At 42.4% G+C, this 71,578-nt stretch overlaps 2 protein-coding genes across 5 annotated transcripts; one reads left to right on the top strand and one right to left on the bottom strand.

Moving 5' to 3' along the window:
• Positions 1-22,618: 22,618 nt before the first annotated feature.
• GSX2 (GS homeobox 2) lies at positions 22,619-23,619 on the bottom strand. Its single transcript, XM_074821392.1, has 2 exons — positions 23,145-23,619; positions 22,619-22,959 (listed from the first exon to the last, which is right to left on the bottom strand). Exons 1-2 carry the CDS (start codon positions 23,617-23,619, stop codon positions 22,619-22,621), a joined length of 816 nt encoding a protein of 271 aa, XP_074677493.1.
• A 16,115-nt stretch (positions 23,620-39,734) lies between these two features.
• CHIC2 (cysteine rich hydrophobic domain 2) lies at positions 39,735-71,112 on the top strand. Of its 4 annotated transcripts, none has more exons than XM_074822561.1 (7): positions 39,908-40,037; positions 46,899-46,975; positions 47,321-47,375; positions 47,523-47,678; positions 61,082-61,138; positions 61,305-61,364; positions 64,217-71,112. In XM_074822561.1, exons 2-7 carry the CDS (start codon positions 46,932-46,934, stop codon positions 64,265-64,267), a joined length of 423 nt encoding a protein of 140 aa, XP_074678662.1. In that variant the 5' UTR covers positions 39,908-40,037; positions 46,899-46,931; the 3' UTR covers positions 64,268-71,112. The 4 variants fall into 4 exon arrangements, with proteins under 4 accessions (XP_074678660.1, XP_074678662.1, XP_074678661.1 ...); XM_074822560.1 differs by having other exon boundaries at positions 39,913-40,037; positions 46,894-46,975; XM_074822562.1 differs by lacking the exon at positions 39,908-40,037 and adding an exon at positions 40,107-40,435 and having other exon boundaries at positions 46,894-46,975.
• The last annotated feature ends 466 nt before the right edge of the window (positions 71,113-71,578 follow it).

The following is a 71,578-nucleotide window of genomic DNA, read 5'->3' as shown; positions in this document are numbered from 1 at the left end:
AAATAATTGTATATAGGGGCTGGTACTGCGCCAACCTCCTCTCACTTGTGTATACTTTTGCCTCTTGGTTGCTGAGAGACACAGAACGGAGATTTCCCCAAGGTGGAGGGAAATATTTCCTTCTGCTTGCTCAGGCTCACAGGGCAAATGCTTTGTGAATTTGCCTTGTCACCTCTCTGACTCCCCTTCTTTTCTGCTGCTTCCAGAAACAAGAACATTTTGCCTTGGACCAAACTTTCTGCTTTTCACTTGTTATTTTTGTGAATGGTGTAAGGGAAATGCCTGCTTTTCTTTAGCAATCAGCCAGATATTTTTTTTCACAAAGCTTTGGGAGTATGTACCTGGACAGGGAAGCTGGTTCACCTCTGTGGGTGTATGACTCACACTCCACCTCTGGGGACACCATCTGTGACTCAGGGGGCAGAGAACTGTATTTTGAAGCTGAAGGATGATACTTCTGTTTCTATGCTCACAGCTCATTGAGTTTTAGAAATAATTTATGTCAACTGCATCTTGAGTCTGTGCCACATGGCTCCACTAACTTACCCACAAAATCTATTAGAAAAATACACTGGTTGACTGCATCAATTTAAAATGTTGCATGTTTCCTGCAGAGTGACAAATTCCAGCATTAACCAATGGAAAATGGGGTCTCTGTATCAGCACACACGGAGGCAGGAGGGGATTAGAGTCCTTTCAATAATCAAAAATGTATAAAGTTAAGGCTTGATTCAAAGCCTGAATCAGAACCCATTGAATTTGCTGGAGTAAGTCCAGAGGCTGCAGTAGGATTTGGATCAGTTCCAGCCTGCGAAAAATAAATAGATGAAATTTAATATCCCAAGATATATGGAAGCCCACATTAGATGAGCTAATAATTTTGTTTTAGACTTCAACTCAGCGCATCTTGTCAAGCCTGAGGCTTTTTTAACCTCTTAAAAACAGTTGTAGCATGAATGGTCTGAAGAAAACACAAAGTAAATGTCTACACTGCACAGCGGGACATGTTACAGAGATCCCAGAGCCACTGCTGACTGCACGTTGTCCCGTCAGCTGCATGGCACTGTGCCCAGGCTAATAAGACCCGCTGAGCGACAGAGTTTGTTAGCATCGTAGCAGCTTGGCTTTTAGAACTTCTCATCTCCTATGTTCCTTGCACCCATCCCCACAAGAAAACTCCACCAGTTTCTGTCCTATCTGTTCAGCTGTTCATGGGATTACTCCCTGATATATTTCTCACAAAATGGGACAGGTTAGCAAAAATCCCCTCTTTAAACCAACTAATTTAACCTGGTTCATCTCTGTTAACTATAAGAAGGGAAGGGTTTTATGGGAGCTGCTCCATAAGCAGATGCAAGCAGGAGGGAGCTGGTGGGAGGGTAAGGACAAACAGCTGTGCCAGGACATCTCCCATCATCCAGCTGCCACCAAAAAATATATCCCAAAGAGTTTACGCCAGAAATATTACCACTGTCTGTCATCTAAAAGTGCTGGTGCCATTTTCTCTCTTAAAAACAGTGCACCAAGTCCTGAACATCTTATCCTAGGCAATGCTTGCAGCCTTCTGTAACCCACACTGTTGGACACAGTCACAACTCTTTTGCTCTCGAAAAAGCTGGGGCTCAGCTTGTGGTCAGGAGTTTGGAATTCAGCATGATATTGATAAACAGACATCAAGTACATGTAAAACAAATACAAAGAAAAACAGAAAAATCCTTTACTGATTTCTTTTGCCACACTTCAATTCTTATAGAAAAGAAAGCAAAATGTAGAAGGAGAATGGTATTGCTCCACCTGCTATTGGTTTTAAAACAGTAAAACTTCCCTATCATCATAAACACACAAACACCAACATGGTAGGATAACATTTTTCCCAGACTTCAGTTTCATCAAGTCTTATTCCGTTTTGAGACAGTTGATGATGTTTCTATGCAAGAAGAAACATTATGATTGCAGGATTCTCGCTAATGTTGTGCTTTCTAAATATTAAAAGGCAGCAGTGGCAATCTGGCTGAAAGGAGATGTGGTATGTAACATTTTCCCATCATGCTTTAAAGGTACTTTTAAAGTGGAGCGAATCAGCACTGTTTTCCAAATTATACCAGGAAGAGGCTATAACTCTTAAGAACTCTGGAGGAATGGAAATAACAGTTGGTCGTTTTACTGCAAAAAGCAGTATTACCTTAATAATGAATCATTTGTAGCCTTCACGCAGCCCATTATAACAATATTTTAAATCAAACAGTAAGGGAGTTAACCCCATAAATCTGAAAATGGGCTAAGCCCTCTGGGAATGATAGTACTTCCTTAATAGGCCAGATTCTGCACCACTGAAATCAAGGAAGATTTTTACTTTCCTGAGGAATTTACGCTGTCAAAGTTCAGTTCACTGTGTCTAATGACAGCAACACCAACAGAATGTTTTGAGTGCTGTATTATAGGCATTTTCTCTCATCAATCAAAATATTTTCCGGAGCAGTTTAACAAAAAGTTCATCAGCTCAGCATAAAGTGGTCCCATTCTTGCGTACATAGGCCCAATTCAGGAGGAGTCCCATTGGACTAACAACATGTCACTGCATGTCTGATATATGGAAGGAAAATCAGGTAAGAGAACGAAGCAGGTGAATGTTACCTGCCTTTTAATTTAAACTACTCCAGGAAATTTCTATTCACCTGAGAGACTTCTCAAACCAGAGACCTGTTCACATTAATTTTATTCAGCTGTATTATATGTAGCTGAAAAAAAATCTGTATACATATATGTGTGTTTGGCATTTTAAAATATAGTTTCTTTTCTAAAAAAAATCAGCCTTTCTCTGCCATCACAGGAAAGGTTCTTTCATCATCCCAGCCCCAATTTCTGGTTATAGTACAGGTTTCCCAACCTTGTGGTACTGCAGAAGTGCTCCATCAGTTAGCAGTGTTTAGGAAGAGGAAGCCAAGAGGAAAGCCAAGAAATCCTCCCAGTTTGGACAATATACCAGCAGAGTAAATCTGGGGCCCAGTACAGAAACTTATAAAGATGACCTGAAACTGAGGTCAACATTAATATAAAGAAGTAATGTTATTAATAAAAGTGCATTTAACATTTTATGCTGTGTGTGCTAACTCCATCTGGAACTACTCTATATCATGTGCAAAGGTGCTTCTAGAGAACCTCACAGAAGTTAATGTGTAGTTACCAATATTATATCATTCTGGTGCTACCCTCTCTTTTTTTCTTATAAAGCTGTCAAAATAATATAGTAGATATAAATCAGACCTCTTTGGTTTGGCCCGGTTTTTGCCTCTTTGCCAAGGCTGTGTGAGCAGCATTCCCTCAACAGCTCTCAACTACGTGATGGGGAGAACAGAAAATCCCATCCACTATTCTTTTATCCCATACCTGCCATACATCAACCAGGTGTGAGCTGTACTATGAGCTCTCTCTGAAGCACACCCCATGCTCTGACAGCCAAGGTACAGGTTGGATGGGGATAGAGGAATTGGAAGGAGCAAAAGGCTTGACCCCACTTATTCCATGTTTGCTCACCAGTGGGTTTCATTTCTTGCCTACCAAAGGACTAACGTCAAGTTACTAGCCCAGACTGCCTATACATCTGCCCATAATTGTTATTCCTAAGTCAGAGGTATTTCAGATTTCCTCTGTTAGATCCGCTGATTCAAAACAAAGCCCCTTTGAAAGGCTGCTACTCACTCTAAGGAATAACCTCCACCAGGAAGAACAGTAAAAAGTTCACAAGCAGAGGTGAAGATGAACATATGAAGTGAGGAGAGGGCAGGACTGGAAATTAGACCTCCCACCCACATCAAAAAAAGAAACCACCTGAAAATCCTTCCACTTCTTACTACACCACCACCCTGTGCCCAAGTAATCAGTATCATGTTTTAACACCAGCTGGCAACTAGGCCCCACACAGCCACCCATTCACTCCCCCCTGGTGAGATGGGGAAGAGAATTGGAAGAGTAAAAGTGAGAAAACTCACAGGTTGAGATAAAGACAGTTTAATAGGTAAAGCAAAAGCCATACATGCAAACAAAGCAAAACAAGGAATTCATTCCCCACTTCCCATCGGCAGGCAGGTGCTTGGCCATCTCCAGGAAAGCAGGGCTTCATCACGTGTAACAGTCACTTGTGAAGATGAATGTCATAACTCCAAATGTCCCTCTCTTTCTTTTTCTTTCCCCAGCTTTATATGCTGAACATGATGTCATATGGTATGGGAAGTCCCTTTGGTCAGTTGGGGTCAGCTGTCCCAGCTGTGTCCCCTCCCAACTTCTCGTGCATCCCCTGCCTCTTCACTGGTGGGGTGGTGTGAGAAGCAGAAAAGACCTTGACTCTGTGTAAGCACTGCTCAGCAATAACAAAAACATTCCTGTATTATCAACACTGTTTTCAGCACACATCCAAAACATAGCCCCATAGTAGCTACTGTGAGGAAAATTAACTCTATCCCAGCCAAAACCAGCACAACAGTAAAAATCTAGGAAAATCTAGGAAAATGTAGGGAAATCTCATCTATGTCTTTGTATGTCCCTCTCAAAGTCAGGAAATTTTCTTAACTGTCAGGGAATATATCCACAATTGTTTTTCTCCCAAATGTTAAGGATTAATGTTTAGTAGTAAGAAAACAAACAGAGGGGCAGACAACCGTATAAGCAGAAAGCACCTGCTGAAGAAACCTGCTGCAACCTTCAGAGCTATAACGTAAAGAGCAGCAGAACTTGCCCAAGAGAGTCTAATGTCAGTTTGAATGAGATTTTTATGTCAAGAGTCAGACCTGGAGAGGAAGACACTGGCTGATGGAGCTTGACATACGGGATCTGAAAATGGGAAACTGTACAACCTTATTTTAGAACTATATCCACCAAGAAGGAACTTAGAGCAGCCAGCTCTAGCCACCTACATGTAGGTAGTTGGGCTGAGTTGGTTGCCTCTGTATTCATGGAAAGAGAGAGGTGTCTCCAGAGAGTGATTCAGGAAAACACTTAATCACATACTTAACCTTTGAAGTGTGCTTAAACAATATTGAATTCTCTAATTAAAAGCCTGGGTATGTTTCCAGTGCATAACCATAGTGATGAGAGACGAATCAATGGACACAAAATACTAAGAGCATCAATCTACTGTTCCCTCCTGTTATAAACTATTTGCAAGATTTCTCTTTAGAGCACATGCCTGCAATGCCTTTAGCTAATCTGGCCTACTGCAGCAGTGGAAGCAGGATCAGATCTTTAAAGAAGTCATGACATAAGAAAGTCTTTTGATTCAAAGGCTTGTTGGATTTGGTTCCCAAGGGGAAATCCCTGTACACTGATGAGTGGGATTAACAATAGCACTGTCAACCCTTCTTCTAAATCCACTACAGTACCTCTAAAATGGTTCACTTGAAACACTATAAACAAGACAGCTCTTTGTGCTCCAAGCAAGAGAAGTGTTTGCTTATAGTGAAGTGTGTGTGTGTCTCTCTGACACTCTTTCGAGTATTTCAGGCTGAAATCCTCTATGAGTATAATAATTATGCTTCTCAAAGAATTTGAACACACTGATAAGTATTCTAATCACCTTAAAATGTAAAAATAGTCCCTTGGCAATGTTGTATAATTAATTTCAGTACCAAAACCCCCAAAAGATATATGAATGTAAATGTTGAGGCATACTTACAATGTTTTATAATCATTATTCACAGCAGAGGGTATGAGGTTGTCTTGTCTTTAACAGTTCTCACATTTCTGCAGTCTGAGTAAATGGGAAACAACAGGAAGCTCTGACACCTTGTAAAATATATAGCATAGCAAATTCTTGTACTTTCATTTTCTTCCAATCAGTGAGGGTTCATTTTGCCTTGCTTCAGGCATCCAGTCTAAGAATTTATTTAAGCAGGTTGGGATACAGTGCACGGAGGAAAATAAGTGTGCTGAAGTGACACTAGCATGTACTTTTTTCATCTTGTTTTATTTTTCCTTGGGCTGTTGTGCTTACAGCAAAATCGTTTTCAAATTTGTGCTGTAATTATTACCATTCAGTATTAACAGAAAATAATCTCTCTATACATTTCAGCTTGAAAAACCCAAAACAAAACCAGATAACAATTAAATTTCTGCCCAAGGTGCCTTATAATCTAAAAGTGTATTTGCGTTTCCTTTTTTTGGAACACATAGTCACTTGTTATAGTGCCTCACCATCTTCAGAGGGAAGACTGTAAGTTTTCACACTGAATACCAGAAATATGTTTATCTTTCTGAATTTGCAGTGAGGCTTTGGTAGTGTTCCTAGATCTCAACACCAACAGTCTGATGGCCACAAAATGGCAGTAAAACCTAGTGTGCACAGTAATTCATCACAAAAAATCTCTCACTGAGCATTTACTAAAGCACATTCATTTTTGTTGTTTGAAAATGTAGGTGTCTGAGGAATAATGTATGATTGAAAGCATAGAAGAGTATCACAGGAATAGCTGTGTTGTGTTATGCTACAGTCTAGGTTTCATATGTTGAAAGTTCTTATGTCAGTCAATATTACCTTAGGAACTGACCCTGCAGTCAATGAAATCAAAGAGTACTTTGTCACTGATTTCAGAAAACCATACTCTAAAAGAGTAGGCATTTCTCAAAGTGAGATGCTTTCTACTTCCAAAACTTTTAGGTAACCTATAGGAAGATGGGGAAGACTGGAATGGCAATCTGTTGAATGCAGAAGTGGGGATGGCTCAAGGGTATAGACAAATGCACCAGCATTCACCAGCACTCCCTCTTATTGGGCTGATCTTGAAGGATGAGTAATATAGCCAACAGTATTTCCAAAATTTGGTCTTTGTCCCATAGTCTGTACTCCGTGGTCCATTATTTTCACCCTCCTCACTCAACATAAGAACAAGGAATGTCAATAATTGTTCATTAAGAAACAGATAAGGGAAAGTTCTGACAAACAATTCTTTTTGCTATCGTAAGAAACTGAGAAACTTAAATATATAAAATCAGCTAAAGCAGTGTAAAGGCAGTGATAGCTTTCCATTCATTTTTAGCAGAGAACGGTTTTGAATCAAGGTACAGTACTGTCCTAAGTGTTTGCTCTGCATTGTGAACACAGCAAAGTAATTTGGTTCCTTGAGTCTTAACACTGGGCTAATAAAATCTTAGAAGAATAAAAAAAGAAAGCTGATGGCAAGTCTCCTGCACCACTTTTACTTTTGGGTTCCCCCCAGCATTGCTGATGACACACTGCAATGACTCTATAAAAGCATTATCTCCTTTTCATGCAGGTATCTAAAAGTGATATGAACATTAGTCTGTTCAGGTTTGCATTTAAATATAAGCCTTCAGAGAGAATCCATTTCATTTAGACAACAAATTAGCACCGCCTGCCATTTTGTAACCTGCGTATCTGAAAAACTATTTTGTCCTAATGTTGAGATGCTTGAATGCATTATGATCGATTCAAATAAACAGCTACATTTCTTTCAGTGCATAGCACTTCGAGTCTATTCTTTTTGTTCAAAATCTATTCCTTTTACTCAGAATACTGATAATAAATTTAAGATGAGATCACTGACTATACATACATGGTGGGTGCTTTCCAAATACCACAATAGCAGAAGGACAATAGGGTCTTAAAAAAGACAGCATTTTTAGATTATTAAGTACCGGAAAGTATTGAAAAATGCAAATGAGGGAAAATAGCTAATTCCTCTGGCATGGATAATTAGAACAGAATTATACAAATATTTTTTGTGTTAGATAGAAAACCTAATTAAGCCCTAAATGTGAAGCCATCGCCTATCCCATCTTCTTATCTGTCCTATGAATCCTTTACTAAAAACAATGTAAAGTACGTTATAAACTTAGCCTTATTTTCCCCCATAAGTACCTATCAAAGTTGTCATTTATTTGCTAAAGACACATAATGTTCAGATTTTCTGAGTGTTCTGATAAGGTGTCAAGTGTACATATATATATATATAGGAGTCACATCTTTTAATCAGGTTTTAATGAATTCTGTTAACAAGTTCAAATGTTCTACAAAAAATATAGCCTGAAGAGTTAAAGGATCACCTAACTGGAGAGACTGGGCTTTCAACTCTCAGTCCTGCTCCAGCCCTATTCTGACTTTGGCTTTAAGACTTAGCAGCTCTCTAACAGCCCCCAGGAGGTTTTTCCATAAGGACCTGTTTGACCCTTGCTGTCATTCACTCCTGAATTCCTGTCGGGCTTCTCTTCTAGCTCTATACAAACCCAGCAAGCTGTACCTATAAACCAGCAAAGCCTTCCCAGTGCTTTCCCAGGTGAGTGGGAAATGGCTAACAGCATGAAGTGGCCCAGGCAAATATCACCATTCTGCTTTACGTTCTAAACCAATTAAAGCAACATTTTCATGCTGTTTTCTGTTCCAGCTAGTTAGTGTGTGTGAGCAAACCCCCGTTTACATACACATCCTGCTTTGCATGTGCAAATGTATGTCTGCGTGCGGACACTTCAAGGTTTTTTTGTGGGTCCAGTTGTGTTTGCAAGTATCTGAGACAGGCACATGGTTTGAAATGCTTGTCCCTTGATCCTTTCTGCTGAGAATAAGCACAGCTCATCTCTGACAAAAAATCTACTTTTTGGAGTGCTCTAAGTGGCTGGAATAGATGGATACAGCAAGTATTGTCTTAGTCACTGTAACATCTCTTTCATGATGCTATAGAACAGTTCAGACATGTTTATCGATTAGCATTAATGTAATTAAAGTGGAAACTTCTGTTCTTGAAAGATGAAAAAGTATTTGCTAATGCACTGCTTCAGGGCTACGAGCATGCAGTCGTTCTAGCAAAGAAACAGGCAAATTGCACAAAATAAAGAGCCAAAGGGTGTTAGGACCACACAAGTGTACCTTGTTAGGACTGAAACAGGTTACCTTTGTGCCATTCCCATTCTCATTTACAATCATTGCCCCTAGAATGGATTCATGTTGTGCCATTTTCTCCTCTGGCTACAATAAGAATGAAGTTTTCAAATCCCCATCCCCTCTTTGATTTGATGGTTATTCCTGTTCACCCTTTTATACAGTCTGGCAGCTTGAACAGTAAAATTGCCAATGAATCAAAGTACTCCTTTTGGTAGGGAAAATTTTTGTCCTCCACTTTCTCTTTTCAACCTTTTGCCTTCACCATACCTTCCAAAGAGGGCCTGGGGGAAACCACCACCCAGCTCCCCTGAACTGACCTCAAACTTCAACCCTCTCTCCTGCTGCAGTGGTTCCCACTCTCCATTATGTGGCAATGGTTCAAATTCCCTCTGGAAGAAAATTACTCCAAGGACTGTGCTCCCCACCAAAGTCCCTCCTGGAATTGGTAGGACTATGACTTCTTTCATTCCTTGTCTCAGGCCTTGATGTCACACATCCCCAGAGCTGTTGAGTCTGCAGGCTTGCTGTCGTCCCCTGACAAAAACACGCTTTTTGCAAATGTATACCCTTTTTATGTGTAAATAGTCTTTTAAAAAACACAATTTCCTATGAGTTTTTATAGCTCCTTTCAGCGTGTAGAAAGAACTGCTCTTATGTCTGTACTAGAAAGCATGTGCATAAAACCAACAAATTAACTATAAATTCCAATTTAATATAAGTCCAATATCGTTCTGCTTGCTTCCAAAGGGAACATATAACATCTTTAGATGTTAGAAGGTGAAAGGGAAGCAGGTGCTTCCATATCTCATTCCTAAATGTCTCCCAAAACAGAAAAAGATAACAACACAAATTCAGCAAAATAAGTTGTTTCTGTGTTGTTAGTTCTGTGAAAGACAGTGCTACACAGTAGAAAGACTGCTTTCCTATGGAAAAAAAAAAAAAAAATCTGCAAAATATGACCTAAGAGATTCCTAAATTCCCTCAAGATATGCTGAAGCCTGAATAAGATGAAATGGGAAGGTCAAGGTGAAGACACAACATGCTGGCCGAGGACTATGGCTTGCTACAGAGCCTGGGGAAGCTGAAGCTGGCGGTTCTAAATTCAGGTAAAAGAGCTTTCAAACATTTGTATCTCCTGTTCACTTTTTACACAGAAACTACTTTTTAATTTCAAATGTCAAATTTCTTCAAATGCCCTTGAGCTTGCCTTGGGGAGGGAAGGAACACTAACATAGGGAAAAAACAGTAGATCTCTTCCACTTCCCTTTAGAGTTATGGGAAGAACTAAACACAAGACTAACAAGGGAAAAAACAGTTATTAAAACAACAGATCTGTGCTGTCCTTTGCTCTAAACATGCACTATGTTTACTCTCTCCTCTTCCTGCATTTATATGCAAGTCTTTTCTTTGTAGGTCAGAACCCCCTAGTTCTTAGGGGCAAAGGACCCCCAAACTATGTCAGCTTTATGGCTTCAGACATGGCATGTTTCTGCTGTTATTCCTGTACCTCAGGCACAGTAGAGGTCTTCCTCTGGAAAAACCTCTTTCAAAGGCTGCATTTACACTGAAGATTTTTTAAACCATCTCAACTTTGACCTAGCAACTATGGGAGTGCAGTTTCTGCCAGCAGTTGATACTGTAAACCTTATTTTCTAAAGAGATTAAATTTATGAGAGCAATCTGCCTGCCCCTCCCCTTGTCTGTCTCTCAAGCTTGTCCCACCCCTCAGCTTCCCTGTAATTTTGGGATCTATTAGCCAGTGTAAATTAGAAAGGAGTAGAAGTCTTAAAGATATACTGATGCTCTCTCCTCCCCTGTAGGTGCAGAGATGTAAACAGTATGACCTGGTCACATCCTCTGGTTTTGTGTACTTCTCAAGAAACTGGATGATGGCAAGGGCAGAAGTTTCCATAGGAAAGAAAGAAGTGCAAAGGATGGGACAGCCCAGAGACAAGAGGCGGGGAATGACAGGAGGCAAAGGCCATGTTTTCTAGCAACCACACTGGTTCCTCTCATGAGACTCCAACATAAACAAGCCTGATACACATTGTCCTGGCAGCCTGTGCTTCTCAGGATTCACTTTCATTTACTTTCACAGGGTTTCCCTCAATGAAAAAAGTAGCTTCATCCCCTTTCCTTTTCTGATGGGTACAATGGCCAGTACCTCAGGATGGTGAGCTCCAGCACTGCTGCTCCAACCTCAGCACTGCCAGTGCAGCTGCCAAGGTCAGCACGCCCTCCTACCCCATGGAGACATGCATCTGCTGCCCCTGTTACCTATATTGATAGTATATGGCATAAAGAAGCCTTCTGAGTATCAAGGTGACAATCTCAGTCTTGTTCTCAAATATTTCCAAGAGCATCAAGTCCTGAATCAAGGTGTATCATCAGTAAGTTCACAGATGACACCAAGTTCAGCAGGAGTGTCGATCTGCATGAGGATAGGGAAGCTCTACAGAGAGACTTGGAGAGATTGGATCGGTGGGCCAACGTTAACGGGATGAGCTTCAACAAGGCCAAGTGCCAGGTCCTGCACTTGGGCCACAACAACCCCATTGCATCGCTACAGGCTTGGGGAGGTGTCGCTGGAGAGCTGTCTGGAAGAAAAGGATCTGGGGGTTCTAATTGACAAGCAGCTGAACATGAGCCGGCAGTGTGCCCAGGTGGCCAAGAAAGCCAACGGCATCCTGGCTTGTATTAGAAACAGTGTGACCAGCAGAAGTAGGGAGGTGATAGTCCCCCTGTACTCTGCACTGGTGAGGCCACACCTGGAGTATTGTGTCCAGTTTTGGGCACCTCAATATGAGAGAGTTATCGAGGTGCTGAAGCAAGTGCAGAGGAGGGCAACGAAGCTGGTGAAGGGCTTGGAGAATAAATCCTATGAGGAGCGATTGAAGGAGCTGGGACTGTTCAGTTTGAGGAGGAGAAGGCTGAGGGGAGACCTCATCACTCTCTACACCTACCTCAAAGGACATTGTAGAGAGGTTGGTGCTGGTCTCTTCTCACAGGTGATTAGTGACAGAACAAGGGGGAACGGCTTTAAACTGCAACATGGGGGGGTTTAGACTGGATATTAGAAAAAATTTTTCCCAGAAAGAGTGGTCAGACAGTGGAATAGGCTGCCCAGGGAGGTGGTAGAGTCACCATCCCTGGATGTGTTTAAGGGTCGTTTAGATGAGATGCTGGGGGATATGGTGTAGGGGAGAACTTTGTAGAGTAGGGCTGATGGTTGGACTCGATGATCCCAAGGGTCTTTTCCAACCTGAATGATTCTGTGATTCTGTGTGTGAAGGACTCAGTGTCTGTTTCGTAAAAGGTCTTCAACTTTTTTCTTTTTTTTTCTTTCTTCTCATGCTCACCTATAATGGCAGCTATCCTGCAAAGTCTGAGTTGTTTCCCTAAAACAAAATTCTATCTTAAACTCATTCTGAAAGTGAGTTCTGAAGATAAAAAGATCTTTATCACAAAGTGGGAGACTGCCTTGAGAGGCAATCCATTGCTGAGGCAGCCTAGTGTAGGTGGACATGCATTTGGAACCCACTATAAACCCACTGAATTTTACCTTTGCCTAAGAAAAAAAAACCTTGAGAGCTACTTTCTGTGCATGCAATCACTTACATTTAATAACAATTGGGAAAGTGAAAAAACTTTGACAACTTTACTGCAATTTGACAACTTTTGCTGAAAACCCAGTGGACTGAACTGCCACAATCTATTAAACTGTACATTCACTGCCTAAGCCCACTCTGTCTTGCATTAATTGCAAAAGACAAATCAGATCTTGAAAAATGTTTTTATCAAGAAAAAAAGGCAATACAAAAAAAACCCCAAAACCTTTATCTTGTGATCTTTTGTTAATTGCAGCAGCATTTTAATATAATAATTTTAGAGCTGGTGTCTTTTGCCTGTGAAAAATTGGCAGCTCCTGCTAAAAAAAAAAAAAAAAAAAAAAAGGAACTCCTGATGTCTTATGACTTTTCATTAACTCATCAAAATCCATCTTTCATTTGACCGAATAAAAAGAAAATGCAATCTCAAAGCAAAACTATGAGAGCAGGTGAAAATGATGAAGCAACATGAAAATTGTTGGCTGTTGGCATCAAGTAGCAATTTTTTCTGCTACTATCCCAGCTCCCCCTCAGAGGTATTACAGTTTTTACACAAGCAAGATTGACTCTGACACAGTTCTCCTGTATTCAGCTGAGTCACAGGTCTAAAGACTTTGTAGTATCTTTACTATTACTAGTTTAATGAAAGTCAGCATAGGATCCCTGTCTATCCACTCCAGAATATGCATCAAAAGCCAGAACTGCTCTTTCAGGGGAACTGAAACAAAAAGCAATGTATTCCTTCTTTACAGTACCTAAATTGGGGGTGCCTACTTGCTTTTCTGTAGCAACACTGAGAACATAAGGCCACGACTGCTCTGACAACTGTTCTAGAAGAATAAGATAATGGTTGTAAGTTAGTTAAAATCTAAGCATACTGGAGAAAAGCTAGAATACCACATTTTTATTCAAATGCATTGCACATGTCTTACACCAAGTATACATCTTGGATCAATGCTATTTGCATCTTCTTCATGTACGGTTGACCACATTCTGGCCTAAACTTCATGCCACTTTGAGAAGACTGGGAGCACTCATAGCATAAAACCAGCTTGAATTTGTATACTTCTACAGAAGAAAAGGGGAAGATCTGTGGTCACGTCCATGCAATTGTGGTCAGAGTTGAAGACTGCGTGATCCCAAGCACAGTTCTGTGTGCAGTGGTACATAGTTGTGCACTAAAACTCATCTGCTATTATAAGCGTTGGATTATTTAGAGTAAGATGACTGCGTCATGCAAGATCTTTCTCAGACACTTTGGATTGTGGAGTCTGAAATTGTGTTTTACATACCAACCATAGCCACGCATATATCATGGCCTGTTGGCTTGGGAAGGTAAAACTGAAAAACAAATGGATTGTCTGGGTCAATCTTAACGTTAGGTCTCCAGTACTTTCTCTTCTTTGGCTGGCCTTCAGTCTGCCCTGGGCTTTCATGCCCCTCAGCCTGTGAAAGCCCTTTGGCAGGCTGAGAGTTGACCCCCGTTGAGTGACAATTTAAAAATAAAGAGAGAGAATTCTTAGAGAAACCCGACAGCCTTGCTAGTATATTAAATGACAGCCTGTAGCCTGGCAGGCAGCTTCCCTTGCTCCTCTTTGCAAACACCCGGAGGCCGGCGGGGGATGCTGCCGCGGCTGCCAGCGGGTCCCGGCCCCACCGGGGGCTCCGCGGCCGGCGGCGCCCAGGCGGGACTGGGCCGGGGGCTTGTGCCCCTCGGGCAGCGCCCCACCCCGCCCCTCCTACCAAATACGTACATAAATAACGGCGCTGACACATACAAAACCAAACAAACTTACCCAGCACCCAACCCAGAACCGCGGTTGTTGGTATTTCTCACCGCCCCTTCGCATAATTAATATATTCGCGTTTCCTCCCACTCTCCCAATGGGCTACCAGCTGCAGAGGTCCTGAATAGCGAGCTTAATTGGGCTTTGTCATGCAGAATACCTCCATTTTCTATAGCAGGTTACAAAGGGGCCCTTGGCAGACGTGGCGGTCTCCCCTGGCCGCGGGCCCTGCCCGGCTGCGCCCATCACCTCTCCGCAGGCCGCGCAGGTAGCGCCGCCGCCACCGCTGCCCCGTGCAGGGCCACCAACCGCCCGGTAGCCGGTGCCCGGCGCAGGGCCACCTCCAACCTCCCGGTGCAGGGTCCCAGCTCCTGTCCCGCTGCTCCCCGGACTGCTCCCTCCGACCCGGCTGGGCCCCCTTCCCTTTCGAACACGGCAAAAGGCTCGCCCAGAGTGTATTTCCGACACGATCTAATGTTTCATTAAAACTCGGACCTTATGAACAAATGTTCCCGTCTCATGGCAAATCGGGGTGATTAGGGTTAATTGGCAAACCCCGGACTCAAAAGAGATTTGCCATTATAGGCTAATCATACATTCTCTATATGATATAAATAGCGTAGAGTGTGGGGTGTGGATATTCACCGTGAATTACAGCTAATTATTATTTGGATACCAAGCTACTACTTCTGCCCGTTGATTGGCACTGTTGCCTTCCGAGTATCTTTTTCCCCCCTCTTGTTTCTTGTTTTGACAGTTTAAATCCAGGTCTATGTGACACAGAAAGCTAATAAAATTCTCATTTCATTGTTAATCTGATTTCATCGCAGTATAGGTTTTTACCCTCACACCTGCGTAGCAGGGTGTAATTCCATTAATAATAATAAAAAAAATCAACATATTCATTGCATGTCTTTTCCTTGATGATATATTGTGAGCAGTGTGAGTTGAAAAAGAGCCATTTATTCTCACCGTGAATGAGTCTGCCTGGAACTGAAGACTTCACCTGCCTCCTCAGTCAATTAGGAATGTATCGAAAATTCTACCAGAAAACGAGTTAAATTAACCGTTAGCTAATTTCCTTGTGTCCCTCCTACATAATCCCCCCTTTTCAGCTTGCCCCAGAAATTACCACATGTTGCAAGGTTCAAATAGTGCCTAATGAAACAGTGACTAAATGGTTCGCTCAAATCCACAGTGAAGCCCTTTCGCTGTGCCTTCAAAGCCTGGGAGGCTGCAGCGGTCGGGGGTCCCCATGTGAAAAAAAAAAAAAAAAAAAAAAAAAAAGAAGTAAAAAATAAGAAAGGTAAAAAAATCCTCAGGTTTGATAGAAAAATCTCAGTCGACAGGGCTGCGGCACCCCGGCTGTCCCGGGGCAGAGGAAAGGTGTCCTCCCACCCGGGGCCAGGACGGGAAGGGCCGGGGACCAGGGAGGACAGCCAGGACCCGGGAGAGGCTGCGCGTCCACGCGGGACCGCCGCCGCGCGTGGGAGCCTGCACACACACACACACACACACACGCACACCCCGTCCCCGCGGGGTGGGAACACTCCTGAGCTGCCCGGGAGATTGCGTACAACTTTATTTTCAACTCCCCGTGTTGGAGCTCTCTCCGAGGGTGCAGCAAGTGATTTCGGAAGGACCGCCCCTGTGCTGCCGGGCTCTGCCGGCGGGCAGCGTTTCTCCGCAACATTTCGAGGTCTCCCGCCGCTGCCTTTGCGTTCATACGGAGCGGAAGCGCTTTCGCTCTTTCGCACAGTGGTTCCACGTCAATTGTAAACCTTGATTTTACCTCCCTTAGTTTGGGGTCGGAAAGAAAAAACAGCCCCGGGTCGGCAATCTTCTTTGCGAAACCCGCCCGAAGAGGAGTTTTGCCCCGCAGCTACAAGCCCTTGTTCCTGCCTAAAGCGGCTTCACTGAAGTGTCATCTACTAAAACTCGGTGAATTCCGCAAAGAAAGTCGAGTCACTTATTTGAAACGGTGAGGCTAATACAAAGTCATCAAAGCACTATGGTTCTTGTCTTTAAGTGACAACCCTCTTTACTGAACTGTTTGAAATACGCCTCCTGCTTTTCAATGTCTCTCTATCCATCTTTGTCTGCTCTTCAGAGAAGTAGACAATATAAAGCAAAGCCTGGCGAGCTCCCCACGCTCTGGCTCGGGCAGTGCCAACGTTAGCCTTGAAATTGTCACTCCTCCATTAATCTGGGACTAGTTATTTTTCCAGAGCACACAGCACACGCTTCCGATCTCTTTGGGTTCGCTTCCAACAGTTTAAATCCCCTCGGACCCTCCGGATGGGCTCGGGGCAGGGGGGAGGCGCGGAGGGGCCGGCTCATCGCCCGGAGCGGGGCCGGCTGGAAGGCGCGCAGGGGGGCGGAGCGGGGCGCGGAGCAGATCCTGCGTGAAATCGGCGCTTTCACGGCGAGGGCGGAGCGCGCCGCAGCGCGGACACACGCCCCGAGGTTTCCCGAGTGGCACATTGGCTTCGGGCTGTTTGTTATTCCGCTGTCATGCGGGGCTCCCCGGCAGCTGCCCCGCGCACCGGCTCTCCGCCCCGCGGAGCGGCCCAGCCACCGGCGGGGGTCCGGCGGGGCGGGGGCGCCTTCCTGGGGCCGGGGTCCTGCTGCGCACCCCCGGGCAGGGCTGCAGACCCGCCCCGGGGTTTCTCCCCCAGTCCAGCCGTCGGAGGTGCGCGGAGGCTGCGGAGTGCGGTTCCCGCGCTCGTACTAAAAACCGTCACGATTACCCCAGATCCTTTCCGAACAGCTGCAAAGACTTAAAAGAAAATTGATGAAATAACAATGGGGGGCGGGGGGGGGGGGGTTGGCCGGGTTTCTTTCCCGAGGGACTGCGTGCGGTCATCCTCAGGCCCCGGGTCCAGGCGGGGAGCGCTCCCCGCCCCGCCTGCGGATGCTCGCTGGGTTCTCGGGACGGTGGCAACCGGACTCGCTCCTTCCCAGCCGTCTTAACCCGGTGGGCACCTCAGCAGCCCCCGAGCAGGCCTGATCCTGCCGGCCGTGGCCTCGTCCTACGGCCGAACCGCCTGGCTGAGCCGCACAGGCGGGGAAGGGAGCCGAGCCCAGCCCCGGGCAGCGCTGCCGCCGCTCCGGCCGGCACCGGGGAGCCGCTCCCGGGGCAACGTCCCGGAGGGTCGGGTCAGCGGGAGCGGCGGGAGCAGGAAATTAGGACAAGTTAGAGAGGAATGCAGGGGACTTAGATAGATCGTCCCCTCTAATTCCCAGATCCGAAAGCGGAGCAACTGAGGAAGGAGAGTCTCCCGCAGTCCCCTGGCCTGGCTGCCGGCGTCCCGGCACCGGGAACCCTCCTCTCCGTGAGCGCTCAGGCCCTGCCTGACGGGGCTCCGTCCGCCCCGGGGTGGATCCGCAGCCGGCCGGGACGGCTGAGAGGTTGGGTCTGGGGGTGCCTGTCCCTGCGGCACGGGCGCAGGACGTGTCCTGTCACGGTGGTCCGGCCACGCCGCGGGTGGGAGCAGGCAGCTGCCACCAAGGGCTGCGCTCCCCCAAGCCGGAGGTGCGAGGCGCCGGTGATGGGCGTTGCGGCAAGAGCTCCGACAGCGGGGAAGGGTTTCAGCAGCGCCCGGGGGGGCTCCGGGGCAGGACGGGAGCGAGCAGCCGGGAGAGCGCGGTGCCTTCAGCGCTGCCAAGTGCCGGCAGCCGGCAGCCGGCGCTGCCCTCGGGCAAACACACCCCCCCCAAACACGGCAGCAGCTTCAAACCGGAGATTCACAACCGGAGAGGTCGGTGCCGTGGATCCGATCTCGGCCTTGAAGACCGGGCTCAGGGAGACTCTTCGAGACGGATGTTTTCCTCCTCCGAGTTTTTTTAATTGGAAAGAGTTAAATCGAATTAAAGGAAGCAAATAAATATCTAAGGGGGAAAGTTTCGCTGGAGGAATGCTACGTCTTCTCATTCAAGCCCCGAAAGGTTACAGAAGGTCGGCAGCGGGGTCGCTCACACAAACGTAACTCGCATCCCTGCTGCAAACGCACGGGCTCCGACGGCGCGACCGGCCCACGCGGGTCCCGGCCCACGGGGCGGCGGCGGGCTCAGCGCGGCGGGGCCCGGCGAGTCTCCACGGCGCGGGGGGGCGTCCGGGGCCCCGCCTTGGCGGCCGTCCCATACCTGAAAGCCGCCCGGGACACACACCGTCGTCCGCAACCGCCGCGCCGGGGAAGAGGCAGCTCCTCTGCCGGCGAGTGATGCCAAGACGAGTGGCTCCGGCAGCACTCGCCGCCACATGCTCCTCTTTTCCCGACGGCCCGAAGTGGGGCACATCTGGTGGATAATGCGCAGTAAGTGCAGTAAGTGCAGCTGGAGTATGTCGGGACGGTGCCTGGGTCACACCCGGTGCTAAAAACGGGAAGAAGGCTGGGAAGTTGCATGGAGCCGCCCGATGCGAGGGCAGTGCCGCGGTGGCGGTCTGAATCTCTCCAAGGCTTCATTCCCGACCTCTAAAGAGAAGCGAATTTATTGCTCCCACGGAAGCGATAAAGATAAATGCAGTCACGTTTCCAGTGCTCTCAAACATCGTCGTGACAAGTACCAAAGAAAAAGAAGAGGGTAGCATTTGTTTCTTATTCACTGCACTTGCAACAAATAAGGCTTGGGACCACACTGAATGGTAAAAGGAAAGAGCTGTTACTTGGGTGCTGTCCCGTGTCCCCCAGGCCCTTCAACCACCTCTATGGCTTCTCTTCCCAGCCCTGTTGCTGTCCATGCCCTCTGCTTCAAGGTCTGCCTCCATGACCCCTGTTCCCTATCTTGTTCCCCCTGCAGAAATCCTCTTCCACAAGGCTGTTGGGCAAAAGACATCCCGCTGTGCTCCAGTGATGGGTTACCCGATTCCTGACAGACTGGATGGTGGCAGCTGAGGTCTCTCCTGGGTCTGTCCCTCCCAGCCTGCTGCTGAACTCTGTGGAACTCGTAGGAGCTCAACACCTCGGAGACCCTCGCAGAGCTATCGTGTCAGCCCGCTGGTTGGTATTGATCACAGGATTTAAGAGTTATGAGGGAATGACGGCAAGTGGCAGACAGATAAGCAGAGCAACTTCATGGTTCTTATTTCCTTAGAAAACTAATGATAAGAGGAGTATTAAATAGGGAGCTGAACACTGCCCATCTCGGGCATTGAATGAGCAGGGGAAAGAACCTGCACTTCACACTTTGAGAAAAAAAAAAAAAAAAACAAAAACCAAAAACCAAAAAACCAACCAACCAAACAAACAAAAAAACCCACCAACAAATCCCAAACAAACAAAGAAGAAAAACCCCAACACATTATAACATCAATTTGCCTAAATTTCTAACTGTTGAATGCTGGAACCCTGCAATGCGTTTACTGGAGGTTAGGGTATGTACAACTTCCAGCTGCACTCCTGTCACGCTGGTTTGGACTCAGGTTGAGGAAGTTGTACCACCCTTCTGAGATGTGTTGGGGCAAACCGCTGCATCATTCCCCTCTTCCAAAATTTTGAACATGAAACGTTTACTTTGAAATAAAAAGAAATCTGGTAATGACAGCAACTGTCTCAATGGTATAGCTTGTATGTGATAATAATATGCCACTATTTCCTTTCAAACCTTGAAAGATACATGCAAACATCGATTACTACAAGAAATAGCAAGTAATTTAATTTTCCTTTTATTTTTAAGAAATTGTTAAATACAAGAGATCCTTCTTGTATATCTTCTAGAAGCAGAGGGAAATACCCATTTCTTCACTGAGGTGCATATTTCCACAGAGCTACACTGAGAACAGATACACTCTACTAAGAAGTATCTTTGCACTTTTAAAATATCTTTGAGTTTTGCAATATCACCCAGTTTTAGACTGCAAAGAGTGTGATGCTTTTTCTCCCCCAGCAAAGCTTTGCCTTCCCAGGCTGCTGCAGGCCTGTTGACTCCCCCCTGTTACAGGCCGGGGATGACACTGCCAGGAGGGTGGGCAGGACTTTCTGTGGTGCTAACGCCTGCTCCCAGAGCTTCTCGGTTGGAAAAGACCCGATGAAGCCAGACACGGGTGAACTGAAGCAGAGGAACAACAGTTTCCAGAGCCCACCCCAGCAGATTTTAGGGTAAAAGGAGGCAGACTGGTCCCCTGGGAGCCAGGCCCTCCATGAGGTCCCCTGGGAGGAAGTCACAAGGCCCACAAGCCCTTGGCCCGGCTCTCCCCAGCCTGGCAAGTGAGAGGACTGCCACCTGGGTAAATGACATCCCCACCTGCTCAGCTGGGATGTGGGCTGCTGGCCTCCATACAGGCCTGCAGCTGAGGCAGAGAAATGGTTGTGATACAGAAGGGTGAGGTTTTGTTTTCCAAGTCCACGCTAGAAACTTCAGTCCTGCCTTTCCTTTCCCCTCCTGTGACACTGCGAGTGTGCTGGGCCCTGCCTCTGCCCCAAGCCCTGCAGCTGGTCCAGTCTGTGGGGCAGCAGCCACACCAGGCCCCCTCCACCCTGACCCAGACCTGCCCATGCACCCGACCTCTCCTCCAAGACACAAAGGTCAGTGTGCTGGGGCTGCATCTCTCGCCAGCATTAGTCCCATTGCAACACAACCCCCAGGCAGGTGTATTACTTGTTTTCTGATTAGAAGCAGAGCAGGCAAGTGAAATTGGAGACAAATCTCGGAGCCAAAGCTCTGAAGGTTAGGGATCAAACACCAGAAACGTAGGGATTGCTCAGTGAATTATTTACCAAAAAGGTCTTGCAATAGTTTCAGAGGTTGAAGTCAAAAAGGTGGGTTGGGTTAGTGGGAAACTCACCCAGGGGAGAGGTGTGAGTGGGGAATAACACAGAGTGCGAAAGGCCCCTCTGATCTGCTATGATGCTGTCTGCCAGGACTGCAGAACCAGGAAAAAAGTTACGAAGAGGCTTATTTGGGACTGAGCAGCTCCAGCTCCATCCTGCTCTGCACCAGCTCCCTGCAAGGAGCTCGGGACCGCCCGCCTGAGGCAGAGGCAGAATGGGACCCGTGGGCTGCCCGGCGCAGACCGTAGGGCACTTCGGCCCCCTCTCAGCCTGACCCCACGGGCAGGTTTGCTCGTGGATCTGCTCCCTGAGCCCGGCCAAGGCGCCCGAATGAAACCAGCACCCACAAGACTGGATACGGTCCCGCCGCCTGAGGAAAAAAATATAATAAAGCAGTCCCTGACTGCAGATTAACGTCCTCCCGGGATACCATAAGCGGAGTCTCAGCCTGGCGAAGGGCTGGTGGGCGCAGGCAGCTCCCTCGGTGGGGGGAGGGCCGGGCGGTGCCAGCCGGGGCCGCCGGGCCGGGCAGCATCGCCCCGGGGTGTCCCGGCGCGCAGCCCCTCGGCGCGGCCCCGCTGCCGGGAGCGGCGGCCCTGGGCCAGCGGCAGCCGGTGGCCCCGACGCGGTGCCGCCGGGCGAGCAGACGGAAGAAAGCTGTCAGCCGCGGCGAGGGCGTGCGCTGGCTCCGGCTGGAAAAGTAACACAAAGCTGCTCGGCTCAGAAAAGCGGCTTCATTTGCATTCCGCTCGGCCGGAGCGCACCCCCCCCCTCCGTCCCCCAGCCGGCCCGAGTCACAGGGGAACAGAAAACATATTCGGGTTAGTAGCCGATGGCATTTATTTCTAGTCTTCACGGAGGTCTGACACATATACACCAAGGCATTCACCGTACAAAGGACTGCGAAGAAACGCACCCTGCCCCAGCCAGTCCACCTTCGCTGCTTGGACTGGGCTGGCACTTGCGGGGAGGGAGGGGGCGGGAAGAAAAAAAAAATTAAATTCTCGTCTGATCTCATTTATTTAAATAAATATAAATATAAATTTTATATAAAACTATTCACAAACAAACCGCCGTCCCAAACCCAAACAGCCGATCTTTATTTCTTTTTTTATTTTTGTTAAGAAGTCCGTCCAGGAGGTTCTCAGCCCTACAGGTTTTTGTTTGCTTTTCAGTTTTTTAATGTCTGGTCTTTCGGTTCCAAATACAGGTTTTGGCTGTTTGGGTTTTTTTTCCTTTAAGTTGCCTGGGGGGAAGGCGGGGGGAGGCCCCCTGGGCCGTGCGAGTCCGGTCCTGTGTTACATGTTAGGAAGAGCAGGTGCCCGCTCCTGGGGTTACATAAATAGCGTTTTAGCTGAATTCTCGCGACTAAAACATTTACATTCCAAAAATATATTTATATATCTCTCTCTATTACTGCGAAGGGATGAAAATGAACCTCCCGGCCGGCGAGGACCATCCCGCTCCGGGTCGGCGGGCTGCTGTCCCCGGGGCGGCGGGGCCAGGTGAGCCGCCGCCCCGCTCCGGGCTGGTCCCCGGCGGCGGGAGCGGAGCTCCGGGCCCGGCTCATAACGGGGAGATCTCTTTATCCTCGGTAGCCGATGAGGGGGATAGAGACTCTTCGTCCTCCGACCTGGGGTAATGCCCCTGGCTGGTGCTGCACTTGCAGCCCCCGTGCGAGTTTCGCTGGGTGCCTTTGCCTTCTTTCTTGTGCTTCACCCTCCTGTTTTGGAACCAGATTTTCACTTGCTTCTCGGACAGGTTCAGGTAGGTGGCTATCTCGATCCTCCGCAGCCGGGACAGGTACATGTTGGAGGAGAATTCTCTCTCCAGCTCCAAGAGCTGGGTGCTGGTGAAAGCTGTCCTCATCCTTTTCCCGTTTTGAATTTGGCTGGAATCGGACCCTCCTGGACGGGAGAGAAGCACGAACTTCAGTGGGACGGGGGAAAGGAGGGGTGGGGAGGAAAGAGAGAGAGAGGGAAAAGACGTTCTCCCGCGGCTTTTCGCCCCGGGGCAGCCGCTGTCCCTCGGGCACCCCGGGGAAGCCCCTTCTCCCGCTGCCCTCCCCTCCCCGTGGCCGCGGGGCTCCTACCCATGCCGAGGCAGTGAAACCTCCGGGGGTCGCTGACGCTGTAGGTGGTGGCGGCGCAGGCAGGTGGGTGATGCGCGGGGTGCCCCAGGGCGGCGGCGGCGGCGGCAGCGGCGGGCACCGAGGCGGCGGGCGGCGGGTGCGGCGGCGGGTGGTGAGTGTGGCCGGCCCGCGGGCAGCACTGGGCCTCGCCGGCGGCGGCGGGGAACTGGCTCTTGAGCAGGGGGATGGCCCCGCCGCCGCCGCCGCCGCCGCCGCCGCGGGAGGAGTGCAGGTGCGAGGTGACACAGAGCGGGCAGACGCAGAAAGCACCGCTCTTGCGAGACGGGCAGCCCGGGCCCGACACCGACATGACGAGGGGGGAAGGCATGCTGAGAGGGATGAAGAAGTCCTGGCCGTGGTGATGCTCAGGCAGGGACGGAGCCGGCCTCGAGGAGTCTTTGATGATTAAGGAGTCGACATAGAAAGAGCGGGACATTTTGGAGGGCTGCCGGAGCCGGGGGCCGTTCTCCCAAAGTCGGGTTTTTTCCTGCTTGGCCAAGTTGCCACTGAAGTCCTGGCGAGGCGAGAAGGTGCTTATGTTTGAGAGCTGAACAAAAGGGTCCCTGGAGAGGGCTGGTCTTAAAGTCCCCCCGCCTGGATCCCCTGCGCCGGGGTTTTATATCAACTATTTAAACACGTGATGGCTGAAAGCCTCGCAGATCTAAATCTCCCCGGCTTCCCAGGCCGGCAGGAGAGGCTGTCGGGGAGGGCGGGGGCGCAAAGCGGGGGGGCCCCCAAAGTGTGCGTGCTCGCTCGCTGCCTGATGACTTCAGTCCTTGGCCTCCGCCTCCGCCCCAGATAAATTATAGGAGCGGGGAAGCCGGGGAGGGGGCGGCTGCCCCGGGCTGCACCGCGGCCCCGTCGCACGTCGCGCTCGCAGGCACATCCCCTGTCAGCACACCCCGGGGGAGGGGTAAAATCGGTCGGAGGGAGTTTCTGCTCGGGGGTTTTCCCAGAGGAGCACGGGCCTTTCCCCCACAGGGAGGGAAGGAGAGAGCGGAGCAGGTGATGCGCTGAAACAAGCGGGTCAACGCCGACACCCCCCTCCCCCGTAAAGTATCATCCAAGGGGCCGTGACTCCCACGGAGGTGTGGGACCAACACCTTTCCCCGGTCCGGTCCACTCCCTGCACGCGGGACTCCTTCAGGAGGCCCCTTCCTCACCAGAGGAGCCAGGGTCACAAATACAGACGTAAAGTTGGGGATCGCGCGTGTCTGTGTGTGTCTGTGCACACGCATGTCGGGTGGGTTGGTGGGGTTTGGGGTCTTTTTTTTTTTCTCACCCTTTTCACCCCCAGTCAATCTTGCCAAATTGGCAATTACTCCAGCGGACAAAGCCTTCAAATATCTGGACACTTCTCAGCCAAACGGTATCAAAACGGAAAACTTCCAAGTGAACTTCCCCGACCGCTTCAGGGCTGCAACGCGCAGCGCTAATGAAAGGCGAACATGTCAGGGGGGGATTCTTTGATCTCCACCAAGTTTGCTGAAGCAATCATTCAAAGTAAAATTGGATAAACAGCTAAATACGGTCGGTGGCTCCGGAGCATTTCAGATTGCATTAAAAAGCCAAGGTATTCGCGGCATATTACACGATTTTCCAATGACCTGTTTTATGGGAGTTTAAGAGACTTATCGTTAGTAGAAGGGCGATCGCGTTCTTGTTTGGCAGATGCGAAGCAGCGTTTAAAACCCGACTACGGATCCCGTCCCACTTGACTCGGGAAAGGGAAGCGACAATTGTGCTCTAAAGCAGAAAACACAGCCTACGCCTGATTGCCAGCGGCTGAGCCGAGCCTAGGCAGTGAATCAACAGCCGTAACAGGTTTAGAGGCGGTTGTGGTGCACAAGGGCCGGACCGGGACGCGGGCATCCCCCCCAGCCCTCCTGCACACCCACCCTCCTGCTGTTAAAACCCAGCAAAATAAAATTGCTGCCAGCCTTCTGATGGGGACGGCATTTCCTCGCTCCTGGGACCAGCGAGGCTCAGCGGTGCAACAGGAGCCTTGTGAAAAGAGGGGCCAGGTCTCGCCCCGCTGTCCCGTCCTCGCCCCCAACCTGCCGCGGACAGTATCGCCGTGCGGACCCGGACCCGGGCCCGGGCCCGGGCCCCCGCCCCCGAGCAGGGGCCGCCTCGACCCCCCGACGGTCCCGAGCAGGCACCACGCAACAATGTTTTTAGGGACACTCCACACTCGGCGATCTGAGGATTTATGGATGGCAATTAAAGTTTTATGAATTGCAGCTGAGGCTGGTTATGGAGCTATTTGAATGTGATTAGAATTCAATTAGAAAGTGTTTACCGGCCGGCGGGGCTCCGGAGTGTAAACAGACAGCTATTCCAGCAATGCGCTAATCCCGCGTCTTGTGACAACAATTAGGGACTCGCGGGGTTTAGGCGGGTCGGCTCCGACCTCACCTACTTTTCCCCAAACTGCTGCCGAGGGCTGAGCCGAGGCGGCGGAGCCGTCAGGCCCCGGAGCAGCGCCGGGACCGGGACAGCTGCCCGCGCCGCCGCCGGGGCCCGCGGCCCCCGGGGTGCGAGGGGTGCCCCATCCGGGGGCTCTGAGCTCCGGAGGGGTCGCTGAGATGTTAATCACGGTCACAGTGCACAGGCATTGGATTTTGCCCGGCTCTTCCCGTTTAAAACACAGTTCATCTGGCAGAGATTTGAATTAATCTCTGCGTTTTCTTTCTTTTTTTTTATGTTTTTTTTTTTTTTTTTCCTTTACGAGAGGCTATTCTGGAAAAGAATAATAATTTAAAAACCCCCATCGACCTCAGTGGAAAAAAACTGTCTGCAGTGATAGAGTGGATCTGGGGAGGGGGTTGTCGCGAAAGCAGACAGAGCAAGAGTCGGATCAAAATTGCAATTTGTAATTGTTATAATAAACCAAGTGCAGTGATAAAAGAGAGGAAAAAAAAAAAAAAAAAAAACACAAAGAAAAACCCACCCCTGAAAGCCAGAGCAAGAAAAGAAGTCATTTGAAAGCAAAGATATCCCAAACCAGGCGGAATGATGCAAGGCGTGCGCCCACATCACATCGGCCTCGTTACAATTTTATTTTTCAATAATTCTGTCCGATAAAATTTCATTGTCCATTAAGTAATCCCCGAAATGAGAGCTCTTATGAGCCTATAATGAGCTCTAATTGCTACGACTGGGAGAGCCACGTGGAAGGATTTAGAAGGTATTAAGCAGTTGGGTACAGAGCACAGGCTGTTACCTAGCCATTACTTTCATAATTCAAGGAGAAAATTAGTCCTTTTAAGGGAAAATCCTTTGATTCCCTTCATTCTGCTCGGGGTGACAGAGTATAGCTTTGTCTGCCTTTAGTTCAAGACAGTGTAACAAATGAGAATGTAACGAAATTGCCCCTTTTGAAAGTGGAGCAGTTCAAAAAGAACATCAGAGCCGCTCCCCTGGTCCGCCGAGCGCAGGACTGGGTGCTGGTCCCTCTTTTCTTCCAGATGTCTCTAACACCTTTATGTAGAAGAGATTCACGGCTTAAATGACAAAAGCAACTCTCTCCCTTCCCACCCCCAACCCCCGCAGCTCCCGGCAGAAAAAAAAGCCATGCCCGCCCGGAGAAAGCGCCGGCTTTCAGGCGCGCATCTCCCCTGAGTTCACGGGAGGAGCTGCCTCCGTGGAAAGCGCCGCAGTCCGGGGACGCGGTTCGACCAGCAACCACCCCCCCCCCCCCCCCCCCCCCAAACCCCCCACACCCACCCCAAAAGCAACCTCCGCACAGCAGCCCTGGTCGCAAACCCCACGCCGGGGTGACATGCAGTGGCGCTGGGCAGGAGGCGCCTCGGGCTGGGTCGGTTCCCAGGCGGGAAAGCCCCGCTCAAAATAAAGCCGTGCGTGGGGAAGCGAGGGGCCGCGGGCTCCTGCGCTCTAGTCGCATTTATTTGCTAATCTAACATTGATTTCCTATTAGTTTCCCAAGCGATCGGCGATCTCGAAGCCGCGTTTTGTGAAGTGAACGCAAGCAAAAGACAGGACTTGCCCCCAGTTCCCATTAAGGAGGTCATTATAAAAGCGTGAACAAGTCTATTAATGTTTTATTGAAAGCGCATCGTTAACTTGTATCCATCCTTTTCTGAAAGTGGCATTGTGATATTGCTGTCTGTGGCACATCTTACCCAATATAGCCCGAGATTTCTCCATTATCTGTAACCAAGCAACACTTTCTGAATACCAAAAATTGAAAAGAACCGCTTAGTCTTCAAGAAAGTCCTCAATAATAGTGGAAAAGAACAAAGATCCAGGAGACAACAAAATGCCACAGGGGTGACTTTTCATGAGCAATTATCTCTCATTAATCAGAAGAACAGCTGCAATATTAATTTTCTCTCTTTCTTCCTCTCTTTTCACAGTCCCCAACATTTGAATAATCATAAATTTTGATTTCATGGAGCAGCAGCATTGCCAGCGACTTTGAGACACAAGCTACCTACGCCGGGCGCACGCTTTGCACATAGCTCTTATTTTAAGGCTGCCAAAGAATAAAGTGAAGAAAAGAAAAGCGAGGAAAAGCTGGGGCTGGGTTGCTTTCCCCCCTTTTGCCTCGGAGCACGGCTTAAACCCGCAGCCCCTTCCCTCCACCCCTGCCTCTTTCACTCACGGAAAGCAACGGGCGAGCGTACCGAGTGTCTGCGCTAGCTTAAAGCGTGGGAGTTTCAACAACCTCGCTGTCCATTTAACTTCCAAACATGAAGCCAAGCGTTGTAGATCTGTCCAAAGAGACAATCTTTGGGCGTAACACGCATTGTGAGACATCAAAAGGCCCTGGCGTTATATGCACTAAGAAGTGCATTCAGCAAGAAGGGTGCAATGCCTCGCTTTTCAGGGGCTCAGCCGCTGATTGTTTAACAAGCGACGTCGCCGCGGCAAGAAAACCGCGCTCTGCCAAAGATAAGGATGTAACGTCAAAACTCGCTTTTTTGGATTTCAAAGAATCTCGTTAAGGGCAGGGGCCGGCGACCGCCACGCCGGGGCTGGGAGCGCGCAGTGCCGCCTGCCCAGCCCCTCGCTGCCCGGGGGGACAGGGCAGAGCCGCGGCCGGGACTCCGACCCCACCACCCCTCAAACTCTGCCCGTCTCCGGGCACCCACGTTTCCCTCCCGGGCCCCGGCGGGCGGAGGCGCGGAGCCTCTCGCCGGAGACCAGCCCGCAGCCCGGCCGCGGCTCCCGGGCTTGCCCGAGGCGTTGAGGGCTGAGGAGGGGGGCGCTTCGCTCCCGTCCCCGCAGACGCAGCTCCCCGGTGCCCTTCCCTTCCTTTAGCCCCATTCCGGGTCATAAATTACCCCACCTCGACTTGGCACCGCAGGCTCCCGGGAAATCGGGCCGTTTCCGAGAAAAAGGTGGGGGTGGCGGTGGGGGGGTGTTGGCTGAGAGACCCGCGGAGCCCCCCCTGCACAGCGGGAGGACGGGCCCCTGGCTCCCCTTCCGCGGGACGGCCGAGCCCCTCTTGGCCCAGCGCCCTCCCGTGCTCGTCTCCGGCAGAGCGGGGGTGCTGGCGGGCGGCGGGGCGCGGAGCTCCGGGGTGGCAACCCCGGGTCCTGCCGGAGCGTGAGCGGCGGCTTCTTGCTGGGGAGATACTTGCCCCCTCCTTCACACCCTCGCAGCCCTTGGAGGGATGGCGCTGCTCCCTCTTCCCGTCGTTGGTCCTTTTCACGAAGTTGTTTTTTCACCCGCTTAGAAGCAAAAATTTCTAGGCGAGTCCTTCAGGGCGGCTGTGGTCACTCGCATTTGAGTGAGTGCTACAAAAAAGCCCCAGCAGCAGCCTTCAGCCTGCTCTTCACGGCCTAACTCTGTGTCTTCTACCTTCACCAGCAGGTCTACTGTGATAACTGTCTTTAATGCAGTGACCAACCCACAGGCCTCATCCTGCTATTGCTTTTGATTCAGAGTGGGAACTTTCATCATTCACTCTGCAAGGTTCTTCCTAAGTGAATCAAGTCTGTACTTAAATATGTGGGTGTAAGCCTTAATTCTCTCTCTCTTCAACCCTCTCAAAAAGAGCGTTAGTTCATTGATGGGTTCCCTTCAGTGTCTGGATGCAAAGGAAGCTGCTTCTTTGTGTCTTCTCACCATAGTGAAGGTGTTTCTGCACTGTCTTCCTACAAGAGATCGTGTGGAGGAAATGCCCAGTGAGATTATTGTCATCCACAGTCTTGTCTGGCATTTCTCTGAGACTGGCTTTGCCATGTCCCTAGTCCCTATCTTCAGATACGGGCAACATCGGGCCAGACGCTCCAGGCAGTCTGGGCCCTGGTTTCATTAACGACATTTGTTTAAAGCTCTAGCAACTAAAATTGTTGCTGCAGATGACGTGTATGAGGGAAAGCTGTGATGGTGCCTCTTCAAAGGGAATAAAGCAAAACCCCTGCAGCAGCCTCAGTGGAGGTCTATGGTAGGAGATGGAGCTGAAACCCCAAGCTCATGTGAGTCAGAACAAGGATTCAAAATGCTGCTGTGGACTCCAGGACATGCCAGCCATGAACAGTTTTGTTTTTACACTGATGTATCACAAATCAATACCAGAGTGACACTTCATAGTAATACAGGCCCCAGTCTAGCAAAGAACATGAGATTTCTGTGTAATACTAAACATCCTATTCCATTTCTATCCTTAAAATTCAACCCTCATGCATTTCAATTCTTAGGGGTCATGCTTAGGTTGAAGCATTCTGCTTGACAGTGACCAAAAAGCATCTTTTGAGTTTGCTACCAGAGGAAATGCCACTTTTTTTGGGTCAGATTAATGGGAATGGACATTAAATGCTGCCTGTGAGAAAAATGAAGAGGTCATCAAACAGGTCATTGTATTACAGGAACTACCTGTTTCACAGTCTGAAAATTGTATGAATTTTCGATTTCACTTCATCCAGCCTAAACACATAAAATTGTTATAATTTCTTTCCTTTTTCCTGTAATGAAAGTATGAACATGGGATAGTTCAAGAACTGTCGAGTGATGAAAGAACTACCTAAAGGAGAGATGATACCACTCCTGCAGACTCAGGAAGCAGAGGGAAATACAATTAATGATGGAATTCCTCAAGGATAAGTCTCAGAAGCAGTTGAATTACTTAGCTTAATCTGTTTTCTTGGCACAGTCAATAGGACTTCACTATTCATAGGAAAGAGGTGAAGTTGGTACCCGCGGAGACTAGAGTGCTGTACTGGAAGAAGTGGATTCTCTGAGAAGAGGAGTAATAGAAGCGCAATGACAAAGCCAGTATATGCTAGGAGCTCCATGGCTGAACATGACATTGTGACTGAGGCACCTGGGCACGTTAATCTATGTTTACGAAGCATCACTGTGGCTGACAGGCATCACAGAGCATAACAGGCAAGGCCACTGCACTAAGGAGATGGAAACACTGAAGCCACCGTACATGGGGAAAACTTGTCTGGGATAGCAGACAGTTTTCCATGTCCATCTCAGAAAAGACTAAATAAGAGCAGGTCCAGAGAACGGCTTTAGGAGTATCATATTAGAGGAACACGGACCTTCATGAGAAGGGAAGGGTCAAAGAGAGGAGACTTGCGTATACCAGTGAGGTAAATATCCACAAGAGAGAAGAGCTATTCCATCTAAAGAAGAGTATCACCACAAGAACAGATGGATATACTCTGGCCATGTAGAAATTTAGCCTGGAAATAAAAAAACAACAAAAAAAAAGCGCTTCTGAGAGCCTCATTGTGGGATTTACCAATGGGAATATGAAATGGAAGAGGTTTAAGATAAAACTTGACACATTTCTGGCTGTTATATAACAGTGCCTGAAGTTATGGGATATTTTTCTGGAGTGAAGACACACACAAAGACAGCTTAATACCCATTTTAACGTTGTACTGACTTAATTTTAAGTTGTTGATTATTTGAGGGGAATGTATATTCTCAGAAAGATGCTGAATGGGTATTCCTGGAAACTAAGGTCCACAGAGCAGCTAGAGCATGGTTGGAAGCAGCACTCTACTGCATCTTCCCTGTCCTCTGTCCTGTACCATCTGTGTTCATTGCCTGATCAGTGTTCTGGATACCACCTCTGCTCAAATAGGAACTGGTTTTTCCCTTTTTACATTTGCTGTTAAGATAATGGAAGACAAAAGCCATGTGTGCCAAAATGGTGGGGTTTTTTCAGGTGTCAGGATAAATGTTGGTCTGATTTTGATATGATTTAGAAACCTCTACAAGAAATAAACCTGCCATCTAATTTTTTCAGCTCCCTGTTCACAATACAGTCTTAGCCTTGTCCAAGCAGCTGTTACGTGAAAAATCTCTAATGCCTGTGGTTGGAAGCAGCCCTTTTTCAGTTTCATCCTTTTATATGTATTTTTATCCTCAATTTAAAATAAAGGAACAAACCCGAAAGTTTCAGGAAACAGGTTCAATGAAGTACAGACTAGAGGTACCCTACCACTTGCTTTGCTAAGAAGAAAGTAACGTATTAAAAACCACACAATGTGAGCATGTCAAAATGGAACCAAAATGAAGATTTTTATTAAAACAATATAAAAAAGTTTTTCATAGCCTGCCTCTTCATATTTATAATGAATACATTGTCCAAGGTTGTATTCGAAGCTTTCTCTTTAAAATCATACAAACAAAGTACTTTCACATATTTTACGATTTTGTGCAAGTTTAGTAGTTCAAAGCTTATTTAGTCTGCTATAGTGTTGAGGCTATGCCAAAGTCTAATGGAAAAAGAATGACAGAAGTCCTGAAAGGTTTATAAGGTCCAGAGCACTAGTGAAAAGGAAAGACATTAAAATGGCAAAGAAAATACAGTATGAAGCTTCTGAAGAAGGAAGAAATATTGGAACTTAAACCACCAGAAGACGTAACCAGGAAGGTGTAAGCCACAATTTTAAAGTGCAAACAAAATATAATTACTATTATACATTGACCAGATGAAGAAACATCAGCCAAAAAAGAGTCCAGTGCTGAAGAGCAGCTCAGACTCAAGTATCTCCACTTCAGCAGTTTGGGTTCTCTCCATTACACTGCAGCTGAGCCAAAGAATTAATATTACTATTGAAACATCTATATGTCTAGAATACAATTTACACTACAGTCTATAAGAGGTATGACTATCTGCACTTTCAGACATAGTGAGACAGACTTGTTATAAGTCAGAAGATGGAAAGGTTTGTGTCAAATACTACTCTCAGTTACAGAGCTGTAAGATAGAGTTACTCTGCAGCTATTCTGAATGGTGCAGTGGGAGTAGAATTTGGCCTGGTGTTTTCAAAGGTTAGTTAAACAAAATATGACCTTTTTAAGGCTAGGGGAACAAAAGAGGTCAGCTCATTCTCCAGAGCTACAAAAGGTCTTTCAAGGGTACCAAAGAAATAAAAATAAAAGCCATGATCACACTTCCTAGATGCACACATAGAAACAACACTTGTATGTTAAGGTATCACCCAGTGAGAAAAACCCTGGGAGCTTCCCAATGAATGAGAGTCCTGACAGTAATTCACCCACTATGGGAAAGGTGTACAGATTCAAACAATTAATTTTGTCCAAGGTCCTAGAGCAAGATAGTTGTGGAACTGGGACTTGACCCGAAGTCTCCTATCTTTCAGCATCTTGTAGTAAATAACAATGTTTCATAAGGGATATTGAAGAGTCTGCTGAATCTGATTGCGCTTTAGTAACTCCTAGGGCAAAGGAAGCCTAATGCAACTTCCCCACTCCTTTGTGGGTAAGAGTTTATACAGGTTATTCTCCTGCTCACAAGGGCATTCTGGTACAAGTTGTCCACTGTGTACAAACAGATCAGTTACCCAAACTTCACTGATTTCATTATCTGCTGCAGGTTGCAATTGGTACTCTAGTCTCTTCCAGAAGAGACAACAACTCTACTCCAATGTCTTAACCAAGCTGCAAGGAGATTTACAAATCCGATCACAAAGTGCTTTTGAATCATGTGTGCAATTCTTTCCTTTTCTGCTTCTTCACATGTACATCAAGAAACTGTAGCATTCATATGGTGCACAGATTTTCACTCTGCTACGTCAGGCCTGATGCTTTGAGCAAGAATGCTAGCAGCCAAAAATGAACTCAGAGAAGGAACGGATCCCAAAAGAGAGGCAATTCCTTTCCAACATCTCTCTTGCTTTGAAAGGAAAGTAAGTTTCTTTTCAGGTTGCAGATTATTCCCATCTTGCATGCTTTACCTCAGAGGTTGGAATTGTTATTTTGTCTTTACCTTGCTTGAGGACCTCTTGCTCTAGGAATATAATATATTCCATTGTAAGTGCTTTTGTCACACTTTAACAACTTCTCAGAACAAGACCATCTATTTTTTTCATGCTTTGTGGATCATGCCTCACATTATCAGAGAGAAGAATATCTACTTGGAAGCAGAAAAGATGTTATCTGAAAGATGTTCAAAAGGAAATAAAATTGTCATATCTGAAAGAGACAGGTGCTAGAAATCTCTCTTTGCTTATACGCAATAGGAATGAACATGTTAGCATGCCCAAATATTAATGAACATTGAAGTGTTCAGAGGAAATCTCAACTGTTCATTTTGATGATTTTAAATGAAAAACATCCTTCCCTGTTCTCTTTAGATCAACATTTGTCACAGTAATTAATGAGGAAGTAATTATAATGTAATTTGTCAGAATAATCTGACAGGCAAAGAATTATGTTCTCAATCCTAAAGGAATACATAGTTCTAGTTTTCCAACAGATTGGGTACATGTGGGTGGCATAGCAGAGGGTATTTGCCTTTAAGCAGGATAAAAACTTTGGTACTTTCTATTCTCAAGCAAAAATGGACAGAGGCATCATTTAGTTATCTAAAATATGTTACATTAAGGCATTTTATCTTAACAACAGATTAGTAAATCTGATTTTAACACTTTCTTCATATAAAAGCTACTTTTTTGTAGTGACTTTGAGATCTGCTGTTCAGTTGCAGTAGTTAAGCAGTCACTCGCTGTTTCTTTAAGATGGTGAGTAAACAACTTAGTCATTCAGCCATATTTACCAAGAGAAAAATAACTATCCTCAAAATAAATATAAACTATGAGAGGAGACATCAAAGGATGGAAAAACAAAGAAACAAGGAAAAATAAAGACATTAAATTAAAATTCTCACTGGTGTTCAGGGGGTATGATAGTTTACTCCAACAGCAGTTAAAAGAGCCTCACATTTGTCATTGGCTTTTTTGTTTGGTATGGTTTGATTTTTTTAGGATAGAAGTTGCCCACAGCTCTACCCAACTGGCAGCATCTGTATCTCTAACAAATACAGCAGAAGATGCAGCCCACAGTATCCCCTGATACTTGTTTTCATCACTTCCAACAGATATTGTTCTTAAAGGTGATCTTCTGAAGAAAGTTTTGATATTGTACATTTGCCATTTTAAGAATGACTTAAAAACCTAGAACTCGCTGTTCCATTTGTATGTTTATATAACTTTATGTTTGGTTTTAGTAGACTTTGTGCTTATGTACTTACAGCATTGAAATCCCCCATTGATTTCAATGGTACATCCATCCTACATAAAATGAAGAACAGAGACTTTTTGTGTTTCTGTTTGATGTGATTATAGGACAAAAAAAAAAAAAAAAAAAGCAACAAGAATTCTGCTATATTAGATTCTTGGATTGATGGGAAGGGATGAAACAAGTGACCATACATATTTCCTATGTCAGTGAATGCTACAAGAAGAAAAACCCAGTGCCATGCCAAGAGTTCATCTTGCTTTTAGGTTGCACGGAACAGAAGTAGGTCTTTAAATCAAGCATATCACAAATTATTTTTGGATTAGGAGATTCTGCCTTCAGTAATGTGTTATCATGTGCTCCTTGAAAGAGCAGGAATATCCAACTGCACCTGTCCACAGTTTTAACAGACTTGAAGCTACAAGGACTCTATTCTTCATTTTGTTATATGTTAAGGAAATTCTGAAAAGGAAGTATCTGCTTTTCTCTTTACATGAGATCTATGCCTTCTGTACTTTACTTATGACTTATAAAGAGTCTCTTTCAGAAATGCTGTTTTCTGTATAGAGGTATATTTGAACTCTCCTCATTAACCTCATATAAATGCAGTATATGAAGCTGGACCAGAAGGAAAACAGAATAAATTGCTCATCAAGAGGAAAAAATACTAATAAAAAATAAACTGAATTGGAGCTATTCAACATATCTTTCTATTCCAAGAGCTCACTCAATTCTTCATCATAAAGTCAGCAACACAACTCTGACTTATTGTAATGGTTTGGTGTCAAGACTTCCCTTTGCCTTTCATACAGAAAATCTTGGTTAGTTTACCTGTGGTTTTACAGATATTTTGTGAAATAATCAGTTAATTGGCAAGAAACAATGCAACCAAACTGGTCAGAGAAACAAATGCAATCCTGTAGCTCTAACAGTAAGTTCTGCTGTGTTACTTGTAGCTACCTACCCGTTCTTGAATTTGCCTTTCAACATTTCTGCAATACCATAACTAAAATCTTATTTTTAGGTTTTGTTTTGTTTTATTTTGTGTTGTTGAAACTCAAGGGGTGGTGGTGACTGATGTCATTAGCAGGAACATTTACATTATCAGTAGCACTTCAGCCAGGCTCATTGAGAGCAATGGGACATTTAAGCAGGACAGAAGATCCAACCCAGAGATGAGAGGCTCTGTGCCATGGGAAGGGACTGATGTGAGAGGAGGTCTCGGAGCAAAAAAAGCAAAGTACAGCCTGATGCGAGTATCCTTGGAGGTCTGCTACAGTTCTGCAGCTTTGCAAAACTCCCACTGTGCTGTCAATGAATGTATGTTACAGTCTATTATTTCCATCTTCTCTTTGGCTTCTGTACCCTTCTATCCTCCCTGCTTGCTCTCTTCCCCTGCCACCACCGCCCACTCCTCTTTTCCTTCTTACTACTTCTCTTGTTTTAATTAATCCAGGAAAGAAAAAGAGAAGCTGTTCCTGCCAGTTTTGCTTTGCTGTCCAGTGGTGGTAGGAGTTCAAAGAACAAGGTTACCTGCTGCTTGTTCTTTGATGTCCTGTTGCATGAAATGGTTTCCTTCAGAAGTCCAACAACGTACTAATTAACAAAGGAAAAGACAAGGGAGAAACAAGCCAAAGACTATGGGAGGAGTGAGGTGAGTGACAACGGAGATGTTAGAGGGAGGCGGAAGGAAGAAGCAATGACAAAGGGGGAACTGGGAGAGAAACGCACAGAAATAGGAGAGGGACAAACGATGAAGGAGAGGAAAATAAATAAAGCGGGCAGCAAAAGAGAAAGAGAGGGAACTGGAATAAAGGGCTATAGAAGAAGAAATGTGAAAATGATTTAAAGTCCCCTTTAGATTACACTATGCAGTCCTTATGGAGTGACTCTGAGGACAGCAAGTACCTTGGTCAGAGAGAGTTGTGGGTGGCACCGGCTCCTCCTCAGGGAGCTGCTGGCACAGTAAGCACTGGGGAGGGCACTCCTACCTGGAACAACAGCACAGCACTCTTCAAGCTGCACTTTAGGCCTATCCTTTTTTATTTAGATATAAAGAGAGTAAGTGGCTCAAAAATGCAATTAGTACGAGCTCAGCATTTCTCTCACTTCCCAGACAAAGGACAATGTAAATGGGAGAGGTGAATCACCATTTTGGTCAGAGTACACACCAAAACAGTCACAAGCAAACACTGTGATGTGAAGGCCCAGACTCGGGAATGCATGGCTGGTGTGGGGGGGTCTGGCACATGGCAGTGAGGTGACAGCAGTGGAGGAGTGACTACTTGCGATACTCCTTGAACCAGAGGAGAGGCCCATGGTAAGACCTTCTTCAGTGTGTGGTAGGATGCCAGCTGCACAAAACGGGGAGTTTACTGACTGCCTCTAAGGGTGGTGCAGTACTGCTGAGACCAGTACTGAAGGTGTCAGCGCCAGTGAGACAGAGACATAGCAGTCTCAAGATTAAGGCAGTTAATGTCTGCCTGGAAAACAAGATTCTAACAGTGCCCATGTGAGATGATGAAAATGTTACTTAAGCTGAATTTTTCATAGGTGGCTGCTGGCTGTGTGTACTTTGGTTTTAGTGCCTGTCCCAGAAGCCTGATACACTGAAATGCCTTGCACTCACCACTGCAGTCAGTCACAGCGCTTTGAGCACACCAGGTGCTGCAGAACACATGCTGAAACATCGTGGGCGCTTCATCCTAGGAACATCACACTTCTGACTAATACCTGCCCCAGCTCGTCGTCTGTTAAAGGCTACCACATACTGAGCAGCTGGAAACAGCAGACCATGGAACGGGCATTTGTTAGTGTGGTGGTTTAGCCCCTGCCGGGGTCTGAGACCACGCGGCCGCTACCCCTCCCCCACAAAGGGAGTGTAATACAAAGCCCGAAGACTGAAATAAGGAAAGGTTTAATACAACAGTGCAATAGCAACACAACCAACAACAACAATAACAATAACAGTAATAGTGATAGCAATGAACAGAGCAAAATAGCTACCAAATACAGCAGTGAGAAGCACGATGTACAAAACCACGAGTGCACCGCGCTCCCGCGCCAGGAAAATGTGACCTGCCAGGATGTGACTTCCGCATGGTATCTGAATAACCCGGCTAGAGCTCCCCCCCACTGCTGGGGAAACTTAACCCTATCCTGGTTAAACCAGGACAGTTAGCTAAGTAACGTACACCTAATGCAATGAACTAATCAAGGGTCCTGGAACTTTATTTCTCCTTATCTTACCTCAAACCCATCAAGCGAGCTAATCAAGCTTCTCACACCATGCAGCACAGAGGTCTCGGGCCTCAGACAGGATAGCTGGCCCCTGCAGCACTGCTACGTGGTAGGTAAGCCCACCCCTTCAAAGTAATTTCCGATATTGCTGCACAGCATTAACTCTGATTACCTGGCTGCTACTGTGAAACAGTCATCTGAAAACAAACAGGTTACCAAATTCATCTGTAGAGTGAGCTAGCACAAGAAGGTATAGCTTCACTGAAAGCAGTGGGTTTCCTCTTGCTTTTGTCCGTATTAAGTTTGGTCTATTTTCTCAATTTCAGGACTGTGAGACAGAAGCAATGAGTCATCAGTCCTGCTAAATCCAACGTCTGTGTGAGACACATATGCAAGAACAGTAACTAGGTAAAAAAAAAAAACATATGTAAGCATGCTATATGAAAGCAAACTATTACTCAGGGGAATTTTGTGTTATTCTGCAGAATTCTTCTATTTTGGAAATGAAACCTGTTACAAGTAGCTCATGACAGAAATACTGTCACACTTCTCCAGTGTGACAGTAAGAGATGCTGATTTTTCCCTTTACAGCAAAGACAGTGTCATGGACTATCTCACAACCACACTGCTTCTACCCTGGTTTTACATAGAGCAGTAAGCACCCTCACAGCTTTGTATACACTTTATTCCTGAGAAATACACTGCGAGGATCTTTGTGAGCAACAGAGATTAAGCAGCAAGGTAGTCTTTCAGAAAATAAGCTGATATATCCTGTAACGAGACAGGAAAAAAGAACTGCAGGTTTCAGAGGAAAAATGCTCTAATATTAGAAAAGGACTATTATAATTAAGATATACCAAGTAAAGTACTAGGAAAGAAAAGGAGAATATGAAATTCTCTTCACACTCATGAAAAGCAGATTCAGCCCAAAACAGTTTGAATTTTTGGGGCTGAACCCCATAACTGACATTATCGATACATTAAATACTGCCGCAAGTACACGGTCCACTATGTCAGATAAAAATGATCTGCTCTCCCTTTTTAAAATGTCACCCTGCTACTGCTAAATTCCATGTCAGTGCTGCCTTCCCCTGTCATCACAACAGGCAACAGCTTACCCTTTGCTAAGGCCATTATGCTCGCACTGGCATTTTCCAGCCTTTGCTTTAGGCTTTGGTTATGACAAATACCAAAACTGCAGAGAGAGAACAAGAGTCCCATTCATTTTTATGGTTTTCTGATTAGCTTTCATATATATAGCCCTAAAAAGGGCCATTCCTCTGCAATTTCCTTGCTTGTCTGCTCTGCACTTCATGCAGACAACGCCCTCAGCATGGTGTTTTGCATGGAGGGCTGAAAGGCCACCGGAGGGATGGTGGACCCAGACATCGACGGCACCAAGGGACACGCGAACCTCCGGCACCAGCCTTCATCTGAACAGGCCGGCCTTGGCTAGTGGCCGCGGCCTCACGTCCCCCTGAACTAAGCCAGAGGGCCCAATGGGCAACCCCTAACAGCAGGCTAACAGCAGGCCCCCAAACCCCTCGGTTGTTTTCGTGGATGCCCAAAAAGGGGCTAAAACGAGGGGAAAGAAAACACCCGGCTCAATCAAACAAAACAAAAAGCCCCACGCACAGCTCCACTAAGGGTCACCGCCAGGCAGGGCCCTGAGGGCGCCGACACCGCCCGCCCCGCCCCGCCCCGCCGCGCGCGCCCCGCCCCGCCCCCGCCCCGCGCGGCGGGTGGGCGGGGCGGGGGCGGGGCGGGCCCCGCGGCCGGATGTTGTTGTTGTTGTTCCTGCCCCGCCCCTCGCCCCCCCCCGCGGAGGGTGACGGGCGCTTCCTCGCCCGGAGCCGCCGCCGCCGTCGCAGCTGCCGCTGCCGCCGCCGCTTGGCCGCGGCTCCGCTGCCACCCGCCCCGGCACCGGGGCGTCCCCGCCGTTCCCCTCCCGCCGGCCCCCGCGGCTGGTCCCGACGCGTTGCCCCGGCTCCTCTCTTTCAGCGGACGCCCGGGCCCGGCCATGGCGGACTTTGACGAGATCTACGAGGAGGAGGAGGACGAGGAGCGGGCGCTGGAGGAGCAGCTCCTCAAGTACTCCCCCGACCCGGTGGTGGTGCACGGCTCCGGCCATGTCACTGTGTAAGGGCCGCGCCGGGGCCTGCGCGGCCGGGGCGGGCGGTGGAGGCCCGGGCGGCGGGACGGGGGCGGCTGCGTGCCGGGCCTGGGGGTGGCTGCGGCCGGTGGCGCCGAGCCGGCGCTCTGAACTTGGGGCAAGTCGGGGAGGTGGGCGGGGGGAGCACCGGGCCGGTTCCGCTGCCTTCCCCCCCTTCCCTCGCCGTCCGCGGGACTGCGAGGGGGCTCTCCCCGGCCCCGCCGGGCAGCCGGGTGCCGCCTGGGGTCCGCAAGCGGGTGCGAACCTCTAACGAGGCGCAGAGGAAACGAGGCTGACTGGGGGTGACTGGCAGAGGAATGCCAAGTATTTGTTCGAAGTGATGAGCTGTCAGGAAGTAAGGTGCCTGTGTTCCTGCGGATAACAGGTATGTGCCAGCACATGACCGGCTGGACTATCGCTTAGGATTGTTTGTGTATCTGTTACCTGCTCCCACTTAGCATGTGGCTGCTAATATAGCTCTGAGGACTTTTAAGAAAGAAAGGGAGTCCATGCATCAGGTACATGTCAAATCATGTTATGTTGTGATTGATATATGTTGTTTCACTGTGTTTAACATGGGAATGACTGTGAGTTTTGTTTTGTGAATGTTTGGTATCTCTGATGTCTAGCAGCAAGTGACCATGAGTTAGTGTAGTACTGCTCAATAACGTAACAGGTGAGGATATCTTTCCTTCAGCCAGTTCTGTCAGGCTCACTCTACTGAAATGTAGTTGTTGACAGTTCTGATGTACAGTTTCAGAGGCTGAAATATCAACCTGGAGACAAAACACATTAGTGCAAACTTTTTTTTTTTTAGTATTTACTGTTCAGCAGGACTAGGCTTGCAATAGAAGCATAAAAGTTTAAGGTGTTATGGTCTGTTGCTCTGAGTCCCATGAAATCTACTGATTTTCACATACTGAACTGCACAGAAATCTGGGGTTAAATTTAGAGTAATTTTGTGTCATTACTGCTTTAATATTTGGTTGTCATTAAGTGATACTCACAGCTGTGCAGTGCCATTTGCTGTCTGGTTAAAAACAGGAAGTAAGACATGATAGACTGAGAGAGGTTTGGAGGGTTGGAAGGGTGTGGATGGGCAGGAGGCTGAGGAGGCCCCATAGAGGAACAACATACCACACTGTTTATTGTGAACAAAAGTTATGACCATCCCATGACTTCTCTACAAATAAGTTGGTAGCCTTAGCCTGTTTCTGGTAAACAGAGCAAAGCCACAATTAGATAGTTTTCATATTAGTGAGTACAAAAATATAAAGAACTGAAATGGAGACAAACACTGGCTGCTTCTCCAGTAGTGGAAGGTAGGTTGTGCAAGACAAGATCGAGGCCCGTTAGCGGAATTGCGAGGAAGCTTGTGTATTGTGTCAGTGACTAGTAAGGGCATTGTGGTTGAAGAAGAACGGTTGCCTCATTAATTGTTCATTAATGGTCACTAGCTCATTATTACCTTAAGATCTTCCTTAAAATATTTGTTCTTTAGGTTTTGGATGAGCGATGAAATAGGGACATGTACCTCAAATCAGGCAATGGTTTTCATCTGATCTCATCGTGCCGGGTGTGAACAGTTCACTAAATACCATCAGCCACTTTTACTTTTGTACAGCCTATAACTTTTTTTGTCATTGATTGAGAAGCTTATTATTGAAAGTTAGATCACTGTCAGAACATTCACTTGGCAGATTTAAGGACTGGGTCAAGTCCTATGTATATAATGAATTAGTCTTGCCTGGTATAAAAGCGTGCATGCATTTTGAAGGTCTGACAAAAATTATCAGCAGTTAAGCAAATACTGGATTGATCTGTCTCTGGCTCTGCAGTTTAAAGAGTTGCTGACTGCTTCAACTGTGTGTGTATTTAAACAGAAGCTCTCTTTTCATTGTCTATTGTCATATCCTCTCTGATCTTACATAGGAGTCATAATGTTGAGTTTGAAATATGTCATTTCCATGACTACAGATTAATGTCAGAAAGACACTGTTACTTGATTTCATCCAACAGACAGTGGAAGCTGTGAGAGTCCTTTCTAAGCTGAGTAGTTAAAAGCAATTAAAGGAAAGCAGGTAAATATTATCCAAACAAAACATACAAAGGCCTTGCCTTTCCAGGGTGTGAGGCTTTTGGTTAGCACTAATTTTCTTCTTAAAGTCACTGTTTGGAGTGTGCTGCATACAATTCTAAAACACTTTTTTGACATAGTTTTTTAACTATTCAGTTAAACTGTTTTCACACCAGCAGAGTTTAGATAGCTCAGTAGTGAGGAGTAGTATTTGACCTGGTTTCTGATAACTTGAGGTGATGTCTCCTAATGTCAGGAAACTTGAAAGCTGAGAGAATATAGAACTTTACTTACAACTGAATTGAAAGTCCAAGGTATTTCATACTTGTTTCTAAAATTGTATTAGGGTGCAAAGAGAGGTACATGATGAGTTTGAAATTTCAAAGAGAATATTTGTGATAGATGTCTGTGTTTTTCAGTGACTGTTTTCCTGTGCTTTCCTGTTTCTTGACCAATCGAGACATGTGTGTCTTACATATACCAGACTGTGTTAGCTAGTAATATTGGATTTATTAGTCTTTTGCAGTGCTGGAATGATGGAAAGCCATTGTGATGTGCTAGTGAATGCCCTCCTGTGCTGTTTGTCATCTTAGCACATTGTGTGTTGATGCAAGATAACTATATGGAGGGGGAAAAAACCTCACAAAATATATTTTCATCCAAGTCAGTTTATTTAATATTAAACTTAAGTCTGCTAATACATTTACTCTGTATCAAGGACATGTGAGTGAAAACAGGGCTATGTGAGAATTATGGATGGAGAACGTTAAGATTTGTGAAATACATATTTATTTTGTAAGAGTTGTGAACATGTGGAACTAAAGAGTATGGTTAAGAGCAGTGAAAAAATGGTTTAGTATCCCTGTAAGAGAAGACAAAGAGGAAGAAGATAGCGTGTGTCAGTTTTACGTGTTAGGAAGATCTGAGCTGTAAGGTGAGAAAAGGTTGCAGGTTGACTGTGTCCTATGCTGTAAACTGCTGTACTTTGAAGTTTCCACCTCTCACCATTTCTTTCTGCACTGTACACTAGGGCAGGAACTCAGCTGAACCTTTCAAGCAGAGTCATGTTCAAGAAACACTTTTTCAGGTCCCAGGAAGGTTAAAGAAAGTACTCATGCATGAGGTGAGCATGGATCTGTTGAAGACATGATGTAGAATGGGAAAGGCATAGAGTAAGCAGAGAAGAGTACGTGTCACTGAAGATGGAGTATTGTACAAAAGAAATCTAGTGCTATGTGAGTACAGCTGTCTGAGGAAATGCATCTTCAAAATATTGATTTCTAGTGTTTGATTTTGAGACACTTTTTGATGCTTTTTCGTCAGAGCTGTTATGTCTTTACAGTGAACGTGAAATAGTGTTCTGTGGAGTTACTAATATTTAAATTTCCAAATTGCAGCTTTCAATCAAGAGTGATAATACTGAGATCACACAATTACTTACCAAACATTTGAAATGTATGGAGTTACTCCTTTTTACTGCCTGAGTATGGTGGCAAAACTGTAATATGGAAAGCTCAGAATGATTTCGGTAGCTGGTTGAGTTAGCTTTGATGTTTGTTTCGCTACCCCACCATGTATTAAACATTGCCACAAGTGTTGAGTACGGAGGCTCAGTCTCGTTTGCTTATAACTTCACCAAAGTGTAACTGTATTGGTCAGAAGTTTGTGCCTCACTCTGCCTCAGTGTGTTTGTAAATTCAGATACTTCTAGAGCTTTTCCAGTAGGGTTGTCTTTGTCAGGCATGGCTTTTGTGATCTCCATGAGTATTTCCTTGTGTTTGATGAAGCTGTCAACATTTGAATACTTTGGGATTATGCATTCACAAAAAAAAGCCTTGTTTCTGGCTTGCTGATTTCCCAGCCAATCTTCAGCATGAGACTGAGCAGGGCTTTCCCTGCAATTAGATCTTTTTGTGACTTAACTGAGAGCTGGGAGACTTCCTTGGGCCTTTGACTTACCTGCTTGTGCCTCAAAGTAAAGGGCTTCCTTAGTGCTCTGGGTAGAGCGGCAGCTGAAATTGTCTCATCTCTTGGTCAGGGGCTCAGATTCATTTTAGTTCTTTCAACAAGAGCTGCTTTGGACTGAATTATCCTTTTAGTTGGCCACTCCCTTATTGCTCAAATTTATATTTAATTCCATTATTCATAGTAAATATCTTCTGGATGTTGAAGCATCAAGTACATGAAGATCATTTTTTGAAGAGATATCTCTTTAGACATTTGTCTGATTTGATGAATTAATTATGTAGTGAAGTGGTGTTACCTTTTAGTTTTGAGACTTCTGATGGCAGCTGTGTATCTTGAGCTTTGAGTCCTTCTCTAGACTTGGCTGCTTATGAAGTGTATTATATTATAATTCAAGGGATTTTTTCAGGCTTAGGTTTCCACTTCAACCTACTGGCAATTTTACATAGCTTAACTGATAGGGCATGACACTTCTTTTTGACATTTACATAACTTTTGCCTCAGCACTTGGGTTCACTCAGGATTTTGGGGAAAGGGTGGATGGTCCTCCTGTCATGCAGTATTCAACAGGATTTTCAGTGGCAGAGGTATGTGTCTAGTAAGTATGGTTTTCTTTGTTCAAGTGGTAAACTTGCCATATATTTCTCTGGTTAACAATTTTCATTTGTTACTTTACCAGTTTTGAGGGATTTGTAGGAGTGGCAGAGCTACTGTTCTAATTACCTAGCATATTTGAATATTTGTAAGTTATGTGTAAGTAAGGTCTCCAGGGAGACCTTACTGTGGTCTTTCAATATATAAGGGAGGCTTATAAGAAAGATGGAGGGAGATTTTTTTTTACCAGGGCCTGTAGTGAGAGGGCAAGGGGCAATGGTTTTAAACAGAAAGAGCATAGATTTAGGTTGGATGTAAGGAAGACATTTTTACAATGAGAGTGGTGAGACACTGGAACAGGTTGCCCAGAGAAGTTGTGGATGCCCCCATTATTGGAAGTGTTCAAGGTCCATTTGGATGGGGGTTTGAGCAACCTGGTCTAGTGATAGAGGGGTTGGACTTGATGGTCTTTGGTCCCTTCCAACCCAAATCATTCTATGTTTGTATGGTTCTACTGCCTGCAGTCAGTCATAGGGAGATGACTTGTTTACTTTTCCTAAGACCATATATAAAAATCACTTACAGCATCAAATTTGTGAACTAGCCCTGTATGCTGTTTGCAAAGTGTGGCAACGGGCATTGCTACTTACAGGTTGCATGTAAGTCTAACTGTTCCTGGTGTCCATTCTCCCTGTACTCTTTGGCATCTGCAGTTGTGTGAGGTGATGTATACTTCAACATCATCTTCAGTGTCTGTTTGTCAGGGAACTTGTGTAATCTCTCTGCAGATCTGATGTACAGTCTGCGTCACTAATCTCAAGTGGAAACAAACGCAAAATTTTGCTACTTGCAGCTTGAAGAAGCACTTTCTTTCATGTTTTAAACCAATCTCTGACTAGTTTCAGTGACTGCTCTCTGTTGTGGGGATTTGGTGATTAACAGTTAATCACCCACCTTATCCACTGCCTCCTTGAATCTTTGCAGTTTGATCATATGCCGCCTCAGCCTTCTCTTTTCCAAGCTAATTGTTGGTCTCCTAAGGCATCTGCTCTATTCCCTTAATTATATTAGTCTTTATTCTCTCTGCTTTCTCTTAACTCCACCAAGTCCTTCATGAAATGCGGATGCCAGAACTGCAACCAGTACTGAATATGTGGGTATATGAGGATTTTATGGAGAGTCAAAATGATGCCCTGTGTTCTTCTTAATCACTTTCCTAGTGGTGCCCAGTATTTTATTGCTATTTCTGGCGGCTGCTGCTTGCATCGAGCTGGTATTTAAGAGACTCATGAGTGGTGATAAAAGATCTCTCTCTTGAGCTGTAGATGCCAAACTTTAGTTGAGTGTCACATAAGCACAGTTTAACTTTCCCAAGATTCATGACCTTTTATTTATCTATGCAGACGCTCATCTGTCACCTTTTGTCCACTGGGTTTTGTGAGGTTATTCCACAGTAGGTCACCATTGGTACAGCACTTAACTGCCCATTCGATTACTTGGACAAAGTTCTCCATTGGCATGCACATCATTTAGTTCAGTAATAAAAAACCAAAACCAAAACCCTGAGAAATACCTAGCTGCTCAATAAACACACTGTCAAAGCAAGTTATGTCTTTAAAATCTTCAGCTGTCAAGGCTCAGGTAAGCTTTTCTGCATACAACTGATCAATGTGTGATAGGTCTTGCTGCCAATATTCAAGTCTTGAGTTTAACTTCCAATTTGTGTAGTATCTGATAGTAAGACTGCTTTGTTTTATATTCAGAAGGTTGTAATTACAACTTACATTTTACACTGACTGCTGTTTACCAAATTAGTAGCCAGTCATATGGTTTTATTAATGACTTTGTTAGACAGTATAGTCCCTATTAGAAGTTATTGCCGAGACTAGATGCCAGAAAATATTCAAATTTTCTTTGAGGTTCATCCATTCTTGAACCCAACCAGCCAACTAAGATAGAAAACAATTTTTTTTAATAGACAACATGAAACTCTTCTAATCTTTAGATCTTCTGAAACCCGGAATAGTCAGTAACTCCAGCTCATCTCAAAGTGCTTCATAGCTTTATACATTTGTAATTGTTACATTTCTTTCAAATTAGGTATAATTTAAATCATGTTTTGTTAGGTTGTATTTTGTGTTCTGAAACTTACTAGTGTATTTTTTTCTGAATAAACATGCTGGTATTTATTCCATTTTTATGCTTAGAACAGTTATTTAGCACGACCTCAGTGGAGTAGCACTGGATGAGCTTTTCTTCAAGATACAGCTGTACTGGTGGAGGAGGGAGGTAATTAAAACTGTGGCCTTAACTTCCCCTCTCCCCTTAAGTACTTCAGTTTTCACACTTGCCTCTATTGCTTATAAAGATTTTGCTGAGTTTGGGGAAGAGTCAACAGTATCAACAGAACTTTAAGAAGAGACTATATACAAGATGGATTTCAAACTGTGTACAATGGTGTACTTTTGTATGTTCGAAGTAATTTCTAGAATTATCCTAATAACAAGTATTTTTTTTTCCTGAAATTAATGCTGTTGTGATACAAACCCTGAGAGTGTTATGATGTGCTTGTAACTTGTGTCATGAATTGGGTTTATTTATAATTTTGGTATGATCTTCATCTTGTTTTTGCAGGTTTGGACTAAGCAACAAATTTGAAGCAGAATTTCCTTCATCTTTAACTGGAAAGGTAAATATTTGTGAATAGGAATTTGGAATGAGAGTCAAGATTTTATTACAAAAACAAGAGTTCCAGGTGTAGACCATTGTAAGAGTAATAGATCACACTGCTGTGGTACTAGTTTGTGTTTTGTTGGGTTTTCTTTCCCTCTTGTAGGTTGCACCCGAAGAATTTAAAGCCAGCATCAGTAGAGTTAACAGTTGTCTTAAGAAGAACCTTCCAGTTAATGTACGATGGCTACTATGTGGATGCCTTTGCTGCTGCTGCACTTTAGGTTGTAGTATGTGGCCAGTTATCTGCCTCAGTAAAAGAGTAAGTTGAACTGTTCCTATAATTTTTATAGAATTGTACTGGGTTTGTTCTCATTTTGTTGTTTGGGTTTTTTTTCCTCCCCCACCTTTAAAAATTCTGTGTTACAGTTTACTTAAATTGGTTTGATTTAATGAATTTTGGTATCAGTTGTCTGCCATAGTAGCTAAAGTTACAACAGACACCAGTCAGAACTTTGAGCTTGTAACTCAATGACTGGTAGTATAGCTGAATGTCTCTGCTAGAACTATGTACTGTACAGCACTTATTATTGAAGTAACTTTCAACACATATATATAATAGTTGCATCTTCTCTGTGATACACTTCGGGATTATCAGAATTTGGCAGTGGTTGAGTGGCAGTTTGTTTTGAGGAGCTTCGCATTATACTGTGGCCCAAATAGCTAAATGTTTTTGTTTACAAAGGCAATTTTAAAAAAAGATAATTGATTTTTCTTTTTGGATTTTCCTTCCAAGCTGTAGATGAGTAATTTTTTTTTACATTAAGAATTGCAAAGTAGTGTTTTGTCTGTGTACGCTTGACACTTAGTGTACTGTTCACAACAGAAGCTCATTGCACGTTCCTGTTCGCTTCCTTTCACTCAGTGCAGTTAATTAGGCTACCCTTCCATCTCTTCTGTTTTCATGTGTGCAAAAATTGTCTTTGTCTAGTCCTGTTTCACTGGTTTGCAAGCAGTTTCTGTGCCTCGCCATCATCTCACTATTAGTACTGTTCATATTTCCATTTCATGGCAAAGTTTGTGTATATTCTCTCTTAATACCTCTTAAGGCTACAAATTGTGTGCAATTCAGTACACTGAACATCATGATTATCTTTATAGAATTCCTCATTTTACAGAGTCAGCAAATCAACGCATTCTAAAAATAATAGTTATAGGATGAACACTGATCATAGTACACTGATCACCTGTACTTATTTTTGTATTGTCTACCTTTCTGTGTTAAGATCTTAATGCTTAGTCCCTTTGAGAGATTACTTAAGGCTGATTTTAATTGTATACAGAATAAGGTAGAAAAGCTTCCTAGTAACGTTGGAGTCTGTGGAGGAGAAAAAAATGTTGATGTTGGTGTGAATTACATCAAACCTTAGGTTTTCAGTCTTTAAGCTGTCACAAACTGCTAAGCCTCCTTGGATTGTATATCCATATCCTGAAAGTCTGTTACAAGAAATTAGAATTTGCTGATTGTTTCTACAGATAAGTTGGTGACTTAACGAGCTTGCAGAGAAGATGACCTTTACCATTCTAGACCCAGCTCTGTTTGTTACAAACACAAGGGAAGCTTGCATTGCTACTGTCCGTGTTCAACTTACAAAGGAGAAAGCTTCTGGTGCTCTTCAGTTTGACCCATTTTTCTCACATAATATGCTGTTGTAGCAGGAAATGATAGCAGGATGTAACATGGTAGGGGCTGAGGCCACAAGCCCTCATCTGCTAAAGTGGGGCCTCTTAATCTATTACCAGAAGTCACAAGCAATCAATTTTTTTGTACATTGTTAAACAAAGTCAAAAAAGGCAAGGGCTTGTAGCATTTGGAGCCAGAAAACAGAGTTTGAAGCAGAGGAAGGAGTTTCTATGTGGAAAGCCAGTGAGGCAGCAGTTAGAGTAGTGCTTCCATTGACGTTTACATGGAATAGGAGTTAAGGTAAGCTTCCTTCCAAAAGGATAAATTTGAAAAAAAATCATGGATACTCTGTTCAGAGGAGGCTGGAAAGAGGTTAGTGGTGTAATTGTTGCTGTCATATACAGACCGCATAAAGACAGAATAGGCTCAGAGAATGAATAGCAGGAGCAAGGACAGAAACTTGGGTTGAAGTTCTGGAAGTCATCCTAGACATATGTCCCAGACTGTCAGTAAATGTTGCATTTTTCCTGTTAAAGCTGGTACCAGGAGACATTTAAAGACCTTCACACCTTTTTTTGCACTTAAGATTGGGTGACTCGGGCTCAAGCTTGGATGTCCAGCATTAGTGAAATTGTGGTTAGGACTCAGCTGCCTGATGGATGGCACAGTGGTGCTACACACTAATGGCACTGAATGCCTGTGTTTAGGCAGTTTGATTATTACTCTAAAATGAAAATTGTTTAGGTCAATCTGGAGACTTCAGATCTTGTGGCAGCATCATTTGTCTGTATCAGCAGCTCAGTAAATGGATGTCTGCTTAGAGGGTTGTCTATCAGAAAACCAAGAACTTGGTGTTGGTTGGGCATCTGGAGATTATAAGATAGAGAAGAATTAATTAACTTGTGTTCTTAAAGACAAATTGAAAGAGACAATATGCTTTCCCAAACTGTAACTCTTAATCCTGGACCTGTCTGGGAAAGACTTTTTTTCTGCTGGAGGAGGTAAGGAGGAAAGCTATGGAATGTTTTTGAGGACATACTTGGAAATTCTAGTATAGGAAACAAGCAGAAGAAGTTGTAGTGATTCTAGTCAGGGCTACTACTCACAGAAAAGCAGCGAAAAGTTACTGCCATTTGAGTTGCTTGAATAGGTATGGGTGGATTCAACTTTATCACTTGGTAGACCCAGATCGGGAAAGTACGAAGTGATTTTAAATCCTTTAAATTCCTCTTATCTGGAACTACAGGTTTTGTACCCTGAATTCAGTACTGAATTGTATCCACAAGATTGTAAGATTTCTTTTATGCAGGACTTTCCATCAGTTTATGTCAAAGTGCTATGACAAGTGCAGGAAACTAATTGTATGTATTTTCCTTGAAGTGGGGAAAGTGAGAGATGGTGCATGATGTGAGTTACCTGGAGCTGCTCAGCAAATTGACAGCACTTGTAAATGCAAGATGGTTCATCTAGGTTCCAATCTGTAATTTGCTCAGTGGATTACAGTAGAACCGTGACAAGAAGCAACTTCATATTTTTCCACTAAAAAAAATTTAAATCCATAGACTATTTTGGTTTGCTGCTAGTGCCACAGTTTTGCTGATACATAGGAGACTAATGTATTCAGTATAAAGTAATCACTTACATTTGAACTCTTGTACTGCTTGTATCTGACTTGGAAGAAGGTTGTGTTGATCAAATGATCTTCCATGCTGTGCCTTCTTCAGATCTACTTTCATGGGTCAGACTCCAGCCATAGGTATAGTCACAACAGCCAGGATTCACTTATTGAGGAAACAGGGATCCAGGATGACATGTGTCTTGTTTCTTCCCTTCAACTTTTAGATACAATGAATTCTTTCTTTCTCACTGGCACTCATAATGTAAAACAATTCCAACAAATGAACAGTGATAAAAGGTTACTTATTTTACAGTACCTGCACTTGTCTGAGAAGTGTTACCCAGAGAGCTTTGCTAATTCAGCCCTGTTCCAAGTGATTCCTAGTGAAAGGACAATTACTTGGAACTGGCCTTTGCTGCGGTGATCATGAAAGACTCCCAAGACCATATAATTAGAGAATTTGATTTTGAAAGCAGGATGAGAGTGTTCCCATATAGAACTGAAATTTGTGTAGGAAGTTTTAATTGCACAATAAAAATATATCAGCCTTCATCTTTGCCCTTTTCTACTGCAATAGAAGACTAACAAATTTGTTTTGTAGAATTGCATATACAGTGAGCTAACAAGTGGGAGTGTTTCTCAAGTTACGGATTTTATTAAATGAAAGTTTCAACTGTACAATTGCTTTTAATACAGAAAAGTAGTTTTTCTCAGAATGACCGATTAAGAAATGTCTGTTTTAATGAGGCTGAATCAATCTACCATGCTCTTAAATTGCTGGTATACTTTGCAGCTATTTTTCAGAGAAACATTTTTTAAGGTTCATGTAGACAAAATGAAAGCTGCAGCTTCAGAGTTTGTGAAGTTACAATAATTCTTCTAATCTTTCTCTGTATTCTGTATCTTTGCTGTCTTTCATTGACTTTTTAAATTCTAATGGAGTGTTATCACAAATGTAAATATGATTTTTGAAATTACAGACAATTATTGAAAGTTTGTGTATAATGGCAATATATGCTTATTTTTGTGCAGTAAAAAAGTTATGGGTTGGCTTAAATCAGCAGGTGCTTCAAACTAGGAATTTATTAAGTCAGACATTTGTAAGCTTAATTGTTAATTATATCACTTTAATGCATTTCATTGCAATGAAAGCTTTCCCTTCACTGTATTTTTCTTTTCAGTGCTTTGTTCAGTGCTAGTTTTGGAAGACTTTGTACAGTATTGTTTTCTGTCTTCTTTTGCATTGAGGTATTTGAGAAAAAGCCTGCTGCTCTTCATCAGTAGAATAAATGTTTAATTTGATTCAATATCTTATTGCCTCTCTCCTTTTATGTGGTCTTGATTCAATTTTAATGAATAAAAGCTGCAAGAAAGTTACAGGAAATACAGTCCCTCATTTGCAGATCTAGATCGTCAGTGATCTTCAGCAGTTTTACTCATAGATGGTACCATCCTTTCTGGGACAAGTTCCAGATTGTACAAATGAACATTAAGTCTTTAAGTTATTGTTCTTTAAATAAAAAGAATGACAGTAGTGAATTATAATTCAAAAAGCACTACAGGCTGAGGTGCCCATTTGAGGCCACTTTTTCAAATGAATTGACCCTCATTTTCAGTGTTAACTAAATGCTGTAGTTCCCAATGTGTAAATAGGATAAATAATTTCAACAGAAATGGTAACAATGAAAGCTGATAGAATTGCAGTACTGCTAGATTTCTTAAAAGCTGGTATTGTACATGTAAATTGCATGTTTCAGAAGGCTTATGGGCAATCTCTTAAAATGAATAGAATGAGATATTTAATAGTGATCTGTACTAATACTTTCAAGAGCTACTTATTTGTTTGTGAATTCACACAAAGCTGATGAATGCTGCTTAAGCCTCATCATTAGTTGTCACTTACGTAGCAGTTTACATCTTCAGAGTGCTGTATAAACACAAGCTAATTACAACTTCCAAAGTATTTATTAAATTAAATATGTGGTGGAGGAGCTGGAATGAATTTTCTTAAATACAGTAGTCTTGCTTGTCAGTGGATGATACTGATGTTAAAATACATTAGCTTAGTTTATTGAACCTATGAATACATTATATTCATTTTCAAAACTGAAGAAAATACATATTTTTCTCCTCTGCCTATCTGCCAGGGGCTTAGCACTGGAGATACTCTAATACCATAACGCTTTTCCAAGCAGTTCCTTGAGGCAACTACATAAGATGGAAGGTGCCTTGTTTTTGGGGTCTCTGTTGTGACAATTTACATTGTAATTCAGTTTGGAAGAATCTTTAAAATTGTAATGTATTTATTATGTTTATCCTAACCAGAACATATGTGATCTCTATATTGGCTTTTGTCAGCTTAGTAAAACTTTTTTAAAGTAGAGCTTGTATGTATCAAATATATTCAGAGGTCTTTAAAATAATCTATTTTTTTAGTACTAGCTATGCAATGAAAACTTTAAAAAAATCAGAAGATTCAGACCGGGTATATTTTTCTTCAAAAATTGTTCATTATAATTTTGGTCAGAAGAGTCACTTACGTCCTCCACGTACTGAACTTGGTGGCAAAGCTTGCAGAACACTATAAATGTGAAATCATCATGTATATAGTGCTCTGATTATTTTTTTTTCTATCTCTGAAACCAAATTTTATTTCCTTCAGGGAACCTTGCAAAGGTTTATCAGGTTTTCATGTGCTTTCCTAAAGGATAGAGTAGTAAGTTGGTACATAACAAGGTGTGGGAGCAGATAGTTCTGCCATGTCTCTTAGCAAACCTGCTTGGGGGGCAGGGTAATAAGATTGGCATGAAGAATACTTACAAATATAAGTAAATCACAAAATACTTATTTCTTTACAGGTCAAATGCAAATCCTTTAGTATTTCAAAAATATGTATTCTGAAGTGAAATTTGTAATTTCATGTGTTCCTAATAGGTTTTATGTTAATCTTAAAAGCAGCATGTATCTTTGGTTTCTATAGTGAATATTCTAAATGCTATTTAAAATTTAATTGCATTTGTAATTAGAATGATATTGCTGAACATTCTAATATTAATCAAAATAATACATCTAGGATTAACATTTCCATGTTATAGTGCCTCTTACATTGGGATGGCTAAGGTATATAGAGGGAGCCATACATCATGCAGTGACTTGGTTTTAATATTGCTTTTTGTATTGCTTTTTGTATGCAATTTGACATGTTGCTGAAAAAATGAATGTGAGCTAGTTGAAATTCTCACAGACCTGTTCTGAAAGAGCATGCTAAAAATGGTCTCGCTAGTTGTCAGATTTGGAAGTGAGGTTAGGAAGGGTCATTGTAGATGATGCCAAATAGGAAGCATATGCAAACACTGAGGAAAGAATTAGAATGCAAAATTATCTGAAATTCCTATAGCAAATTAAAATAAGTGTTAATGTAAAGCAAACATAAAACTAGAATGGGCTGCTGCAAATGTGAGGTTGTGACACTTCTGTGCTGCTTTTTCTTAAAATAGTCTTGCTCTGGGATGTATTCACTCTTTCATTTTATTAAACAAACCAGAGTAAAACATTATTTTCTGTATAAGTGAAGCATTCTCAGTAACTCAAGCACTATGTAAAAATGAAGTAACTTGTTATTTAACAAAAAAAAAGTAGTTCAAGGAACATGACTGATGACAAAACAGTTAGGAGGATGAGGGGGGAAGCTCTACAAAAGAGAAGACTGAAGAAGTTGATAAGTCTACCAAATATACATGTAAAGTGGAAAGTGACTAGGTACTTTTCATTTTGTTCCCCATAAAAATTATTTTTGCTGAATTTTGGAATAAATTAATGAATTTGGAACAATAATGATGATGGTGATTGAAAATATTTTTTTAAGTAGCCAGATTTATTTTTTCTAAATTGGTTATCTAGCTACAGGATCAACCTACTTGGGATTCTGTAATTTTCTGGTTCAGTCCTAGACGGACAAGGCACTGTAGAGGCTGTCCCTTTCAGAGGGATCATTCTCTTCAGCATGCACACTAGCGTAGCGTTGGATTTTACAGGGCCTTCTAGAGTTATTTTGTTAAGTTGTGCTGCTTTTCAGTCTTTCTGGCCAGGTAGCTTCTCTTCCATTCTTGGCCCCTGCCCTTAGACATGCCTAACAGCAGGAGTCAAAGGCTTCCTACATACTAATAAATTAAACCTGGGAGTGTTCCTAGGAATTGGCGCTTTATAATTTGTGCCCTTACAGAGGTCCCTGGCAGGCTCTGGGTCTGTGTTGTGTAACAATTCCTAGGCATTGTCAGAATGCTCCAGGCACTATGAGTGGTTCGGAGGTTATGAAAACTTACTGATATAGATGCAAGTTGTTCCCTGCCAGCTGGCTTCAAGTGAATGGGAATGTTTCTGGGCACAGTTTCATTTCCTAATAGAGTTGTAACCTGAGATTCTTTAATTTTTCCACCTTCACTGGCCTTGAACTGTGTTCCATAGCATACTACTGGATATTTTGGAAATAAATGACGGAGACCTAAATTAACATCTCTGTAACCTTAAAAGACATCATGGAGGTGGAATTTTCATCCATGTTCAGTTTATAATTTCCCATAGTGGATGACACTGGATGAGCTATTTGGTGGAGATTCAATCCTATTTTCATCCCTGTTATAGTCAATACCATCTTAAGTCTTCATTTTCTGTGGCCCTTCAGCAGGAGGTGGATGCTTTAGATTGTCATGGCCAGATTTGAATAATTTGTTTGGAGGGAACAGAGCTTCATGGGTTTTTTTTTCTTATAATGACAGAGAATCAGAGCTAGAATTTATTCCTAGAATTAAAAGTGTTACAAATCTTTATTTACAAATTCGAGTAACAATGTTAGTTATAATTGTGATGCTTCATGGATCAGTTCAACATCTCTCTGTCTGTGCAATGTGTTTTTCCACATCTCAGGCCTTCTCAAGGGTTAATTTTGCCAAGGTCAAGACCATTTCTTCTACAAAGCTTTTCCATAGTATGAAGTTTCCACAATGGTTGGCTCTAGTTGCTGTCACCTCATTACAGGAAGTAGCTAGCTACACTTATTTGGTGACTTAGCTATTCTGGGACAGTTAAAATATCCAGTGGCTAAAATAAGAAGTTAGAATCTTGAGTCTTTTGGATTGTTTATATTTGAGAAGAAATTTATGTAAGACCTTTGTAATTAACTTTTAGGAACTTTACTTGATAATTTCTCTCTGCCATGTGTTTCTACTGTGGACCAAGATGACTTCGGAAAATACTCATCCAGTGTCTTATCAGTTAATATGTTGATGATAATACTATAAGATGTTCTCCATTGTACTCCTGGATAATGTACACCTTCTCCATTCTCCACATGTTTCACAGCTTTAGTGCTTTCTTAAACAGTGTAGGAGTTTGAGAATCAAGGTAATCAGAGTCTCTGAGGAATCAGTCATCTTTGGCTTACATATTAAAAACTGTTACATGGAGTAATGTCAAATAATGCTGCTCTCTATATCAGCAGGCAATATGGTGGAGGAGACCTTTCCAGAAAGTAGTTGATTCTTTAAGCTTGAAATTCATCTCCCTGTGATGTACCAGCCCAGGGTTGAGACCTATACAAATTAGGTCAGTTTATGGATTGTGTGAGGATATGGGACAATATCCTCAGGGCTGTCTTTTAGAACAGGAAGTTCCCTGAGGTCAACTTGGTGTTGTCAGTTCTTCCACTCCAGAATTCTGTGGATTAAATTTCTTTTTGCCTGATCAGAAGCTTTGATTGGTGCTTTGGTCTGGGCTTACTTTCTGCCCAGAATCCTCTGTAAGGCAAGACAAGATGCAGCAATAGTAATCCTGTTGGACAAGGCATTTATTTCAAGATCGTACAAAAAGCACCAGAATGCTACATTTATTTCCAGATATTCAATCCGTGTAGTATGGGTTTCACTCGTTTTCTTGCATGGATGCTGCAGTGGCTTCCAGGATGAGAACCCTTACAATAGTCTCTAGTAAAGAAATATCCTAGATACTAGTAGGAAAGATGATAAAAGATACACCTATGTGCCTGAACAGACACCTTTTCAAATTACTGTACATGCTGAAGAAGGTATTCCAAGATGTCAGGATCTGAAATCAACCCAGGTTTTACCTCTGTCATCATTGCCCTTCACAAATAAAGAATTCCTCAGTAAGATGGGAATCTTACCAGTTTACAGTTTCTAAAGGGTTTATTTGTGATACAGTGTTCAAGGTGGGCACTTTCTCAACACAGATAAAGAGATATGTAATTCAGTTATGCGTGTTCCAGGTACAGCTTTGGTATTTTCATGGCACCAATATGGGCCTCAAAATTGACTTGGGGAATGTCCTGGCATGTTGAAAGTGAGCGTACAGTTGTGTGATTCAGTTATCATCTAACTTTATATTTCATTGTTTGTGCTGATAACTAAATTACTTGGGTATAAATTTTGTAGTCGGGTATATCTTTGGAGAATGAACAGAAATTCCTGCTTCTATCATTTCTGTCTTTGAGCAGAGATGGTATAGTTCAGACCTCTGATAGGTAGGATCCTTTGCCTTTCTTCTGTGGGGTCTAATATAAATTCTGGTCGTATGAAAATAAACAAAAATATGCCTTAATTGGCCTCTTTGTATTTTGAAATTTAAGCATAAAGTGTATTATTTCCAGGTAATACTCAAAATTATTAGTAGTTGATTGGGGTAAAGTTTTATATGAAGGAATCTGAAAATCTTCACGTACTATTTATTGGATTAATGTTACACTACATTTACATATGTTTGGGAGTCTTCAGATGAAAAGTCAAAGATCAAATGCATGTGGTGGGAGATTCTTCTGTTGTTCCCAGATAACTGTGAATAAAACTGATAGTGGAGAATTGTGTTGTTACTGTCCCTGTTGTTTCCCCACTTAAATGAAGACAAAAGGAGGTGCTCAAATTAGCACCATTTTAGGAGTTGTGTAAGTTCTTTTGTTTAATATTGTACCAGTCATTCACTGATTTGCAACAGGAGTTGAGGGGGCTTTGGCTCATTCACTAGTACAGCACTAGTACACTACTAGTGTAGCAGGCATGTTCCAGGTCATGCACTGCAAGAGGGGACCCTGTGGCTGCACAGCCTCCCAGTCCAGATCATAACTGCATCTAGAATTGTAAGCTAACTTCACTAGGCACTGTAAAGACGTAACAGCAAAGTCTTGCAGTTGGTAATACAGGTAACACACTAGTTGTATTCAATACTGCCGTGTTTCTGCATGAAAAGTTCATACTTAGTCTTCCTATTTTTTTTTCTTCCATGCTGAAAGGCAAAACTTTATTTTACTTAATTGGGAGCAATAAGCATTGGTGAAAGTGTATTCTGAGTTGGGATTTTTTACTAGTCTGATTTTTCAAATGACACTGTCAAACATTAATATCTTTAAAGAATCAGTTATTTTTCAGGAATGTTTCATTAAACGTTGCATCTAGATCATTGATTGAAGAAGTCTATTTCACAGAATTCTGTCTAACATTAAAGACTATCTGCTTTTTTCATGGAGTATGTTACAAAGCATACTTTCTTATCATTGGTATGCTAAAAATTGTACTTGAATTGCAGTTTTAGCTTTGCTCAAATATTGGATTGGGTTTTTTAAGAAAAAAAAATTAAAAGCTGTATAGTATTAAATCTTCCTAATAAGCAAGTCTCTCTTCCACTTAATTTGTGCTTTTGTTGTGGCTAACAAATAATTTGCTGTATGGGTTTTTCTGTACACCATTGATAGAATATATAAGCTTGTCATCCTAGTGTGCTGGAAATGCTACACTCAAATCAAGTGTTCCTTTCTGGTTTTGTATATCCTCACCTGCTCCTCACTGTAAATCATTGAGATGTCAAGAGCAGTGATTAATTAAGCTGCACGTGCAAGTGCTTTTTTTCACCTGTCAAGTAGGAAGAAAACTTACTATAGTGAATTGTGTGATGCTGTTTAATGCATTTCTTTTTATTCCGAGCTCTGAGGTTTGGAGAAATATTTTACAGTCTAATTTTCATTAACATTTCTGTATTGATGATATGACGTGATTTGGGAGCTATTGCTATCCCAAATTATACTTCAGGAAGAATTGTATTTGAGGCTCTGGGAATATAAATAATCGTGGTCTTGAGGCTGCATGTGTTTTTATTCATGCTAGTCAAATGACTTTAAACTGGCTTGCTTACTTAAACCAATTAATAGTACATAACTACCTATCAGTTTCTTATTTATGTGTATGTATTGTAATATATATGTAATTTTATTGGAATTTGAAAAGCTTGGATGTTTTTCACACTCTTTGGGGCAAACAATGCAATTAAATTGTATAGTGATCTTAATCTATTATTAAAAGGTCCTGGAAAGGAAGATTACAAGGTAGATTCAGGTTTTGAATCAGTTTTGCCATTGGTTTAGCAGCGGGTGGGCAGGCAGATGCCTGCTCAGAGTAGAACCTATTGCCATTTTTCACCATTGATAGAGTAGCCTTTCAGAGTCAATGAGCTCTGTCAATGTGAGCTTGTCAAGGCTACAACTTCATAGACCTGAGAGGCGGTTTGAGAGGTCAGCCCTTTTCAGGTTTGCTGTGATGCAAATGAACTTTAATGCTTAAACAACTATTGGAATTTTTATGTCTGCTCCTTGTTCTTTTTTCTTCACAAAGTCATTGACGAGACATTCAGTGCTTTTTAAATTGGAAGTTGCATTGTGCTAAAGACCTAGTACAGATTTACGGAGGGCTGAAAGCAGTTAGATCATGTTCTTTTCATGGTGCGATTAGAATCAAATCGATTTCCCTACAGCCTTCAGCATTCAGATGGCAATTTTAACAAAGCTTGGGGGCTAGACAAGGGACAAAACGACTGAACTGAATGTTAATTACACTCTGCAGCCTTATTTTCTTTTGATTTGGAGCTGACTGGCAACTAAATTAACAAAAGTGTGACCATAACTGCTGCCCTATTTTCATTTAAAAGGAGAGCAGACTCTAAAAGGCTATCTTTACAAAGAAACAAGTGAGGTCTACTGATTATTGTTAAAGGGCACTGTCTTTAAAAACATAATAATAATAACCCCAAAAATACTCAATTCCCAATTGATGTGATAAATTAGTCACTGGCACATCCACCTTCTGATAATTCCTTGACTTACGCTTTTTAAAATAAAACATAATAAAAATTCAGTGTAATGATTACTCATAGATAGCAATGATCTAATTTTTAATCATGTGACCACAGTACATGCTTAGATGTGTTTCCTCACAACAACTTCGGTATTAAACTAGAGAGAAACCGATGTTTGAAAACCAAGGTGTTAATATTTGGAGGGAAATGAATAATTTGTCTAATTTTTATTTTACTCAGACATTCTTGTTTCTCATGACAGCATTTAGTTTCATTTGTTAAGGTTCATTTACAGTACTTGAATTTGTAGTAATAACAGCAAGATGCTTTCTCATCCCTTCCCCTCACCCCTCTCTGCCTTGTAAGGAAGCTGCAGCTGCACTAAGTTGTATTTGATCCTTGTCATTGCTCTGTCCTTTTGCACCTGCAGCTCTGTTGGTCTCATCTTAACACCTGGCATCATGAATTATCCTCTTTTTATTCATAGTCAGTAGCAAATCCCATTTAGAGCTAAGCAGTATATGTTCTGGCAGGCAAATGACCATAAATGTCAGAATGTATTTCTCAAATGTAAATATAACTGAATAATTATATTCAAAATGCTGTGAAACTTTGCAGCACAGAATATCCTTTAATACTAGCATGCATAATCTTAAAAAGCTGTGCAGAAGAACTTTGAGGATTCTCTATCTGAAGTGTCAAGTGTGGACAACATAGTCAGTAAAACTTCGTTTTAGAATCCTGAATACTGTGTTTGCTCTTTATACAAATCACACGTTTAGTAATATTCATTGTGCAATTTACTGTAACTTTCTGCATTTGGTTTTCAGTCTCTGGATATAAAAGTAATAAATTTCTCTTTTGTTTAGAGTATTGTGTATTTGTACTTGACCTACAGCGTTGCAAAATAGTTTGCAGCATTTGTCAGTTTAGATGCCGACCTTTGTAGCAGTGCATTTAGACCACTGATACTGGGGGTAGCAGTGTTCCTGCTTTTATACTTAAATCACTTCAAAATTTCTGTAGTTTTAAAGTTATAACTGCTGTAAGGATGAGAAAATACATATATGAACAGTTTTTGTTCCAAAATGGCTAAAGATAGTTATTTGGGTGGCATAAAAAGTTGTTTCTGTTCCAGTTACTGTTTAATACCAGAGAAGTTTTAATAGTACTACAGACCACCCTGTACTCAGTCACTGTCCTGTACCTCTCTCCTTTTCACACAAAAGCAGCTGCAAAACAAAGTTTTTCTAAAACCAGTCAAGAGTAAAATTCTTTCTCATTTGTCTTCCAGACACGAAGATCGATTGAGAAGTTATTAGAATGGGAAAACAATAGGTTATACCACAAGGTGAGTGCCGCAGGGAGCAGCTTCGTACTGTTGGAGTTTGAATTGCACAGTATGGAAACAGATGCTTTTGTTGAACGAAAAATATGAAAGGTGGACAAATGGGCTAGTCTGTGTGCTGCAATAAAATACAGCTCATTTTTCTTCTTTTTCTTTCCTCCTTGTCTAGCTGTGCTTGCATTGGAGACTAAGCAAAAGGAAATGTGAAACGAATAACATGATGGAATATGTAAGTTAAAGGGCTGTTTTGTGAGTTTCTCTATTAAATGATCATTTATTTTGCTTCTGATCTTATTCTTTTCATGATTATTAATCAGTAAAGGTGTCAGGAGCTTAATCGCCTGAGTGCAAGGATTTTCTACGGTTCACAGATGCATGGTTTCATGTGCAGGACTGATTTATAAAGTTATGAATGACTTGAAAACAAGGCTTCACTGTGTTCTGAAAAATAATAAATTAATTGCCAAGATAAAATAGCTTGAACATGTGCTGATGGAGTGTGAAATTTTAGATGCTGTATAAAGAATAACCACAACTTTGGTTACGCAGCAAGTCAGATATGGCTGTTTTATATAATGCTAATCAAGTCTAAAAGTATGGAAGAAGACCTTTCAACTAAGCTGTTGGAGCTTAAGAAACCTTTAGCCTTTTTAGATTTTAACTGCCCCTTACCTCAACTGTCTTGAAAGTATCTTTATCTCCAATTGGTGTCACTAAAATATTTTTAAGTTAGTCTCTGGAGTTGCAACTTACTTCAGTCTTTGGCTGAGACTCTATAAGCCCTTCTTGGAAACATACAGTGAGAAGTTACATGTGGTTTAAATGAATGATGTTCAATGTGGGATTTCAGTTTGTTTAGCTTACAACCTTCTTGCTCTTTTTCGGTGCTGTTTTTATTTCCATTTTCGAATTATCTTGGAGGTACAGAGAATAGGATGAAATTAAGCTGCTAAAATTTAAGAAACACTAGAATTTGCGTAACTTCATGCTCTAGGAAGTAGGCAATATGAATGGTTAACTTTTTAAAAAAAAGATCAGCCTTTGAGAAATTTCTACTGTATTAGTTCTAACTTATCTGTGATCTTTCATTACACGGTATTTTGTTCTTTGAAACAACAAAGCTATCATGCATATAAAAATTTTGAAAGTGATTAGAGTTGGAAATTATATTAAAAGAATGTTTTTCTTTAGTCTTCCCCTTTTTCCTGTTTCTACATTGGATCTTGTTCATAGGCTGAAACATAACATCTTTAAAATGCATCTTTTACAGAATGGCTTTATTTAGTTCAGTGAATAAGTAGACTTTTTATAACATCTATTCTACAAAATTTTTTGGTTTAGATGTATGAGATGTGACTGAAAATGGAATAATGCAAATTCCAGAAAGCAGATTTGAGCTTTACGTAAATGAAGCGTTGTCACATACAGTGTTTTGCAGATTCAACTGAGAAAACCACATACAATGCTAGTTTATAAATACTATGGCCCAGCAACATTTAGAGGTGAACATTTGTTCTATTAAATAAAATTTAAAATCAGCTGATGTGTTTAAATTGTAATATAATGTAAGCATGGGCATACAGTTTTACGGGATAAAGATCGAAGATTTTATTTTGAATTTGTGAAATGTCTAATATATTATATCTGCATATATTTAATGAGAAATTTTCAACAAGACTTCTCTGTACCACTTTCTCATTTTCAGTGAACTGACTTGCTAGTCTCTTAAAAATTGCCCTTAATGTTATGTTCGTGATTAATAAACACTTACTGCTTTTTTCAAAACAGGGGATTTAGACTCTTGTTGTACCCAAAACTGGGTGCTTTGCCAACTTGAGGTTCTAAGTCCACTGCTGTAGATGCTAAATTAAATAAGTAATTAAATAAATTAAGACAAGATAGTCTTACACCTTTGGCGTAAACACAGTATTTCAGCTTTTCTTCTTGCTCCCTTTTTGAAATGTTGCCTGAATATCTGAAGCCCTGGTATCTCTGAAGCATCCAGTGGTTGACTCATGTCAACGATCAATGGAATTTGAGCGGTTTGCATCGCTTCTGCGAATAAGTCAGTTCTGAATATCTCTAAAAATAAACTTGTACACCTGACTTTTATATCTGTTATTTCAAAAGTGTTTGCCTTAAAAATAAAATCAGAGACTACTTTTCTGATGTTCAGGATGCTGTCAGAGATAAAGTGTTTACTTCTAAGCAGCCAAGTTGTGTTCTCCTTCACAATCAAAAACATTTAGAAATTCTTTTTTAACTTCTTAGCAAGGCAAGCTCCCCTTAAAAGTAAATAAAATCCTGTTATGTTACCAGATGCATTTGTTTATAAATACAATCGTGCTGCTGTATTTTGACTGTGTCTCTGAAGAAAGAAAATGAACAAGTGAACATTTTCTTTAAGCTTTCTATTTAAAGTAGGATAAATACTTAGATTGTGTTCTGGAGTGTACCCTACCATGTGTACATAGCTCAGAAACACATAGTTTAAATTTGAATTGGGACCATAAGAATAATCATGCAAAGCATTAGTCAAGTTTCTTGTTAACTACTTGCAGACTTGTTAGATATGGGAACTTTGCAAAGATTGATACACCTTTCTATACAAGTTTTGAAATATAAACATAACTTAGAATCCTATGTTAAGTGGAACAATTTGAAGTAAGAGGAATTGCATGTGTAGTTGAAAATTAACTTTGCATACATTGTGCCTTCTGTTTTTAAATTAATATGTTTATCTCTCATAATTTTTTTTCCTAATAATGTAAATGAATTATGTTAAGGAGTAATTATGTAGTAGCTTATTTCAGTTTATTTAGAGGTGTTAGGTATTGGTAGGGAAGTTTTCCTATTGAATTTGATTCCTTAAGAGTTTTGGTTTTCTACCCCAAAACAGTTAACATCAAACATGACTTTTCTAATGGCCTCTTACCTAAGAAAAGCACCGTCATCTTTGATCATCATCACAACTTGATGTACTTAAAAAAAAAAAAAAAAAAAAGGCATGTGAATTATCATTGTGCTAGTACGATTGCTGCCATCTTCCATTTAATATATATTTGTTTTCTTTTTATACAGGTCATCCTTATAGAATTTTTACCAAAGACACCGATTTTTCGACCAGATTAGCATTTGATTTATTTATAGAGACTTATTCAAGTATGTTGTCTTTCCAATGGTGCCTTGCTTGGTGCTCTCGTGGTGGTGACATAGCGTTGGTTCTACAGAATCTTGTGGTTTTTTCATTCTTTTTTGTTTGTTTTTTTGTTTTGTTCTTTGTTTTGGATTTTTTTAAAATAAGAGCATGTTCTAAGTGCATTTGGTCAAACTCTGCAAAGTAATTTCACACAAATGTTAACTACTACTTAAGTTATTGTTACTTTTACTACTTCTGTTTATTAATGTATCTTGATTTTCAAAGAGTCTTTTATATGTGTGCGCGTGTGTGTACATACATATATTACTATAAATACACAGCTGAAAATGGTATACAAGTGAGCAGGTATTTTTTTATCCCAAAATTACACAACTGATTGACTGTACCTTGTGTAAGTCCTTTTAATCATTCATTTACATGCTGAAGTACCTTCTAAGGTGGTCTTAAACTTTCGTCAGTGACTAGTCAGTTGTAAATATTTTTATTTCTTTTTGGGATACTGGCTAGCCTCTTACAACAACAGAAGGAGATAAAGTTCTTTTTGAAACTATGCTTTTTGGAGCCCAGATGTCATTGCATTAGCAGAAGTCTTTGTGCTCTTTATGAAGAAGTCCTGTCAGCTGGTTCTGAAAACATTCTAATTTAAAAGTTTTTAAAAAAAAAAGACAACAAACCAGAATTATTTTACTCACACCAGAAGAATCACTGAGAGAATTGCATGTATCTGGTTAATAGAACTCAAGATCACAAAAATACTAGTATTGCAGTTTATAATGTAGCTGTTTTAATTCAGGCTAATGCCATATATCAGCTTTATTCCTAGTGTTTACCAGATCCTGTACACAGGGGTGCAGAAGGACTTGTTTTACTAAAACTTATTGTCCAAGAGGACCTTTCAGGGTGGGTTTTTTTGTTGTTTTAAAGCCACATAAGCAGAAAAAAGTTATTGAAGAAATCTTGAACAGTACACTTCCAGATGCAAATGCAGATGTCATGTATTAAAAATAATCAAAGCAGGGTACACTGGGCAACAGTGTAAGTTTAAATGTGTTATTTATTGCACCCTTGCTTCTGCTCATTTTGGTTTACAAAGCTTATTTTCTGCACAAGTATAAGACTTTTTTTTACTGGATATATGATGTATGCTTGGGTCAGGCCAGTTGTGTTTTGTTTCTGCTACTTATATCTTAGTTGTACATATCTTCACACATAGGTTTTTTTTTTAATTGCGGTCAATCACATTTTTAAATTTGCTTTAGGTGTCTAAAATTACTGTACATGAGCATTAAGTTAAGAATATGTTCTTTGTACAGTTGTGGTAGCAAGCAATAATGTGAATATATGAGAAAACAGATATACTCTGCTTAATATTTGTATGAAAGAAAAGTTGATACCACTACAAGCAAGAATAATCTTCTCTTTTTAATATTTTAAATACAAGTTTTATTTCAAGGTAATATATTACAGGTACCTTGATGCTGTGAACTATTTTTCTATGTCTTCAAAATATTTATGCTCTGTAAAATATTCTTTAGTGAGTACTATATTCCTAAATTGTTCATAGTGGGAGTGGTCTAGAAAGTTTTAAGTTTTCTTAAATCTAAGCCTTCTGTATCTGTTCCTAAAACTCATCCTTTGCTCATCTTTTGTCTGTGGATTCCTCATGTTTACTTTGAAAATAGCTCATCTATGCTTTTCATACAAGCCTACAAGTGTGTTTCTTTAACTTGACAGCATATGATTTTTAATTAACAATACCAGTTTTGTGCTGCCTCAGTCTTCTGGGTCCCACGGTGGTTTCTCTCCAAAGTAATTGCTTATAATTTCTTTAAAATCAGTTTCAGCCTGCAAGGGAGGCCAGAAGCCTAATGTTGATGGCAGCTGAGGTTGTGGAAGTTGGAGGTTCAGGGGAGAGGTTGGAATTGAACAAGAAATGATAACTGGTAATAAATACTGATGACCAGAAATATATGTTGATTTCCTCGAGTGTCAGTTTTCAATAAAATGAACATTGAATCATGCAAGGCCTAGATTTTATTATCGGAATTCTCAGTTGACTCTATATAGATAGGTTTGTGTCATGGATGCACTGATAGTTCATTAGTGCAGAAGGATAAGGTTGGTTATGGCTTGTGATATGTTCATAGCAGCACCTCATTCAGTGTGAGCTGTTTGCCTTAGTTTACTACCCAGACTTTACATACTACATTCTGTGACACCACAACTACCTTGCCAGCAGCACCCAAACCTACCTACAGAAAAGCCAATTTGAGCGCTATGTGTGCTGAAACCAGAGCAGTGAATAGTGCAAGTATCTTGTTAGTACAGCTTCCACATAAGTGGTAGCACTAGTTAAAATCTTGTCTACTTTTAGGTGCATCTGCAGTCATCTACTTGGTTAGCAGGCATTTCTGTATTTCAGCTATGCCTTTCTCTCTAAGAATTCTAGTTTAGGGGTCCGAAGTAGAGCTCTGAGCATATAAAAAGTGAAATCCCTTAGTAAGGAGGCCAAACTAATTGCCTCTTAAAGAATTTCTGATATTTTATTAAAACAGTGTCTCTGACTTAAAATACAACCAGGAAGCTTGAGAAACTGCATATCTATATAGATGAGTTTTGCTCAAAAGTGTTACTCTCCTGATGATGTAGTACACTCAACTGGTAAGTATGTTATAAAACATTTTCATACAATCCCTTTCGATTCATTAATTACAATGATAGAAATGGAACATAGCAGGAATTTTAATCAACTGTTTGACACCTGCAGCAGTCATCAGGTTTTTCCTTTGATGCTGTTTTTAAAATAATAAATCTATTTATTTTGTGTGCTAGTGAGAAGACATATATTACCTTTTTTTGTACAATTGGCGAAGAATGAAGTTGCAACAGTTTGAGCAGGCTGGAAGCTATAGTAGAACTTCCAGGACATAGCCTACTCTTCGCTGAAATAAATATTATTACTAATAATAGTACAATAAATTGTTCTAACTTGTTCAGCTTGCAATTCCTACAAATAATCTTATCTATTTAACAAATGATGCTGATTGTGTTTCACCTTTAGCCTAAAAACTAATGGTAATGATCAAGGACTTCCTGTGAAAGCTAATTACTATTATTAGATATAGTAGCCTTTAGCTGTCTGATGAAGACTTCTTCTTTACTTAATAAAAATAAATTATTTTTAATGTTTTAAAGCTAGGTAGAAATAAGTCCTGAGGGAGAAAGGCTTTCTGTCTGACCCTACATGAAGAATTCTATAGAACTCATCTGTTGTTAAATAGCTATGATTTGAAGTTTATACTGAGATTGGTAAACTTTACCAGAAATTAAAATGTTTATGGAGATAGGCTACATGAAGTCAGTAAATTTTTTGTAATAGCTAAGTAAGAGTCATTTTAATAAACTATGTATGCAAACCTAAAATTTGCCACAATACTCAAACCCGAGTAGACTGTAAAAACTTTTTACAGTATTTAGATGTAAATTATAATCTCTAAATTGATTTGTTAAATGTTACCTTTTTGTAAATCTCAAGACCATGGTGTTGTAATTCTCTGAACTATACTTACTTAAAAGTCAGTTTTCATTTTTTTCTAAAAGTCATTATTTAGCCTTGAAGATCGTAGGGAAGAGCTTTAAAGTGCAATCTCTAACTGCTCAGAAGCCAGAAGGCAAAGAAAAAGAACTTGTCTTTATTCCCTTCCCTCCACCCCTCCCCACCCCAAAGTCTTAATTTTAAATCAGTCCCCTTGTTTTGGGAGCCTTAGCTTATGGTTTTTGAGCAGCTGGCAATAATGCAAATTGTCCACCAAAAAATCCCATTTGAATTCTGAACAATTTAAAGAGATCACTTTAATTGAAGAGGCAAAAGACTTGTTAAGCAAAGAAAATCCCTCATTCTTTTAAGTTCTCACAGCACTGCTGTTGAGTAATTAAAAGAAGGATCATGATGACCCTACATTAGGTCAAAATCCAGATGATTTTATGTAAAGGAAATGCTCAATTAAAGAGGTCTCAGAGCCCCAAATGCATTGGATTCATAGTAGCGACTTACTGCGGGTAAGTGGTTCTGGCTAGTTTTGTATCCGTGACTAAAATAATTTATGTTGCTCTTCAGCAACCTTGCTTATGAAAAGAAAGCATTTTCAAAATAAGATCTGTATTCATCACTACTAATTTGCTGTAGTTTCTGTGCTGCTTCTCCCTAAAGCCACATTGCATTTCATTCACAAACAGCTAAGTGTATGATCGTTATAATGCCTTTAATAGCCATATTGTAGGTAGAAATATTAACTTCTCAGGGACTAATAGAAAATATGAAAATTGAGTTAATGAGCTGAATGCCTATCTGCATGAAGGCTTACTTTGCGAACGGCACCGTAGAAAACTTCTGATTGCAATATGCATGACCGTTATGAATGTTACCAATATACAGCTATGAGAACTTGCTTTACCCCATACCATTAGGCTGCTGAACGTCAAAGTATGTTGGATAAGGTTAAATTAAGTTGGCTTTTTTTTTCTGATTTGGAGAGAGTGATTATTTCTGATATTGCTACCTTCTTAATTCCTGTGTTTATTCTTTGTAAAGTTCTCCGTTGGCTGGGTGAATCAGGAGATACTGGTCTAATGGGAAAACAGTATAGTTCTTATTAATGAAGTGGAAAAATTTCAAGGGGAGAAGTATTCTAGAAGCAAAAAACTTCACTGCTGAAAATCATGCATTTGGGTTGTTTTGTTGGTAACAGTAGTTTGCAGTTAATTTTTGAACATCTTTTTGCACACTGATGTTTCTGTCAGCATGGGCTGAATTAGAGACTATTTTTGAAAATTAAAAAAAAAGAATCCTTGCATGAAAAGTCATATGTTGACATTTGTTGTGCTGGTGTGTGTTTCTCCACCACATGGCAGCTGGGTAGTACATCTTTTATAAACTACATGTTATTTTTTTCATAGAAGATGTCCTTTGAAAAAATTCTTCTGCTTTGTTTAGCTCATTAATATTTCATTAATGTTTATTTTCTTGAAAAAAGTTTCATAAATGCTTGACCACTCAGAATACAACAGACCATTAGGAAAGATTTAAGTGAGGCAAAAGATGAAACATAGGAATTAGGAGAAGCAACGTGATAATGAATGATGAAGGAATAATGAAAGTTAAATAAAAGCTAGCAATTCATTTTGGTAATTATGTAGACTGTCTTAATTTGTATTCATTTTTTTATTTTAACAAGTGTGTTATTAATTTATTTTGGTTATGCCCTAGTTCATAGACAATTCTGCTATTACGCAGATTTTGAGCTAAGCTTCCTTCTAAACTCAGCATCTCTTAGTTTAAAACATCCAGACCAAAACGGAATTGCTGAAGAGAGCTGCACAGCCAGTACAGAACAGTCTTTTCCTAAGCTGGAGCCTGTAATGCATGGCTAATTGTTTCCAAAGAAAATTCTTGACTTGTCCAGACAGCTCCTGTCATGTGACAGTATATCTGAGGCCCAGAAGTAGGATCCAGTTAGGATAATTTAAGTTCAGGTAAGAGAGACTTTTGTAGTTAGTTGTAGCTTTTATGGGGAAGGGAACCACTGACAAATGCTCACTTTTGGAGGGCAGATAGTAAATTTTATAATGTTTATTGAAACATGCTTCCCCCTGCCCCATTTATAACTTCATAACTGAGAGTGGCTTTGCCTCATGTTGAAAACTAGACTTGGTAGTTAGCTGAAGATTTTTTTTTCTATTCTGAAAAAATGTGAATCCCTTTTTTAATCATGTTTAGAAACTTTTTTCAATAAGTCAGATATCCTGATGCAATACAACTGAGATTTTTAGTGGCTCTATGTTTAAACTGATTTCATTGTACCAATATAAATATCTCACTCATCCACTCTATGTTTATCTCAGAAAGCCTGTTGCAAGCACAGAAGGATCAAACTTGTTAGGGTATGCAGTGTACCTACTTAATATTGTCAATGAGCAGTTTGGCTCAGTGAGGTAACAAGGAATGCAGAGCAGTTCTGCATTTGAAAAGTGTAACTTGGATTCTTGTTTTCTTAAAAGACTGAGTATGGCAATCGGAATACAAAACTAATTCCAAACATAAAGTTTGAAGAAAACAGTAAGCTACAAAACAGTGCCTAAATGTTGTGTGCTAAATTAGTTCTGTCTAGTTCATGTTGCTTTAAAAGAATTTGCAGAGAATTACATCGGATTGCATGTGCTTAGGAAAAACCTGTTAAACGTACAAAGCAGTAGTGGTAAATAAGTCACTGAAAGATTGTTATCTTTCAAGAACTTAAAAAGCAGTATTTTGGACTATGTTAAAAATCCATTTCAGGCAGAAAATGTGTAAGCAATAATTTAACCTAGAACTGGATATTAAGGAAGCTGCTATTTGTAGAAGGACTTGATGGTAATTTTGCCTGCTGGGCATCTCCTCTCATAGAGTTTAGAAAGATAGGGTTGCTGCGACTTCCACTATTGTAACATTCCTCTTCAAATATTTTAAGTCTGTTTGAGAGACTGAAAGCTTAGAGGCCAGTACTGTGTTCACAGGGCGCACGGCTTTGGGAGGAGAAGATAGGAAGAAAAGGACTTTTTTAAAGGCTGCACAATTGTATATATGCATATTTAAGAGTATTTAACCATGTCTGCTAAATTACTGAAGTTAATCTATTGTTGAATTATGGAATATTATTTAATACATCAGCGTTGTTTTTTCCTGACCTGACCCAGAATTGGAATGGACTCCAATATAAATTTTTTTAAAGTATTTCTTAAGTTGTATGTATTATAAACTAATAAAATAATTGTTAACCTATCTACTAAGCCTTACTGTTTGTCATCTATTCAATATGTTGCTGTTGTTGGGGAGTGGGGACAGGAAGAAAAAAAAAAAGCCCCAGAAACTTCTGCCCTATGATACGATGATCTCTTCTAATTTCCAGCTGACACTTTCAGTATAAATTGGGGGGTGGGGGGAATGTTTTTGTGTAATTTAGGTGACTCTAGGACTAGAGTTACCAAGTTTAGAGACATTGCCTTAAGTGTTTCAAACTGGCTTTTCATTAAGTCTGCATTTGGAGTTCTTCAGGCTTTTTAAAGCCCTAAGGGTAGTAGGATTTATCATATGTATTATGGTTATGGTTGAATAGTCATGTTGAAGCTGTTTGTATGCTTTTTTTTTAAATACACTAGTGTTCTCAAACAAGATAGACTGTCCATCTAGTTAAGGCAGAGACCATTTATTGAGAAAGGAATCATTCCCATCTATGTAAATCATGTAT

This window comes from Strix aluco, chromosome 4 (assembly GCF_031877795.1).
Source record: "Strix aluco isolate bStrAlu1 chromosome 4, bStrAlu1.hap1, whole genome shotgun sequence".
Taxonomy (NCBI): domain Eukaryota; kingdom Metazoa; phylum Chordata; class Aves; order Strigiformes; family Strigidae; genus Strix; species Strix aluco.
The sequence above is the reverse complement of the archived record's forward strand: the minus strand, read 5'-3'. Positions and strand labels throughout refer to the sequence as shown.

Coding starts and splice junctions, on each gene's coding strand:
- GSX2 (XM_074821392.1), bottom strand. CDS start 23,619: ATGTCCCGCTCTTTCTATGTCGACTCCTTAATCATCAAAGACTCCTCG. Junction 22,960..23,144: donor GTTTCACTGCCTCGGCATGG/GTAGGAGCCCCG, acceptor TCTCCCGTCCAG/GAGGGTCCGATTCCAGCCAA.
- CHIC2 (XM_074822559.1), top strand. CDS start 39,919: ATGGCGGACTTTGACGAGATCTACGAGGAGGAGGAGGACGAGGAGCGG. Junction 40,038..47,320: donor GGCTCCGGCCATGTCACTGT/GTAAGGGCCGCG, acceptor TTGTTTTTGCAG/GTTTGGACTAAGCAACAAAT. Junction 61,139..61,304: donor ACAATAGGTTATACCACAAG/GTGAGTGCCGCA, acceptor CTCCTTGTCTAG/CTGTGCTTGCATTGGAGACT.